Below are 72,089 nucleotides of genomic sequence, written 5' to 3'. Positions count from 1 at the left end.
AAATATATATAAATAAATTAATTAATTTGTTTTTATTTATTTTAATCAGATTTAAATTAAACTTTTCTTGTTATTACTATTTTTTTATTTAGTTTTTTTTTTATAAATGTTAAATTTTTATTAATTATTAATTTTATTAATTTTACATAGTTTTAGTTTTAGTTAACAACAATTCACCAGAACACCCTAGCAACTGCAAAGCAACTTTCTGATGGGTTTCTTCATAAGATGTAATTTTTTTTATATATTGTTGTTCTTTCATTTTCATTCGATTTAATCTGATTTTAAATTATACTTTTATTTTTTATTTTTTATTATTTTTTCTTGAAGGAATAATTCACCCAAAAATGATATTTTGATAAGATATTTTGACGAATGTGGGTAACCGAAGAGTTGATGGTAGCCACTGACTTTCATAATATTTTTTCCCAATACTATGGAATAGGTACCATCAACTGTTCGCTAATACATTGTTCAAAGTATATTCTTTTCTTTTCCCTTTCTCTTTATTATGCCTATGTGAAGCTCTGTGAACAAACATGCCGTGCTTTTCCTCTAGGTGTGGAAACCGGCACAGTAGAGCGTAGTGACGGCTCAGACTGCGGCCGATGCCCCAAAACACGCTGACCCTTGACCCTGCGATGCCCACCGAGCTGCTGAAAGACACCATGACAATCCCCGGAGCTTCAGAGCGAATCCTGCAAGAGAAAACCAACAACAACGAGCCTCCTCAACTGCAGCCGCTGGCCGTCACCATCCCCCTGGTCAATGAGGGACAGCTGACAGCAGCCACCGGCGGAGCAGAGCTGTCCTGCTACCGCTGCACCGTGCCCTTCGGAGTGGTGGTCCTGATCGCAGGGATCGTAGTGACGGCCGTCGCGTACAGCTTCAACTCTCACGGCTCCACCATATCGTACTTTGGACTGGTGCTGCTCTCGGCCGGGCTGGTGCTGCTCGCCCTGAGCGCCGTTTGCTGGAAAGTGCGGATGGAGAGAAAGAAAGAGAGAAGACGAGAGAGTCAGACGGCACTGGTGGCCCATCAGAGGAGCATCTTTGCCTGATTCGACACAAGCATGAACTCAGAAACCTTCATGATGAACGAGTTAATGTGACATCCAGATGTTTTGCCTCAGGTCGGACCATGAACTGTAAAAAAAGATGGACGACTCATTTCCACTTCCTTCCAATGTAGAAAAGGGAAGCCAAAACAGAGATTGTCTTACTATAGTGAGATGAGATTATTGAGATTATACTGTATTACTTACTATTGGAGAAAGCGCAACAGTTAACTTGGATCACGTGTGCCTTAATAACCAATCACATTACAGCCTTGACGTCATTGAATTTCAGTCAGAGTTGCGCGACACCAAAGACTATAGAAGTACAAAGACGGTTCACTCCTATACTTATGAATGGGAGAAACTGCAATATGGCGGGATTGTCCCGCCTTCTAAATGAAAGAGCCAATGGTTGATTGGTAAAGTCACTGCGTCACTGCAGCGGCCGTTAGAAGCTCCGGTTCCCATAGAAACCTGAGGCTGGGGCAGTTCATTTCAGATTTTGTTGCTGATTTGAAATATGTAATTTAATCGTGAGTTCAGCGAGCAGTTTTTGAGATTCCAGGATTCACCCATTCATTTAGATAGGACTTGGTCTTGTTAGAGCTCCCTGGAGGCGTTGCATATGGCGGCTGTCATCCCGCATCTTGTTTGGGACAATGTCCAGATAATTGGCCTCAGGGGGTGACGACACCCCATGTTTATAGCATCAAATAACTAACTAAAAACAAACTTTTTTAGAAAAACTAATACTTAAATAAACATTAGAGTGAAAAGACAGAAACCATCTTTGATTGGTTTAATTTTGCTCACATTCCATTGGTTTACATGGAAAGGGTGGGGTTTATAACCTATACTGCAGCCAGCCACCAGGGGGCGATTGAGAAAGAAAGAGAGAAAATGAGACGAAGTCAAACGGCACTGATGGCCCATCAGAGGAGCATCTTCTCCGGATTCGACATGAGCACAAACTCCGAAACCTTCATGGCAAACAAATCAAAGCATCACGTTTTGGACGACGTCCAGATGTTTTGCCTCAGGTCAGACCATAGACTGTAAAATAAGTTGTATGACGCATTTTCGCTTCCTTCCACCGTAGAAAAGTAAACCCAAAATGTTCCATGTTTCATCTTGCCCCGATGACGTCATTTGGAGCATGAGTCATCATTTGTGCAGTAGTGATCGTGAGGTGGAGCCGCGGTTTCAAAGTCCCACCCAAACTCCCACAGATCCAATCACAAGCTCACAATCATGATACCACACCCTGTTTTTATAGCATTAAATAACTACATAAAAACAACGAACGAACAAACACTCGAACATTCATTGGAGTGATAAGAACTACCTAAAATGATGGAAATTGTCTTTGGAAGAGAAGTAAGTGTAATTAGATTTTTTTAGTTCCGATCACGTTCGATTGGTTTACATGGAGAGGGCGGGGTTTATGACCTATACTGCAGCCATCCAGCAGGGAGCGATCAAAATGTTTTGGCTTCACTTTTCAGTCAGACAAACCGAACACTGTCAGAGAAAACGGAATTATGGTATTCCACGAATGGCTCTCAGAATGAGAGTTCGGGACAGTTAATCGAGACAGACTCGCAGCTGCATGTGTCCAGATGTCGAGACACAGCTGCACTGCAAAAAGTCATCATGCTTAAAACAACTCTCAAGTTCTAATGTTTACTTTCTCCAGCATCACTATTGCTACTTCTCAAACATCGGGTTAGAGGTTTGTTTAGATCGCTGACACTGCAGTGTGCAACTCGCCATGCATCCCATAAGCCAACAAATATCCAGTACACCTTAGCAACCAACCTGACAACACACAAAAACACCCCCCAAAAAAGCAGTGTCTAAGAATGCACTTAGAACCACTTAACAACAAATACTTAGCTGCATTTCAACTCCCAAGCAACTGGAAAAGCAACGCTGCAAAAAATGGATTTTCTTACTTACAATTTTGGTCTTGTTTTTCATTACAAACGCCAAAAAATTCCTAAATCAAGACATTTATTAAAGAAGGAATATGACTTGAGATATTAAGTTATCAAAATTAAAATTTAGTTTATGCTTAAAACAAGAAAAGTGATCTGTCAATGGGGTAAGAAAAATAATTTTGTTTTCTTTTTGAATTAAGTTTGCACAGATGGATATTTTTTCTTGTTTTAAGCATAAAGTCCCTTTATTTTGATACATTTTTCAGAAAACAAAATTATTTACTGTTGTACCAAACCTTTATGTATTTCTTTCTCCTGTGGAACAAATACATAAGATATTTTGAAGAAAAATAAAATTAATTGTATTTTTCGTCCATACAAGTGGAAATCAATGGGAACTGAAACTATCTGGAATTTTCAGGGTTTTTTTCAAAATTTGAATTTTCAGAATTTTCAATTTCCAGAATGTTCAGTTTCGGTTTCCATTGACTTCCATTGTATTTTTTGTCCTTTCAATGGAAGTCAATGGGAACAGAAACGGTTTGGCTACCAACATTCTTCAAAATGTCTTCTTTTATGTTCTGCAGCATAAAGAAAGTTTGTGATGACATGAATTTTCATTTTTGGGTGAACTATCCCTTTAATATCTTCAGTTATTTTGATTTAAGAATGTTTAGATATTTTATAATTTTAGCATCCTCAACCACAAACTGTAGTAGTTTCTGACGCAGCACAAGCCGCCCTTTAATGTGGTTCATAAGCGCATTCTTTTTTTCTTTCTTTCTCTCTGTCTCTTTTGCCTGTCAGGCAGGGCCGTTTGGTTAGCTGGGATGCAAGCCAAGGCGAACGCATCAAAATTAAGACAAGTAACCGCTGTGCAAACCCAGAGACGGGAAGTGTCATATTAATCCACGGCTGCTTCCTGTCCGGGTGGATTAATGGAAAGACATGCTTTGAGACATAAAGGAAAGGGAGGAAATTTAGGAAATGAAGAACAATGATTTCTTCTTCATTGAGAGTATCTTTCTGACACCCAGATACTTTATATGTCGCTATTGTGGACATATGGTACTTATATCACTAGTATTAAGATATATAAACAACAATGGGCTGGAAAACCAGACGTTATGTTCTTTTATTGAATTTATTTTGTATTTCAGACTATGAGGACAGACAAACACGCTCTTACTCGAGCAGTGATTTATGACTTTATGTGAAGTAACTTAAAAAGACCGATAATCGCATTTAAGATGACAGTATTATGTGATTTTTGTGTATTTGATCATGTAAATTGTGAATTATTGATTTCAGGTGCTTATTTTTTGATGAGAGAATGAAAATGTGTCTTAACAGTTCAGTTTCAGATTGCTTATGATTGTAATCGTCATTTCTTCAATTATGTCTGTGGAAATGCTATATTTGTTAGATGCTGACAGAACTATTTTTAATAAACTCCTGTGAAACTAAAAAATTATCTCAATGATTTCAAAAATCATTTGAATTATTCCACCAACTAATTAATATGTAAACTCTAAAACTCACAGCAACTGTTGCATTAAACAAAGTGTTATGAGTTTGAGTTGTGACTGAATGAGTCGTGTCTGAGTCACTTCATGTCTGCAGACTGGCTTTAATTATTTCCCCATTCCCCATTTGTTTGAAGTGGTTTGGGTTTGGTCGAAAGACGCCAGCCTAACATAAAGAGCTTTCTCGTGTGAGATGCTGCGATTAAAACTTTCAATAATGAATGGAAGGAAATGTTTCTTTCTTTCTTTTACAATGAGCTCTGCTGCGCTCCACGTCTGCACTGTGCATTGTGTACAAGTGAATGCCATCGGAAGTGTCCAAACTTCACTGCTTATGTAGGTGAGAATTTGAAAGGCACCTATTATGCAAAATTCACTTTTGCATGTTGTTTGAACATAAGTATGTGTTGGCAGTGTGTGTACACAACCACGCTATAATGATAAAAATCCACCCGCTCCTTTTATTTTAATCCCCGGAAATCATAAGCAGTGTCTCAGAACAAGCCATTCGCAGAATCTGTACAAAGTGACATCACATTTTACAAGCCCGCCCATGACTGTTGATGGACACTGCTGTATTAGCAGAGACCCCGCCTTGAGTGAGCCGTACAGAATCCACCATGTTTATCTTCATGCTAGAGCATTTAAAAGCAGCATTCATGTAAGAAATGTCTTCTTATTAAAGCCATAGAAGTTATTCAGTCCAGAGCGGTGAGTGATTTTCTGTTTTTAGTTTATTGTTTAGGTCATATTATCAGCATGGACAGCAGTACTGTACATTACGCTGCTAATATAAACACAAATCTAATATAAACATGTGAATTCTTTCCCAGCTGTTTACCTTTACAGACATAACTGATGTTTTTAGCAGAGGATCTGAGGAACGAGCCTCTTATTAATGCCGCTTCCATAGACATTGGTGTGTATTTAACAAACTATAAGTGTATTGTTTTGCTAGTACTTTGGTGTATTTAAACATCTGAAACCTAAAATAAGCATATGGTTGAAAACACTGAATAGTTGTGATAATATGACAAACGCTGAACACGTCCGTCTCTGACTCCGCGAAAAGCGTGAAAGTAGATTTTAATTTAGCAGTTGATCACATGCTGAACATTCTAATCACACCGGTGTGATCGTACATGTCAAAGGGTTAAAGCAAACATTTTGGGAAATTCACATTTATAACACATACTCAAATATAATGCACAAAGTTGCTATGATGTTTGGCAACCATAAACAGCACCCTGGCAACTGCCTTGAACACCCTAGCAACAGCATAGCAACAGGTCAGAACACCTTAGACACATCAAAACAACACCCTATATATATATATATATTAGTGGCGTCCGTTGCTATGGCGCAAAGAGCGCTTCGTTCATAATCACTAAAAAGCTGTCACTCTTAGTTCACAAATCTCTTATTTACATTGCGTCAACACTTTGTTATAATGAGATTATTCGTGCAGAACACAATACCTGAACAAAAACTCTGGCGATCTGAGTGGTGAGTGGATTCTACTGCAACTTAAATGCCTCTGATATATGTCTGTGATTGGCTACATTGCTCAACGCTGCAAAAACATGTTGGAATAGAAATCGATCTCCAGAGCGCAAACTGTAATGCACTGGATAGTTAGCCAAATCTGCAATAAAATGCCATTAATACAACTTTAACTGAGGGTGCTTTTGATTTCGTTGGAGGGTGCTTAGCACCCTCTAGCACCCCTGTAGAACCGGGCCTGCACATAGCAATGCTCTAAGCACTCAGAACACCATAGCAACTCCCTGGAAACTGCCCAGAACACCCTAGAAACCACATAGCAATGCTCTAACCACTCAGAAAACCATAGCAACACCCTGGAAACTGCTCAGAACACTCAGAAACTGCCAAGAGCACCCTGGTAACCACACAGCAACACTTTAGCATCATGTCGGCATAAAAGTGGAAAATAGTTGTATGTAGTTTACTGAATATGAAACACACAGATTTGGTATTTCTGTTTTGAACACTAAACCAAAAAATGTTCTATTTGTGTAGAAAACCACAAACCAAGGACCAGTTAAAGCAGTGCAGCTGTAGTTCCCCTGACTCCATCAGTGCTATATTAATTCTCTATAGGTGATCTTGTGGCCTTGAACTGCTCGCTTCGACATGGCGGTTTAAAATAGCCGGACTTAGAGATGTATTTATAGGCAGCATTTGCGTTGCTATGCGTTTCCCGGACACCAGACACTACAACTCAACGGTTTGTTTGCGTCAGAGGAGCATCCACAACACACTTTGTCAGATTCGATGGCCAACGTCCCTCACAACCAAGTGGACACACAGCGAACAGGAGAGACGACCTGAACACATAAATCAGATGTTTGATGCCCAGCAAGATGTCTTCTTCTCTCCACGGCCGCACTGCAGTGTAGGAACTTCTGGAAAGTCCAAGTGCAAATACTACTTTTAGCAGAGATTTTATTCTAATATTCATATTTTAGTTTATTTCTATGGAAGCTTCACTGAATAATAAAAAAAAAAAAGTAATTGCGACATTTTATCTCAGTTCTGACATTTTTTTCTCAGAATTGCAAAATATAAACTCTATATATAAAATAGCTAATTGTAAGAAATTTCTCAAAATAGTTTTAGGTTACAACAACAACACTGAATGTGACAAAAAGACACTTAGATAATACTTAGATAATTTAATGAGAGATGTTTGAGTCCATACTGAGATTTTTTTTTTAACTCTAGAGGACAACCGTGTGAGAGAGATATATATATATATATATATCCTCAGCTAAAATTTAAAGCACAAAAATCTCTATTTGCTCTCCATTCAATCCTAATAAGAAGCAATCAAGACATTTAAGAGATCTCATCTGAGAGTTTAATTTATGTGTAATGGGCAATATTTCCATAATAATCTCACCTGTGTCCTGTGTAGATGTATAATGCCTCAAACTGTGCTCAGAAAACAAAGTCTCAAAAATAAATCAAATGTTTCTCATCAAATTCTGTACATTGAAAAATGCACCTATCTTTATTTCTTAAAATGTTTAGAAGAAACATGAGACAAAGTTGATGTCAAAGCTCATGAAGTTTGTCAAAGTTGTCAAATCACAATATCTCTAATGAGAAACATCCACAAAAAGAGACACATCTGAGCTGAGCACAGATTTTAATGACAAAAAAAAAAAAAAGAAGCTGATTATTTGTAATTGAAAGAATATAATATTTGTGAAGTTTCATTTAAATGCTCTGCTCTGTCCTCATGTACTGCAGCCAAATCCTCAAGGCCTTTAATAAACAAAACGCTGAGGGTAAACATGTGGTTTAACTCTAGCGTCTCCCTGTCTTTGTGTTTAATTTGATTAACTGACTCATGCTCATTGGAGCAGCAGGGGGTTCCTGAACAGAAGCCAAGATCTCTGTCTCTGGTGAAATATCCCTGCTGTGACCCCGGGGACTCAGATCTGGGGCCAGGACGAGGGGTGCTCAGTGTTTGTGCCTCAGCTCTTTCTGACATAGAGGGGCGTCCCACGACATCACTTCCTCCAGCCGTTTCTTCACCTGGCTGCAAAGAATCAGCAGATCTATCAAGCCCACCGCTGCCAGCAAACAATGAACAGCAGTGATTTACTGAGCAATTTACTCTTGACCGCAGAGAGACACATAAATTACATGATTACATGAAAGGACTATTGTTTTTTTGTTTTTTCAGAGGAAAAATGGGGGAAAACAACAACAACAACAAAAGATTTTAAAGATTCATTCACACAACTCTTCCATAAAAACAAAAGTTCAGAAAGTTGCTAGGGTGCTCTGGGTGTAGTTGCCAGTTCAAAAGAAGAAGAAAAGAAAAAAACAGAACAGCAATTTAATCCTCTGAAAATCAATTTGGTTCATTAAAATTGTATATACATAACATTTGTAATATAATACCAATTATATTAATTGATATTAATATTACTTAATATAATCTACAATATTTTTATTATGAATTATGTAATTTTATAATAAATTATAATAACAATGATATAAATTAGATTATTGTATATTATCTATTATATTAATATATTTATACAAATGTTGACTATATTAGCTTAAAATAGAGTAATAAATATAAATAAAATATATTTAGCAGCTCTCTCTGTGAATCATTTTGCATTTCTAACCCAGGATAAACTAATGGGAAACATGGAACAATATGAATCAGGATTACATTAAGCCAGAGTTAAATGCTCAGTAATGTGCCAATAATTTTAATTTAATGACTTTTAGGAGCAACATCTGAAACATAATACAGTTCATTTCTAACATAACTGAGAACCCCATTAAATAACCAGAGATATGAAAGAGCTCCGCACAATAAAAGATCTGAGCAATGATCACAACTGCATATGAATCCTGTTTTCTATCAGTGTTTATAGGTCTCTGTTTTGGGCTCTTGTCTGACCTTTGACATCAGTAAAATGAGAGCAGAGTGAACTCGAGTAAATGCAGTGAGAAAGACCTTTTAGATGGAGTGCTCTTATTCACAAATGAAATACACTGTGCTGAACCCCCTACAGCGGCACTGCTCTTTAAACACGACAATGTGAAGCCCTCCTTTGCAGGAATGCTTTTGCTTGTCCATTAAAAGTTGGCAAAAAACTGAAAAGTTATCTGTCATCCTGCAGTATTGGGCTTTTAACACATCACTCCTGCTCTTTCTGAGCGTCGATTCAACACACAACACCCAAGAAAAACAGCCTGACCTGAGTCTGAAACGCACAGAACTGAACGGGAGGCGTTTTAAGAGCTAATAGATCTGGTTTAGTGTCTCTACGAGAGACAGGACGGCCAATTAATCCTCCAAAAACTCTGTCGTAGCTGCAGGGATGGAAGATCTCAGCGTGGGATTGCTACACTTCCCGTTCCAGACGGTTCCTGGCAGTGACACGACTCTGAACCGGTGCACATTCAGGATGAATGCTGATTAAAACACGTCTCACTGATCTGAGCGAAGTTACTGTCATCCATTTCACTTCATTCAGGGTGACTCCCTAGTTCTCTTCCTCTCTTTGATTGTGAATAAAAGCCAAAAAGACAAAGAACAGGAAGGAAGGAATAAGAGAAAGTGCGGTTTTCATTATAGGCTTCAAAATACACTCGAGCCCTTTGACTTCGCAGAGCTCTGAACTCTCTGAATTGCAATTACGGTGTTGCAACAGCGATCTTCATTTCAAAAGAAAAAGCTGGCAGAGCTCCATGTGTCTCTGGTTGAAAGTTGAGAAATCGAGTGAAACCCGAGGGAAAGAAAAGTGACCAAAAGTGCTCTTTAATATCTCAATCGTTTTGGCAAAATGAATCCTGCTTCTCAGAAGTTTATCTTGAGAAAATGAGCCCAATATTGTGCATCCTGTCAATAATACTGCACACTAATCAGATTTCTCAAATGATCTGAGACGCCCTCATGGAGTATCCCTTTACTATTACTATTTGCTTTAGCAGAAAAATCTGAAACAACATTGATAATTAAATGATCATAACTGAGATCAATAAACACAGGTTTATACCCAACAGAATGAAAAATATGCATGACAAAAACTGCACCAAAGAGGCAATGTTTTCCCCCTAAAATACAAACTGTTCAATGAATACACAGTATTGCAAGAGTCAAGCATATTGTCATAAACCACAATGAATACACAGGGATTTCTCAACTTTCGTCTAGAAATATGTCTTTGGAAATGCAGTTCAGCACTGCAAAGACAAAACCCCAAAGGAAAACTGTTTTACTGAAATGTTGCTCTGTGTAAACTTTTCAACGTGTTTTATTCATAAAAACCAGCACTATTTAACTGGTCCAACATTAGAATAACTGTTCTCCATTTACAGGTTCATTGCTACTCTAAATTACTGAGGAGATCTTCATATTTCATTCTACAACACAAATGACATTCATACCTCAAATATGAATTTTTACACTGTTGTGTGCTTTAAAGTGTAAGTTGCTAAGCAAGCAATACAACTAGCGCAAGGAATGATGGCAGTTTGATGAATGGGACAACCAAAGATATCTTACGTAGCAACTTGTTGGCAAACACACAACCAGCATGCAGAACTGACTCACAAAAACAAGCCAATTGCCATTAGCACAGTTTTTGACAGTGTTTTTACAGATACATGATCTGCATAATCCATTTAGCCCTAAACATCACATATCCACCTTGTTTTGAAAAACGGAAGTAATCTATTTTCTGTGAAGTTGCCAGACTTCCTAATTAATAGCCGCTATAGATAAATCACTTGAAGAATGGACCTTTTTCACATTTCCGGGTTTCTCAGCAGTGGAAGTCGTCATTAACTTCTATAGCAGTGAATGGGAAACTACTTTTTTTTTGCATTCCAATTTGCTCAGATAGCAAAAAACAACTCCACGATAGTGTTTTCATGACTTTCAAAAATAGGAACAAATTGTGAGAGACACTGATGGTGGCAGTCAGAAGAGAAAACAATGTCAAATTTATGGTCACTCATAGCCGCTGTATTAGAAACACCCTCACAACACCACTAACTCAATTTTTATTATTATTGCAAACATAATATAATACAAAGTAAAGTGTTATAAATGTACATACAAACTATTTGCTACAACCCATGATAAAGACTTAAAACAACGTAAAAACAATTTGCAATATCATGCTGCAAAACGGACTGTTTTTGTACAGCTAAAATAACAGGAAGCAAATGATAACAGAACACTCATGCAAAGCCACTAGAAGGCAAGCCTGCAACCTTTAGTCAAAAAAGTGTAAGAGCTAATGCTAACGCTTCCGCTTTGGCAGTATGTGGGAAAGGAGACCAGAGGCCTTTTTTTTTTTTTTTTTTGAATGGAAGTCAATGGAGGAGAGGCTTCACTACGCTGAATAAACAGCTTTTTAGAGGAAACAGCTTATCATTTAATGAATCGACAATCTGTCAGCTAATCTTCAACATGTTTTACACTAAACAATACTTTTGGATTGAAATATTTTTAGAGTTTACACCGAAAAAAGTGCTGTTTTATAAAAGAAGTCACTGACTTTTTGCGACAGGTGGGATTCAGTTTACGGCACTTCTCATTCATTCCTATGGTGTCCGTAAACGACGACTGAAGCTGTGTCTCATTTAGAAGGCTGCGCCCTCCGGAGGTCGCATTCATCGAGGCTGTCTCATTTCAGAAGAGCAAGTAGGACACTCCGAATGTGACCTTCGAATGCAAACTACTTTCACAGGAATTCGGAGGATGCGTGAGGTATAAATTACTTCTCACAAATAGTAACTGAGTTGCATCATTATAAAAGTAACCAATTACCATGGAAAGTAACTATTGTGTTACTTAAAAAAAAAATCTAATATGTCAAATAACTTGGATACCTCCAATATTAAATGTAAATTGAATGAAATGGACACTACATGGAATAAATTATTATTTTTAAACATTGTACACTAATACAAAACAACAATTTAAAAATGCTTATTTAACACTGATCAGTTTTTAACATTCTAGCAGACATTATACCATTTTAATTTAAAATTAATAAGTTAGTAAAATAATATTTTGTGGCCATTTTTGAGACCCCCTTCTTGAATCAAGCTTGCAAATAAATGCAGCCTTGCTGGGCAGAAGGGAATTATTTTTAAAACATTAGAAATGATGACAGATCCTAATTTGAACACTGTGTGAATGTTATAATAAATGTATCAATAGAGCTGTTGTAATTATTATCATCATTATTGTATTACTATTTAATTTCATTTAACAGGACAACAGTATTACAATACTAACATTTATCAATGATTGATGGAGCTTTAGCTATATTGACGGAAGTCATCAGTGCTTCTTTTTGTTGACAGCAGCAGATTTATAAATTATTCTCATTACTAATTTGGGAAGATGCACGTATCACATTGTCACATGCCTTGTAAAAAATCATAAAAGTGTTACTGAGCAACTGAGGAGTAACACAGTTTCAGCACAGATTTCCCTCGCGGTTTGGACTTTGAACCCTGGATAACTAGACAGCGCCGCCAGCCCCTGCAGCGCTGTTTGTATGCAATTCATGTGTGTATTAGAAAACATAACGTTCTGCAGTGTATTTAATTCTTTAAGGCCATTTCGCGATTTAATGGCATCATACAGTAACCAGCAACAACCACCCCTTCCTCTTCTCATGGACAACATGCAATGCGTTTTCATTCATTCCTAACATTAAAAATTCAAAGATTTCCCTGCTGAAAAAACCAATAGAACCCTGCCCAAAACACAATATAAAATGTAATGGTTTTAATGGTTATAATGGGAATTGTATTGGTTTTAATGGAAACTATAATCGTGTCTACTGGTATGTGATGGATTCTATTGGTGGGATGTTAAATGAAAAATGCCCAAAACACACTACAAAAAGGAATTTTGTAATGGTTTTACTGGAAAAAGCTAATGGTTTATAATGGTATTTTAATGGAAGCCAATGTGATGTTTCTGTGATGGTTTCTATTGGGCTTTATTGTTGTTGTTGTTGTTTTGTTTTTTTTTGGATGGAAAGCGGCAATTGCTTATGTATTATTCAGTATATTGTAGTACCGCAATGTATTATTCTATATAATTACCAATATACTTAAAAGTATTTAATATATGGACCGTTCATATATAATAAAATATATTTTCTTTCCGTATGGGTGTGTGTGTGTGTGTGTGTGTGTGTGTGTGTTTATGGAGACGGACAAGCATTATGCAGTGTGCTGAGCTGGAAGGTGGTAAGTCTCTTAGGAAACAATGGCTTTTTGTTTTTGAATGATTTCCATCAATTCTGCCTCCGCGTTGAGCTGCACTATTCCCGCGAGGACAAACAATCTGCAGAGCGAGTGAGCGAGCGTTAACCGCAGACTGTCCGGTGTGACGCAGAGCTCTGGCTCTCGCTGATCGATCGGCGTGTACTTTTTACCCCGCTCAACCATTGTTGCTGCACTCCCACCCTGACACACACACACACACACACACACACACACACACGCATACTTCCTAATTAAACCCAGGAGTGCAGAGCTCAGGCCGGTTAGCCTTTGTCCAACTTTCCTCATCAAGAGCTCTCTTAGATATGCAGAGCTGCGGCCATCTGCCTCAGACAGACGTATCCCACAATGCCACAGAGGAGGAAAGACGTCAAGCCTCCCGCAAGGGAAACCGCAGAGCGATATTTGATTGAAATCTGTGTGAGAAAACCACAGTTGTGCGCTGGGAGTAGGCTAATTCATTCGCTCGATCATGATGGTACAAGTGTGAATGAAGTTTCAAATGAATTAATAGCTACTTTTATTCAGCAAGGATGCATTACATTGTTTAAAAGTGACATAGGCTACATTTTATAATGTTTCAAAAGATTTCTATTAAAAATAAATGTTGTTCTTTTGCACTTTGTTCTTTTGCGATTCACATAACGAGTAGTTCAGACTGCTTTGCGAACCGATTCAATAGTTCAAAAGAAATCAATACTTTTGTTCAGAAAGGATGTAGGCCTATTAAATTGATCAAAAGTGACAGTGAAGACATTTATAATGTTAGATAAGATTTCTATTTCAAGTAGGCCTATGTTGTGTTCTTTTGAACCTTCTATTCATCAAAGAATCTTTCCACAAAAACATAAAGCAGCACTACTGTGTTCATTGATAATAATCAGAAATGTTTCTTAAAGGTGGGGTATGTATTTTTACACTGGACGTGACAGTTGTCCTGTGGCGGTCTGTCTACACTGGATGCGACAAAGCGTTGAAAATCATTTGAAATTTGTGTCAATACTTCATAAATAGACAAAGAGATTTGTTTTTCCCATGAAGTAGTCATAATTTCCCACCCTTACAATTAAATAAATTTCTGTGAGATTAGAAAAATATTTGTATAGAAACATCTGATTCATTTATTGTGTACCATAGGCTGTTTAAACAAACAAAAAGATCAAATATTAACATTTCAGAGCAGTAGTTTTGGCCAGAAGAAGAAAGCTTTGTGAAAACGGTTCAATGAAATGAAATCTCAAAGGAAGCGGCCCAGTGTCGGTGTCAATTGCTCTTACATCAGGTTGTGTAGTTTCTTGACGTGTGAGATCGGCTGACCTTTGAACAACCTCTTTAGACAATGATCTCAGAGCTGGGATTCAGGAAAACACTATGACATCAGCACTGGTATCAATGAGCCTCAGGACACACACACACACACACATATCTAATCCGCTCATATAAATTTTAAATGGGAAAACAAAAAACAATCCAAGCTCGTCATAGTTACCAAGCACACATATTCGTGCAATATGAACTTGTGTGTAGTTCACAGAAGGGATTTCTACCAAAAAAGTCAATGTCCAAAGAAGAGGCAGTTTATAGGATAGAAAAATTACAGACCTTTGAGGGAAAATTCTAGGTGCAGTACAAGTCAACTGCAATTGTTGCATAATGTTGATTTAAAAAAAAAAAAAAAAAAAAAAAATTAATGATTCATGAAATGTGTTATTCAGACCTCTTTTTGAACCAAGAGAGTTATTGAAAAAGAATCGGCTAGCTTTTTCTGCAACTTTAAAAAGTCTTTCAGACCACTTTCTTAACCTGTTAGACCTTTTCATTGAAAATAATCAATTGGCATTTACTATTATTTTTCTATTCGCAAACAAGTCTTCTTCGAATTGCAAATGAGTAATTCAGAAGACTTTGCAAACCAATCTGACCTTTCCTTTGAAAAGAATCGACTAGAATGAACGTTTCTTTTGCAATTGTTGTTTAGTTGTTGAGCTTTTCAAACTGATTTGACCAAAATGGGAGTAAACCGTGTCAGCACCTGCAGGGTTTAAAGTCTGCATGAAATGGGAATTCATTTCTAAATGCGTGTTATTGCTCTTATTATGAAATTTTTCATGCATGTTTCTTTTTAAATTTTTTTACCTCATCATTTTTTATTAAAATTGTCATAACTTTTACATCCACCCCTTTCTTACATTCATCTGTAAGCTCCAGTCAACACTTAATGCACAGAATCAAGTCGGGCCCTACATCTTTTATTTTCCAAAAGCAGATGGCTTTTGTTTGGACTTCTGACTGGTTTTATACGCCCCATGTCACCTTGTAACTGCAAAAAACAAACAAACAAAAACATAGGACAAGACATTATTTTCTGTGATAAAGAATGTCTCTAAAAAAATTACCAGCAAGTAATGACTTTAAAATTTTGACTTTAGTGGACTTGACAGCAAAGTTGTATGGACTGCTTCTGGGCTAAACAGTAGTTCTGAATGAAACATCTAGTATTACATCCACCCACAATCTCTGTACAAGTTTAGATCAGTGTCCAATCTGATCTGGGTTGGGACACACTATTAAAATGAAATCGAAGGTCATTTTATTAGGCGTTTGTGACCACAAAATAACAAGGGGTTTCTCATTTTCTCGGACTTACATGGAAAGTCATGGCTGGCAGCGAGGCGTTTTTCCCAGGGTAAATGATGTGAATTGTTGAGATGGTTCATGCAGGAAGCGTGAGGGTGTGTCTCGCTCAGCAGCTGCGGAGGTCGGGAAGCATTTAACGGTGATGTCATGAGCGGTACGGTCTTCACAGCGCTATGTTTCCTTTTATCTCACCTCGGCCTGCTGTGAGAAAAAGCTCACAGTTCATCCGTCAACCTCCAGAGACGCATTAAACGCTGTGACACGATGGCTGAGGGTCTGTTATGTGTTTAGTCACAGGAAGACTGGTGCCTTGTGGAACACACAACGAGCAGGTCATTTACTTCTGGTTTGTGTGCTGAAACAGTTTCACAATGAACTCCTGTGAACCCTCATGTCTCATGAGTTTTTGGAGACACAGAAACTTTAAACACAGTCACTTAAATTAAGATGAATTTAAAGGTGCAAACAAGTTACTATGGAGCTCCTAAAAGATATGGTTAAAAAAATATGAGATGGTATGAAAAAATAGATTTCAATGATTTTGCGTTCCCTCTTAAAACTTTTTCGTTCTCTTGCAAAACATTTAAGTTTACTTGCAAAAGTATTGTGTTGCCTTTGTGTTCGCTCACAAAACATGTGCACTCTCTCGCAAGTGTTGCATTGCCCCAAGAAACTGTGTTCGTTCGCAAAACATTTGAGTTCCCCCAAGAAACTTTGTGCTCTCTCGCAAAAGTATTACATTGCCCTGAAAAACTGTGTTCCCTTGTACAACATTTGTATTCTCTCGCAAAAGTATTGCATTGCCTCAAGAAGCTTATTCTCTCATTAAAGATTTGCGTTCTCTTGCCCCAAGAAACTCTGCGTTCATTCGCAAATGTTGACAGTAAAGCTTCTTCAGCCAATGCAATACTTTTGCAAGAGAACGTAGATGTTTTGTGAACAAACACAAAGTTTCTTGGGGCAACGCAATACTTTTGCAAGAAAACGCAAATGTTTTGCGAGTGAAAGCAAAGCTTCTTGGGCCAATGCAATACTTTTACGAGAGAACACAAATGTTTTGCGAAAGAACGCAGAAGAAGCAAAAGCTTTTCCTTTTTTTGCGATGAATGCAGATTCTTCTGCGTTTGTTCGTTCGCAAAACATTTGCATTCTCTTTTTTTTTTTTTTTTTTAAGTGACGTGTGGCCAAGCATGGTGACCCATACTCGGAATTTGTGCTCTGCATTTAACCCATCAAAGTCCACACACACACAGTAGTGAACACACACCCTGAGCATATTGCCATATTGCTGCGACGCTCGGGGAGCAGTTGGTTTGGTGCCTTGCTCAAGGGTCTCACCTCAGTTGTGGTATTGAAGGTGGAAGAGAGCGCTAGTTATTCACTCCCCCACCTATCCCTGTCGGACCTGAGACTTGAACCTGCAACCTTCGTGTTACAAATCCGACTCTCCAACCATTAGGCCATGACTGCCCCCATACTATTACTACTCATCACTCTGTAGGTTACTGTCGGCCACAGCAGGAGTGTGAGTTATGAGATCGCAGGGCGTTATTGGACAGACAGGCTCTAAATTAGCTGTGAACATTCCTGCCTCCTCCGCCGAGGGATGAGCGTGAAAAGGGTTTCCGATGGAGATTTAAAAGAGAGGCCGAAACCAGGGCAAAGTGTGTGATCATCGCAGGAAAATTAAAATACACAGATGACGCCTTTAGAAAACTGCTGATTTCCTTTATATTATATAAACTACAACCCATAGTAAAAATATCTCAAGTTGTTTCTCCTATACAGCAGTGAGATCAAATGAAGAGTCTCTTTAGCTGAAGTCTACAGTTGTTTCCCCTGAAAAAAAGTAATCTCACGTGTCTCCTCTAGAGTTTCAGAAGAGGTCTACAATCAAAACATCTATTTTCAAATGATCTGTGCTATCCACAACTCAATCAAACAGTATTTCAGATGTCAACTTGGTAAACTATAACTTAGGGCTTACCTGCAAAATCTTCTGTAGATTTATTTGTGAGCATGTGGTTATGTATTTGTCAATGAAACCAACCTGTGCGTGTGTACATTCTGACATGGGTGTTGAATGTAGGCGAAATGCAGCGGCTTCGGCTGCTCAGTCCTTGACTAGAGGAAATGTGGAGTCCAGGGAGGAGTCGGTTCCCACACCCAGAAGAAGGGCTTTCGGCTGATCTAACACAAACACTGTAGCCCTCAGGAAGGAAAGGGTTCCCAGACACCTCACAGACTGAGTGACATTGCAGGTTTGCATTCACACACGAGCACAAAGAAACAGACACTCATTTACATTTTTGTGGAGTTTGTTGAGTTCGTTTCGCAAACTAATCTAACTGATTCAATGAAAATAGTTCCTATGGCGGGTCAATGCTGAAACGCCAGTGTTTGTCTACAGTCGTGGGAGGGGCCTGCCTGTGTGATGTCACTCTGCCAAAAATCTGTGAATGGCTTGGTTTGAGAAAGTTCTTTTGACTTATGGGTATTTAAAAATAAATAAATTAAAAAAGCACTGGGTGGAATTTTGTCATTAAAGTGTGGTTGTGCACACACTCTGCCAAGACACATTTCAGTTCAAACAACAATTTAAAAGTGAATTTTGCATCCAATGACCCCTTTACACACAAAAAAAAGTTTGTACATACAGTGATTAAGCGACAAGCACATTATTTAATTTCTGAATTAAAAAATAATTTTGGTACTATTGGGGCGCAAAAGGATTTCATGTTCCTCAAATAAAGTATTATTCATTCATTATTCAGGCATATGAACACAAGTTACATTTTAGTTAGTATTATTGGTATTGTTACTATTACTGTAACCGTCTAAAGAATGAGAAGTGCTGCAGCAATGGTTGTGGACGTCACTGTATGGATCAAAATGCAGGTATTTTATATTATAATGTATGGATTATTATTATTATTATTATTATTATTTAGTTTTGTTCTTGGTGTCAGGATGTAGGATAGTTTCAAACACAGGATGGCTTTACAAAAATACAGATGAATAATGGTGTTATGTTGAACTTTAAATATTATGAGCACCATTTTTAAGTGAATGGAAATGTTCAGTATTCAGTAGCATGCTTCCTCTGTCATGTGTCTGTATAGCAGTAAAAACCAGGAGAATGTCCACTTGAAAAAATTGTTGGAGGATCGTGTGACAAATCCTGTACCAGTAACTACAGTATAACTGTCTAAAGAATGAGAAGTGCTGCAGCAATGGTTGTGGACATCGCTGTATGGATCCAAATGCAGGTATTTTATATTATAATGTATGGATTATTATTTATTATTTATTATTATTCTTGGTGTCAAAAGTAGGCCAAGTTATTCATCCCATAGGATGGTTTCAAACACAGGATGGCTTTACAAAAATATGAATAATAGTGTTATGTAGAACTTTAAATGTTATATGAGCACCATTTTTAAGTGAACAGAGATGGTCAGCATTCAGTGACATGCTTCCTCTGTCATGTATCTGTATAAGAGCAAAACCAGGAGAATGTCCACTCAAGAAATTAGAGGGAGGATCATGTGACAAATCCTTTACCAGTGACTATAACTGTGCGAAGAATGAGAAGTGCTGCAGAAATAGTTGTGGACGTCATTGTGCGGATCCATTTACAGGTATTTATATTATAATGTATGGGTATTATTATTATTATTTGTTTTTATTCTTGGTGTCAAAAGTAGGCCAAGTTTTCATCCCATCAGGATGTTTCAAACACAGGATGGCTTTACAAAATTTACAGAACTCCAATGATTTGAGTCTTACCTCTCAGATAGGTCCTTCAAGGTGTCTTGGAGAGGTGAGGTGTCCAAGGCGCAACATCTAACTACTGGGGTGCCTCAGGGCTCAGTTCTTGGACCACTTCTCTTCTCTGTCTACATGGGATCACTAGGTTCTGTCATTCAGAAACATGGCTTTACATATCACAGCTATGCTGATGACAGTCAACTCTACCTCTTATTCCATCCTGATGATCCGATGATAGCTGCTCACATCTCAGCTTGTCTTACAGACATTTCTTGCTGGATGAAGGACCATCACCTTCAACTCAACCTTGCCAAGACAGAACGGCTTGTGGTTCCATCAAACCCATCGTTTCATCACAATTTCACCATCCAGTTAGGCACATCAACCATAACTCCTTCAAAAACAGCCAGAAACCTTGAAGTTATGATTGATGATCAGCTGACTTTCTCGGACCACATTGTTAAAACTGCCCGGTCCTGCAGATTTGCTTTATTCAACATCAAGAAGATCAGGCCCTTTCTTTCGGAACATACTACACAACTCCTTGTTCAAGCTCTTGTTCTGTCCAGGCTGGACTATTGCAATGCTCTCTTGGCAGGTCTTCCAGCCAGTTCTATCAAACCTTTACAATTAATCCAGAATGTGGCAGCAAGATTCGTTTTTTAATGAGCTGAAAAGAATGCACGTCACACCTCTGTTTATCAGTTTGCACTGGCTACCAATAGCTGCTCGCATAAAATTCAAGGCATTGATATTTGCCTACAAAACCACCTCTGGCTCTGCACCCCTTTACCTAAATTCATTACTTCAGACTTATGTGCCCTCAAGAAGCTTGTGTTCTGCAAGTGAATGGCGCATTATTGTGCCATCCCAAAGAGGCACAAAATCACTTTCACTGACTTTTACATGAATATCTGATCCCTTAGCCATCTTCAAGAATCGGCTAAAAACACATCTCTTCCATCTTTATCTGACACTCTAACTCTAGCACTCTCTATTCTAATTCCATTCTTTAAAAAAAAAAAAAAACTTGTACTAAAAGTAAAAAAAAGTAAAAAAAAAAAAAAAAAAAAATAACACTAGCTTCTCTAATCTTTTTGTATTCAATCTATTTGTTTTTTTTTTATTATACAATTAACAAAAGCAAAAAAAAAAAAAGGCCTAACTTGCTCTATTCTTTTTTTTTATTCTATCTGTTTTCTTTATTTATTATATATGGACTGTCCAGCTTTGAATAGAAAACTCTTATGAAGTGTTATTATATACTTAAAGTTATTTAGTATAATTTTGCCAGAAAAAGTTTTAGAATTATCATGTTAATGAAAATCTTGTGTAATTTAACTTGTGTTTGTTTGTTTGTTTGTTTGTTTGTTTGCCGGTTTTTATTGTATGTGTTATACTTGTATTTTTTAAATTGTTTTTACCATGAAAATAGCCTAAGATGCTGACATGGCATTAAATAAAAAATATATTGCTAATATTTATTACAGAATTTATAAAAAAAATAAAAATAAATCTTGCTACGCTAACTGAGACTTGTTATAGCACTTGCATATCATTGCTCTTTTGTTGAGTTTTGGATTGCTTCCATTGCCCTCATTTGTAAGTCGCTTTGGACAAAAGCGTCAGCTAAATGACTAAATGTAAATGTAAAATTAAAGATGAATAATACTTGGTTGTTTTGAAGGGGTCATAACATAAGAAATCAAATTTGCCTTGATCTTTTAGCATGTAAAGCTAGCCACACACTAGAGTATATTAAGCCCAATTTGCAGCCCCAAACAATCGGGGGGTGTGGCCCGATTTGAAGCTTATCGCAAGCAAATTTTTGTCCAAAATTAGTCGCTTAACAGCTGACACATGATTACGCGTCTCATCAAAAGCAAATAGAAATTACAGTCATTGCAGCTATCTTGTCTACACTGGATACAATATACAGATGTGTGTTCGCTTTCTGACACAGTCCACGCACTTGAGTTGGTCGTCAATAGGACAAAAATGGAGTGAAAGAATGTTCGCTTTGATGTGATTGGTTTAAACAGCTTGTCTGCATCTTTGTACAGATATCGAAGGATCCCAGCGTAAGGAACAAGTGGATAGTTTATTTTTAATGGCATCCTGGTGTCAGAGGATTGTTCGGAGTACTTCGTTTTGTAAACGAGGCACAGTGTCATGGAGAGTTCACAAAGAAACATTTGTTGAAATTTTCCGAGAAACATTTTCGATTTGTTTCTCGGCAAACCCTATCATATGCCTTAAGAACACTTGGAATATGGAACGAGTTGCATGGGATAATTTTTATGACATTTTAATCCTTTTTGGAAAAAGATTGAAGAAGTTTACAATTCAAACTGCAAGCATTTTTTTTTTTTTAATATAATGTATTTTGTTATCCGAAAAAAAAAAAAAAAGGTAGCTTAATATGGCTTTAGAACAGCTTCAGGTTGACTAATTATTTAGGCTACTTAAGTTGTGAAGGGGTAATAGTTACAATAAATAATAGCTATAGCTATAATGAGAGAGAGCTAGCGAGCAAAATAAGGGTTACGCATAAAAGAGCATTATAGTTATTTTGTTGGAGCCACGTACCTGAAATTTGCTTAAGTCCGCTCCTGCATAAAGGGGACATCAGATGCTCATTTTCCAGAAGTCGGTATGGTTCTTTAGGGTCTACATGAAAAGTCTATAGCATACTTTGGTTAAAATTTTTCAATGGTAGTGTAAAACAGCATACTTTTTACCCTGTCAAAAACAGCTCTGTTCACAGCAACCCATTACGGTGCATGGCCCTTTAAATGCTAATGAGCTCTGCTCACCCCGCCCCTCTCTTTCGTGGGGTGACGAGTGGTTCTCTGAGAGACTGTACAGTAGGGGTGTGCAATACTGCAAGTTTTGGTATCGATCCGATGCCAAGTAAATACAGGGCCAATATCGCCGATAGCGATACTGATACTTGTCATTTAAAAAAAAAAACCCATACATTTCAATGACCAACAACAATTAAAAAAAATGAACAGTACTAATGTTGATGTGACTAATATTATATTCACCTTAAAGCTACGTGGAAATTATTTTACTTTCTAAAAGGACTTTGCAGGCAGAGGAGCCCAGAACATGACAGCAATGCACAGTTTCATTTTAAGTATTTTCCTCCCATAGAAAAGAGTTATAAAAATAATTAACGTGGCTTAATAAATTAAGAACGTAATATTAAAAGACAAAACTCAGTATACACCTTATTAATGTTGCAAACTAGATATATGACTACACGTTAGCATGTGCCCAGAATATGAAAGCAACTCAAAGTTTTCACATTATGCATTTTCCTCCCATAGAAAACCATTATAAAGAAAAGTTTAATGTAAGTGGCTTATTGAATGAATGAAGACAGTGATATGAAAAAGAACTCGTTTAGTATTGAAAGGATTTTCGTATGTTATGTATGTACTGTATTTTCTCTTTGTTTTATACATACTGTAATATTTGTTTGTTATTATTGCAATAAAAAAACTGTGATATGAAAAGGCCAAATTCGGTATAGTTTATAAAAATATATAAGCCTATGTATGTACAGGTAAGCACGCCGAATTTCATTTTCTCTCATTGCAATATAAAAACATTTAATATAGTGCAATGGAGGAAGACGGTGCTAAAGACCAAATAAGTAAATAACGACTAAATTCGGTATACAGTATGTTAATAAAATATAATATGTGGCAAGCAGCTGAGCCCAGAATATATATGAAACCATGCTAAATTACATGTTAAGCATTTTACTCCCATAAAAAACCATTATAATGAAATCATTTAAAATGGCTAAATGCATTAAGAAATAATATTAAAAGGCCAAACTCAGTATACACCTTACAGTGATACTGCATAAAAAGGACAAATTCGGTATACAATTATATACAATATGCACTATGTGAAGGATTTCCTTCCTCCCCTTTTCATTTGTTCTGTAGCTCGGAGTTCTACCGTTCCATCTCTCGCTGTATCTGCTTGCGCTTGAGCTGTTGGGTCGCGTGATGGCATGACAACAAAACAGCGTAGCAGGGGAGGAGCAGCAATGTTTGCATACGAGATGTGAAAAGAGCGGAATATACACCCACAGACATGTCTACACTTTGTTGAATGTATTAAACAATGCGTTAAGTATATAGGAGAAAAAATTAACTTAAAATATCGATCTTATCAGGCTAGTATCGATCCGATACCGATACCAACATTGGTATCGATACTATCAATATTAGGATCGATACGCCCACCCCTACTGTACAGTTTTAACATTCATCGCGAAACTTGCTAACTAGCACATTATTAGGAAAGGCAATTTGCAAAGATTCTTAAAAAAAACTAAAAAAACCTTATACTCACTTCTTCTGGAGGTTAAGCTGGATCCCAAATGATTGGCACAAACATAAATGCATTTAGGGGGGGGCGGGATTCCTTTCAAAAACAAAAGTAATCCTCTGCGTCTTCAGCGGCTCAGATGTCGGGAGTAAATGATGACTGCTATATTCATTATTACATCCAACAACAGAACACCTCAATTGCTTAGGAGTCATTCTTGTCTACTCCTGCTCCGGAGTCGAAACAATGGCGGACTCTTCACAGGTCACTAAGAGCGAGTCAATATAGAAACGCTAGTGTTCGTCAACAGATGTAGGAGGGGCCTGCCTATGTGACATCAATTTGCCAAGAATCTGTGAACGGCTTGATCTGAGACAGTGCTTATTATTTGTGGGGAATTTAAAAAAATGCACTGGGTGGATTTTTATCATTATAGGGTGGTTGTGTTCACACACTGCCAACACACATGTATGCTCAAACATCATGTAAAAGTGAATTTTGCATCTGATGTCCCCTTTAAAGGACCCGCCCCTTAAACCAGGTTGTTTTAGACTGAGGGTCTGAAAGAAGGTTAAAAATAATCATTTTTCCACATATTTATTTGTTTTTTGTGCAACAAACTTTATTAACATTATAAGTAAACATCAAGGGACATGTTAAAAAAACAAACAAATCCATGTAATGACCCCTTTATCACAATCAGTTAAATATATTTTACCCTGTTCAGTCACAAAAACACACATATATTTTGTACTGGCAGGTGTGTGTGAACATTCAGGGTATGAAGTTCAGTCCCTCTCTCTCATAATCGAATAAGTCTCGCTGCCCATGTCTAATGGACTCATCTCCACAGTTCAGAAATAAATAGGCTCAGAGCAGTTCACACACACACACACACACACACACACACACACAAACATCTGCTCTCTGCTTCTCTCCTACAGCCATGCCAGTCTCTCAGCACAGGAAAAACACTCACACAGCTCTTCTTAATACGTGAGTTCACACAACATGAAGTCAATTAGGAAATCTCTGGCAGTTCATGTTTTTGTAAACTGAATAGAACTTTACAAGCAAACTGTAGATGTGCGTGTACTTTTTATTCCAATAAAGCTTCCAAATGATAGTTTATTGGCTCTTAATGAGTGTGAAATTGGATTAAGCTACAGAATTTCAGTCTGGCAAACCCCTGATATGAGTCTTCTTAGTTTATCGTATACCAAATGTCCTCCGACGCAAACCGCAAACTGCTGCCAAAGGCATTGAGAAAGTCTGTTTTTGACCTCAGCTGATGAACTTCAGGGAAATAAAATGCTTTCTAAGGGTTTCAAGACTCTTCCACATGATTCATGTCAACGTTCCTCACGCGTTGTACTCTAGGGAGAAAAAAAGGCAAGCCACAGCGTGTACCGGCACCACATGCATTGAAAGTCAGATGTTGCAATGCACTGTTCAGTTTAAGTTCTGGCTCCATATGCAGCTGGCCTTTCTGTGCACAGCCAATGATTATTGCACATATTTTACCATATCATTTCATATTATACTCATTTTATGCAAATTAATAATTATAAAATTGCGAAATGATTAGATCAGACCACTTAGCATACCAATTTGACAGGGTCATCAAGAAGAATCAAGAATCGACTAGAATGAATGTTTTTTTGCGATTCACAAAATTATTTGTTCAGACTGCTTTGCAAACCAATTTGACTGATTCGTCAAAAATAACTGACTAGATTTAACAATTCTTTTGTGATTCACAAAAAATGTTCAGACCACTTTGCGATCCAAATTGAGCAATTCACTGAAAATAATCTACCAGCATGAATAATTATTTTGCAATTCACAAAATAATTTTTCAAAGTGAACCGAACGATTCACCAAACAATTTATTTATTTTTTTTTACAGATCATTTTGCGAACTGATTTGATGATTCATTAAAAATAATCAACTAGAATGAACAATTCTTTGGCAAATCACAAAACAACCGTTCAAAGCACTCTGTGATCCAATCACAAAACGATTAGTTCAGACCACTTTGCAAATCGATTCTACAATTACTAAGTGAAAAATTGTGAAACTATTCGCAATCAGCTGTTTTGCAAAATGATTTGATCGATTCATTAAAAAGAGAAGATTAACAAAACAACTGTTCACTTTGTGAAAATAATTGAGTAATTCATTGAAAGGAATCACCTAGAATGAATTATTCTTTTGCAATTCACAAAATAGCCAGAGTGCTTTGCAGTCTAATTTGACTAATTCATTGAAAAGAATCCACTAGAACATTTTGTTTTCAATTCATAAAACAGTTCAGACTGCTTTGCAAACCAATTCTACTATTAATAATTGTCAAATTTTACTTTTGTGAAAACAATTCAGAGAATTGCAAAAGAGGAAAGATGTATTTGCCACCAGAGTAAACGTACAGTGGCACAGGGATGCAGGAACAGGAATAAACGTGACAAACTCTTTACGTGTCAGGAAGCAGAATTTGGGGTATTGACGTGAAAGAGAGGGCGGCTTTGTTTATGCATGTCAGTCAAAAATAAAGTCTGAATTCTGACGTTATCAAACCTGATCCTGGAGCAGGGAGGTACAATTTTCACTGTCTCTTTTTCTGGACAGTTTGGCACCACAGACAGGACAGACTCCACCCGCACCTCCGAATGCACAAACAGATATGGCAAAAAACATTTCATTTCTGCTTATTCATTATATAAATGTCTGACACGCTGAAAAACAGCTTGTGATTTCAAAATGCATGCACAGATGTTGTGGTGCCGCCGTATCTCTGAGATTTCACTTATCAGTTTGATAATGTCTGCAGAGTGAATGAAGGCAACAATCTGTTCTTCAGGCTGAGAGCCATCAGAGCTACTCTAATTATTAACAGTCATTACTATTATTGCTCATATTAGTGTTAGTGATGTGATTAAACCTCTAGCATTTAAGTATTAAAGTATTAAAATGTCATGCTCTGACATTTTGCATCTCAAAAAAAAAAAGATTTCTGAATGTGTATCATTTCATGAACTCATTGTACTTTCATTGCAGCATTGCGAATAATATAAGAGCATAACTCTGTTTTTGAAGCACTTGTATCTGCTTCAAATTACTCTGGGTCAAAGTTCACGTGATCTTGAAGATTGAGGCCTGTATTATTCAGCCCTGAGCTCTTCTGCCCTCTGCTGCTCAGAAGAGACATTGTACAGAATATGAATAGACCTGCTGTCATGATGAATGACCTGCTTTAGGAATGAGTGGATTATTCATTTACAGCATGTAAATTTCAAGGGCATGTTTTAATCTGCAAATTCATGCCTTTCTCTTGCTCTCTGTCAGATTTAAATCCAGATTTTTCTATGTTAAAATACCTTGCATTGCCAATGCATTTGCACCATTCATGCCCTATATATTTTCCTCTGACTTCATTAGGAATGAGAGACTTATATGATTAGCTGACTGATATGATTAAATTGTTTTCAAATTTTTTTAAAATTATTATTATTATTAATTTATTTATTTACTTAGTGCATTTTGGAGCATTTAGTTGCATTTCTGTTCATGCTTAGTTTTTCCATTTATTTATTCATTAATTTGTTTGTTTAGTGCATTTTGGAGCATTTAGTTGCACTTTAGTTTATGCAGAGTTTTCCCATTGATTGGTTAGTTGGTGCATTTTGGAGCCTTCAGTTGCGTTGTAGTTTAGGTTTCGTTTTCATTTCCATTAGTTTTTATTTTTTCTTGTTTTAGTTGAGGATGATAACATTGTCTCTGTCGTGCGTGTGATAGATTTAGAGTGAACACTGCTAAAACAGATGGTTCAATCCCTCCTCACAATCAAGATTAGGATTACACAGAAGCCCTGCGCCATATTACACACACGCACACAATCAGAGCATGTGTCTTAAAGACATGAAACACAGAAAACAATAGAGACACTGCCTCATCTCCATCCACACCAATAACTTGAACCTAGATTTCAGACTACACTAATGTTTTGTTGGAGTCGCTAGAAAACCAATGATATACATGCATTTATGCATTTACAAATATGTGTGCATATGCATACAGTGATTTTAGTGAATGTACGAAGTCAGTTTTCAACGAGATTTATTTACCAAATAAATCCATTTTTTTTAAAACTTTCTATTCATCCATGATTCCTGAAAAATAAAACGGTTTCCACAGAAATATGAAGCAGCACAACTGTTTTCAACATTGATAATAATAATGTTTCATCAGCATATTAGAATGATTTCTGAAGGATCATATGTGACACAGAAGACTGGAGTAATGATGCTGAAAATTCAGCTTTACATTATAGGTATAAATGACATTTTACAATATTTTCAAATAGGAAACAGTTATTTGAAATTGTAATATAATTTACAATTTTACTGTATTTTTGAATAAACAAATGCAGCTTTAAAGGGGTGGTTGACTGGTTTTATTCTAGGCTTGATTGTGTTTATGGGGTGCAATCTAACGTGTTAATGCTTCGTTTCTTAAAAAACACATTATTTTTCACATAATTTACCATTATTTCACACTGCTATGTCCCTTCTCTGATAAACACGCTGTTTAACGCTTGTAATAGCTATGTGAAAATAACAGTGGTGGACGAAGTACACAAATCAAGTACTTGAGTAAAAGTACAGATACGTATTATAAAATATTACTCCAGTAAAAGTAAAAGTACTGCTTTTTCAATTTTACTCGAGTGAAAGTACAAAAGTATTAGATTTTTTATGTACTTAAAAAAGTACTGATAGATTTTATATAGACTACTTAATTTTATTTTATTTTAGCACATATTTTTATAATCCTACTGCTCAGAATACCTGGGATTAGGAAAATATAATTATATTTTCATAATGATTTTGATAATGATTTTTTTTCTTCTCAAACCTTGTCTGTGGTGTTAAAACACCCCTGGCCAAATGCCCCCAGAGGGCATCACTTCCCACTTCTATAACGGAGTGTCTATTTTCACTAAGTGCAAAGAGCTATAGATTCTATTTACACTATGTTAAAATAACAAGATTTTCTGCTATTTATACTACTTATTGCAAATAGTGGCAATTATCTGCACCTCAGTATCGTAGTACGTTGTAAAACAGTACTCAATAAAAACGTATTGAGTGTAAATTATAGTTTTCATTCAAATTATTAAATGGATGCCATCTTTTTGGGACAATAAAGCCCTCTCTACACCTACCCTAACCCTACCCGATACTATCATTTTCAACTTTTTGATTATTTCCTTCATTTTTATTTAAAATAAATGCCTTTCTGGTGCAATATGAGATTTGAAAAGGGAGAAAAAAAGTTCGGCAAAAGGTGGGCTCGAACTCGGGTCGATCGCGTCAAAAAGCATGTGTCTTACCACCTATGCCACTAAAATTAATACTGAATTAGCATCTTTTTTTAGTGTTGACTAACTCAATCACATATTAGTGGGGGGAATTATTGTAAGTAGCCTTTGCCAAGAAGACGGACTATTTGCACTTAGTGTAAATAGCATATCTTTAAAAAATACTGCTATTTTCACTAAGTGCAAATAGCCGCTGCCCTTTTATAATTACTGTAGCTATCATATTCTGAACATCACATCCTTTCTTTTTCCCTCAGATGTAATCAATCTAGGTGGTTGAATAAAAATATTTGGATTTTATCAAATTTCCTCAACTTAGCACCAGCAAGCTTGTTAGCTAGACAGTCAATATTTACTTATTTTTAGTATGGTTATGAATAAACATTCATATCTGTCTACGGCTAATTGATCCAAACAGTATAAACAATTTATACTGTTGATAAACAATCTAAAATCAGACGTCACATAGGCCTAAATGTAGCATTTTAATAAAACTGATAACATTACAGCAGCGGGGAATATGAACTTGCATGAGTTATTTTATTTAATCTGTGTTATTTTAATGTTTCGTTTTTTGACCTAAAACATAGAAACACATTTCAGCGGGCTTAAATAGATCACCCTTTACAGCAGATTTAGTTCACAAACAACTGACAGTTTTTACATAAATATTATTTTCAGTTACAATAATTAATCCTAAAATTCGACATTAGTAACTCAAAAGCGCTCAAGATCTCCCGGTTCTTGTGAGTTCAGTTCACTGGAGACTCGCACTAAACGGTTCATTTGAATCAGTGAGTTGTCGACTGGAGAACAGCTGCAATCAGATCATTCCAATTCGTGAATTAATCGTTTGGTGCGATTTGCGAACCGATTTAACAGGTTCATTGAAAATAATCAGTTTGTTCATGAATCCGACACCGCTTCTGCGTCTCGGAGCACGTGATGTATTATAAGGAGTAACGACGTGTTTTATGAAATGTAGTGATGTAAAAAGTATGATCTTATGCTTTGGAATGTAGTGAAGTAAAAGTTACTCAAAATAAAACTACTCCAATAAAGTACAGATACTTGAAAAATGTACTTAAGTACAGTAACGAAGTAAAGCTACTTTGTGACCACCACTGGAAAATAAGTGTATAAATGGAACAGTTCATTGTTGGAGCTGAGCTGATCTGAATGTGTGTGAGAGAGAGAGAGAGAGAGATTCAGAGCAGAGCGATGCTAGGAACAGGATTAAGAACCTCTGTTTTAGAACATTGATTCTGAAACTTGTGAATCCATTAGAATGGTTAGAAGACAGAATTGCGATTCATACAGTATATGAATAGATTTTTATGTGCACCTTCTTTTTTATGTGTTATCTTCTCTAAAGCAGCACAGCATGGCCTCGCCCCCTTCCTTGCATGTTCCCGGGGGGTGGGATTTATCTGGGTTTATGACGTCACTAACCAGGAATTATTTTGTTGTGGTCCCTTACCAGCCCTTCACTGTAGGCGATGCTATGCTAATTCTGTAAAAGACAATTTCTCCCTTTGCATTGAACTTTCAGCTTCTTAACTTTGCAGATGTTGTTTATGCTCACACAGCTACATTACACACTAACAAAAGTTAAAAAGGTGAAATCGTATTATATGACCCCTTTAAAAACACAGGCCCAGACATTAGGCCCAATGTATCTAAATATGGAGCTACTTAAGTGTCTTTTATCTTTTAGACTCGGCTCCTGATTTCTTCATCCAGTCTTGTTACTGAAGAAGGTTCATGAAAAGATCTGCTGTGGATTACAGTATTTTTAGACTCAGCCACTGCTTTTATTGTGATGTATACATTAAACACTAATATTCAGTGCGTTGTTGTGCACACTTTTAATTTTGTCCTAATATGCAACTCATCTGAAAATGCTTTGGCAGTACAAACGTGTTTGTGATGCCAATAAAACGCATTAAAACTGAACGATGGACAGATAGAGATATAAGCCGCAAATGCTCTGGCGATACAGATGCACGATTATTAGTCATGCCAATAAAGCACATTAAACTGAATTGAGAGACAGACACACAGTGAAGGAGAGAGAGAGAGAGAGACGGAATGAGAGAGAGATTTGTGTCAGCTAATCCCTCACAGGTCTGTATGTCTTGAGATACACAGCTCATGATCCGTCTCAGTCCTTCACAGTCCCGCCGCCACCATGAGCTTCATCGCCGACGATGTGGAGATAGACCCGGTCACCCTCAACCTCATCATCCTGATCGCCAGCTATGTCATCCTCCTCCTCGTCTTCCTCATCTCCTGCATCCTCTATGACTGCCAGGGCAAGGACCCCACCAAGGAGTACGCACCCGACCCCGTGCCCAACGTCAACCCCACTCCCATCCGGCTGGTGGTCATGCAGAGTTCGCCCGCCAACGCCAGGTGGGACCAGAACAAGATGGTGACCACTTACGAACCTCCAGGCACCGAGAAAAAGAGTACTTTGGTCTGACATGCTGGAAGAAGAAGGACTGATAACAGCAGCTACAGCACACATTATCTTTTCTATCTACTGTACATACTCAAAGTACTGTATCTCTCATTTTATAACTTGTGTACAACTTTTTTGAAATAACTTCTGTGCGAGATTAAATCATGTCGGAATTGGATTATCAGAAGAAACGGTGAGTAAAAACATCTCTTTTATATCTCTTGTTTCTTCTGCAGCATTGAGATTCAATGGAGAATGAATAGAGGTTTTTTCTGGTTCTCTGGGAAAACAATCTCTAAGGTTCTAAAACGGATTCTGAAATGGTCCATTCTAAAAATGGATAATTTGTCAAACTGTGCTCAGATTTAGGCCTACAGAATGTCTGCGATTAAAACTGAACTGATTCTTCCAGGATTTAATGACTTGAACATTAAATCTGTGGACTGTAAAAAAAAAAAAAAAAAAAAAGCCAGCTGTGGTTACCAGTACTTTACCGTTAAAAATACTGTAGCAGCACTTTAGATTTTACGGGATTGTACTTAAATGTGTGGTAAATAAGTTTTGGGAATTGCAGGGAGTTTAGGATTTTTTACTGTAAATTATAAGATGATGGTTCTCATTTGCTTCCAACGTCTGTGCATTTAACAGTATTTTACTGTAAATCAACTTAAAATGTCCCCTCGTCTAACAGGGATGTTCTCACAATTTTCATTAACATTTTTTAAAAATTATACAAATGTTAGGACAACACGTTCTTAATGTAATGTGCATGTAATGTTCTTATAAATTTATTGAGTTTACAGTAAAAATCAGCAGCTGTGGTTTCCAGAATTTTACTGTTAAAAATAATGTAGCATCATCTACATCAAAATCTACAACAAGGAAACTTGAAATTTTAACATTCTTAGAATTTTTTTTTTTTTTAAAGTTCAAATAATGTTATATTTTGGTTGAAAATATAGTTAGTAGAAAGTTGTGAAAAAAAAACTTTTTCGTAACCTTTAAATAACATTAATCACAACAATAAAACAGGACATTTTAATATTAGAATATTAAAAAATAAAAGTTCAAATAACATTACATTTTGAGTTAAAATAAAGTTAGTACAACACTGTAAAAACGTTTTTGTAACATTTAAATAACATTCTGATTAGAACAAGAAAACAGGACATTTTAACATTCTTTGTATATTAAAAAAGAACTTTCAAATAACGTTTTTGTTTTGTGTGAAAACATTAGTAGAATTTTGTAAGAAATGTTTTTCTAACATTTAAATAATGTTATAATCATGACATGAAAACTGGACATTTCAGCATTTTATCAACACCTTAAAATAATGTGCCCACAATGTTTTTATAAACTAAGTTTGTTATCTGGGCCATTACTAAGGGAACTTGCCATTAGCCAATTAGCAGGTGTTTAGCATTTTTACAATCTTTTACTTTAAAATTTCAAACATTTTTGGCCAACTATTGACTGTTGTTGGAGAAACATCTCAGACAGAGCTGATGCTTAAATGCGACATAACAGACAATGTCATTAAGTCTCCTGAGCTATAAAAGAGCAACTTCTAGGCAATTCAGATTTTCCTCACAGTCTTTTTCTGAATCCCGTTAGATCCATGAATCAGTGAAATGGAGGTCAGACGTTTCCGCGAAGTGTCCGCAGTGCCAGGGATTGGTTTATAAACAGTTGTCCAAGACAACATACCGCATCTATTCTGAGTTGGCGTGTCACACACATTGATCTCATTGGCTTGTGGATTAGATTATCCATCAACAAATCCACGGCTGACGTTTGGAGGATATGTTCAATGTTTTTGTTTGTGTGTGTGTCTGCAGTATTGTGAGGGTTTGAATCGATGTTTTGTCACAGAGGTCTTGACCCCATTAGCTGCTGAGCTTTACATCATGCTACTTCGTACTTACTAGCTATTTTTACACTTCAGGTTCTCAGAGCGAGAAGCTTTTGAACAAATACAGGACATTTACATTATATATTTATACCTTCCCCGGAACGATTCTGAAAGATGAATTTAAGAGCTGCAACTAATTTTGATAACAATTTCATGATTGTTTGTTTGATTAATCAGTAAGTGGAATAAAGCAGCCACATTTTACGTTTTTTTTTTTTTTTTAATGAAAATCAATTTATTCTATCTTGTCCTATAAGCAAATTGAAGGCCATGAGTAAAAATGTAAACAAATGCTACATATTATATGCAAAAAATATAATAACCAGTAGGCCTAATCAAAATAATAAAATAGTTAAATACCGTACTAAAATTAATAGGCTAATATATGAAAAAATATAATCGAATTAATTTATGTTATTAAAATAAACATTAGGCCCAACTAATTAATAAGTCAACTACTGTTGTTGTAATTTACTTTTTTTCAGTAGTAAAAATACCATTCAAAGGTTCAAAGGGTCAATAAGTTATTTATTTTAAAAGAAATTGATATTGATATGTAAAAATGTATCACAGTTTTCACAAAAATATGAAGCAGCACAACTGTTTTCAACATTGATAATAATCAGAAATGTTTCTTGAGCAGCAAAGTTTTTGTTTGTAGTTTGTTTTTACTGTAGTTTTTATCAAATAAATGCAGCCTTGGTGAGCAGAATAAACTACTTTCAAAATCTCACTGATCCGAAACTTTTGAACAGTAGTGTAGCTGTATTTACTGTTTTGGAAACTGTACCTGCCATATTGCATATATGACTTTCTTCCAAAGAATAATGCATATAATTTATCCAAATAGAGCATCATAAAAATGCTTACAGCGCTGGTGATAAGATAGGATAATTTAACACAATCATCTGTGGAAGTTTATTGTTGTCGAACCATCATTAACACACACTCTCCATCAGTTTCAAAGGTTGAGTGACTTGTACCACAGAGTAAATATTTAACGTAAAGATAACAGAAGATAGCGCTGTGTTACACTAACACACGTACGAAAAGAGCACTTACCCATTAAAACCGGACACATACTTTCAGTTTCATTTCCATTATGATAATTACTCATGAAACTATTGTATGGGGTCTTTATAATGAAGATCCTAGTGAAATACAAAGAAAATTTTAGCATTAGCTCTATTAGCTTGAAAATCATTTTAATTTGGTGTTAATGCAAGAGAACAACATAACTGACATCTCCACTGGAATAAACGCATCTGGGACAGATTTCCATAACAGAAACAGGGCCAAGGGAGCAGGTTTGATCTGGGCTGATCCTGAGAGGTTCTGTCAGGGCTGTCAGGAGACAGACAGAGAGGATTCTGGGAGGTTGGCGGTATGTTTGGGACTCTGGTTCTGGCAGCGTGTTTGTCCCTGCTCTTGGGGATATTATTTCAGCTTTCTCTTCTCAGGTGGCCCCTTTTGTTATGTCACCACGGTTCCTACTCTTACAGTCCATGAAAGAGTAATGAGAGATGTTTCCCTCTGGGAACACGCACTGCGCAAAAACTATCTGGGTGTAATTTCATTTTCAAGTCCCTCCGGACCTTTACCTCGAGACAAAGTGAAAAATATTTTTCATTCGGTGACCTGGATCTATGGATAGTCTTTTTATAATAAGAACATTAGGCTAGGCTAGATTACCATTAGCATTTCAGTTGATCTAATAGATTTTAAATGTGTGTGTTTGTGTACATGTATATTATAATATTCACCTAAGTATGCTAAGTATGTTTAATGTGATTTAGCCAAGTAGGATATTTGAATTATTATTCTAGGACCAACAGATGATGCTGGTCCAGGAACATGTCCTTGGCTGAATCACATTGAGTGTACAATCCATTGAGTGTACAAATTTTTTTTTGTGATGATCTAGATGACCTTAAATCCATCTGGATCAGTGTCACGGCAAGCCACGCTACCAAAAGATCCTTGAGTCATTACAGGTCACTTGTCTGGAGTGATTGTGAAAGGAGAAACTAATGCATATGGTGCCAAACGCTAATCGAATTAGCTTGAATGTTGTTCTGCAGTCAAGCTGAATGGGTGAGGCCTGAAAATTACAGCCGACCTTAAGTTTGAGATGTAGAAATATTGATATGCTGTTTTGGGCAGATGAACACATCCAAAACTTGATAAAGATTGATAAAGGAGCTCCTTATCAACCTCACACGGATGAACTAACATAGGAACAGAGATAAAAAATGGAGATGACATCATCCAGGAAAGTGTTTTCGGTTGTGTTCCAGTCATTCTACAGTGTTCCGAGATAGAATTCAAAGTTCCATGCACATTTGTAATTGATGTTTTAAAGTGGAAGTGGAACAGTCAGTTAAGTTTTCATTATTTAGTAAAGTGATTTCCAGATTAATTTAAAAATATATAACAAACACTACTAATGAAACCATTTCAAAGAAAAAAGGATGTTTTGTTATAGCTTTTAGATCAAGGGCGCCACCATCTTGCAGTACCACCGCGTGTGACGTCACGGGGTTGGTTCGTTCCGTTGGCCAGTTGAGTAATAAGTATTTCTTTACTTTTTGTACACACGCTTGTTTAAATGGAGGAAGACGAACTTGAAAGGACTGTTGAGCCCATAATAAGTGCATCTGCTTATGCTGTTGAGCCGATACGGCGAGGGGACCGAGCATTACTGCCGTTACGGGTTGAAGAAATTAATCTGTTCTGGTTTGTGGTGAAGAGCGGAGGCCTGTTCTTCGTACTTTGCTAACTCAGTTAGCTGGATTTGATGATTTGGCATGATCTTGGATTGGTTGGTTCTTCGAAGCTGATCCCGGAGTTGCTGTCATAGCAACAGGTCCGTCAGCTTAAACCTGCTTGGGAGCAGGCTTATTTAATGTAAACAGGATTAGATTGCATAATTTTAGGAGGAACTGATACTTAAAATCTGTCCCAGCTACAGCTACTTTACTACAAGAGTACTCTACTGATCCAGGGACAATAATTTAAAATAATAATAATTTAAAAAATATATATTTGAAAATAAAATAATGATGTGTAGTCTATAATACAGCCAGTTTTACTCATTGAAAGATTTATTCATGATAAAATAATTACTTTATAACTGTATTGAAGTCTTACACACATACTATACAGTTAATGTAGAGTGGTGCATTAATTTGAGCGGTGACAGATATTATGGGATTGGCTTGATGGAGCGCAGGAGATGCAGATAACTTGATCTTGACTCTTCAGAAACTTTAATTAATGCTGTCACGTAACACATTTGTTTCAAATATAAAATTAAATGAATTGCTAATTACAACATTTATTTTTTATTTATTTTTTTATTAATTGATTGTGAACGGACTGTTACGATTATGTGAATCGACTGTCTATTGTGTTTCTGCTTTTGTACAGCGTCCTTGAGCTTGGGAAAGGCGCTATATAAATTAAACATATTATTATTATTATTATTATTAACATTGAAATAAAATGTAAAGCCTTTACAAATACTAGAAATCGTGAATATAAATAATTGGAAACAGTGCACATTTCATTGATCAATTATAACATTTATGTAGTTTTGTTCATTTGGCTGTTTCCTAATAAAAGTCCAGTGCTGCGTCCCAATGTGCCTACTTACACTACGCCCTTAAAGTATGTACTCTTTTGGTGAAGAAAAAGTACACACTTTTGAGTGTGTAGTAGAAGAGTAGGCAAGCTTTGGGACATACTATCACATCTTTAACGGACCGCTCTGTCGCATCTGTCACTGTAAACTTACTTGTCACTTGTAATCTCACATACTGTTTAGGATGGATAGTAAGAACATTGGGACGCTGGGCAGTTTTTCGTCAGGTGTCAATCGTAGATCGTACAATATTCGAGGCATATTGTATGTTTTATAAGCAGTAAAATAAGCATGTTTTTGACCGAAATTCCAGGATTGTCAGCAAACTGCATGTATAGCGCGGTGAATGTTTATTTGATTGTCAGAGGTGTAAAGTACTGGAGTAAATGTAACTAATTACTGTACTTGAGTATCTTGATACTTTGTAGTTGATTTACAACTTTTTACTCTCTTCTTCACTACATTTTTGAGTCAGTATCTGTACTCTTTACTCCACTACATTTGAAATGAGTGTTGCAGTTACACATTACATTTTGCATGGCACCTAGCTTTTCTGCAGCATTTTATTTCTGCTACAAAAGATGTGATATCACCAACTACAGGGCACTGAAAGTACTATATCTTGTGCGTTTTGCCCTTACTCAGACTTGTCAACAAGGCTACTTTACATGAATGTGAGCTCCTTAGCAAGTAGTTGTGAATCACAGGTGTTTTATATATAAGGACATGACTGCAGCTGCCAATGAGGCTGAAGCCAGCAGATCCAGTGCAAGAAGACTTTGGCTGCATCTGAAAACTTAGGCAGCTGCCTCGCTGCCTCACTGCCTCGCTGCCTCGCTGCCTTATGAGGCAGTGACTTTCCAGGCAGCGTTTATGCACAAAGGCACCTCATGAAACTGATTTCGGACAGGCTTCTGAGGCAGCGTAACGGTTTAACGATCTACAACAAAATAGAATGAGTTTTGGTGATAACTAAACGAATATTTAATTACTATAATAGTCATTTCTTGCTAGAAATAACATCAAACGTGCAAAAAGTTAATCAGAAATATACATTTACACACAAACTAACCAACAAATGCAACTTTGCCTCCGAAGGCAGCATTTTTCAGTTTTCGGATGCAGCCTTTTTTTTATTTTTATAATAATATAATTTTATTTTTACAATTATTAATTTACAATTTTGAGGTGTTCAGTTTTATTTTGGTTTTAGAAAATAAGCGTGATTGCTCTCCTCACAAATCAGCTCTTTCTTTTTTTTTGTTACATGTTCTCTATGCATTGTCTTGGATATATACAGTGACTCTTTAGTTCTTGGTGAGTTGTTGAATGTAATGGTTGTCTGTTTGCCCGTCATTCTGTTCTTTGTTCCCTTTGGTTTTGGTTTATTGTTTGTTCTAGTTTATCCATGACATATCTGCACATAGATCCTTGCCTCTGCCTGTTTTCATCAGCTTCTCCACAACGTTACAGTTTTTCACTGGCATGTCTCTTTGACTAGTGTTTCTTTGAGCCTATATTTAATATAAGTTAAATACGTTAGTACTGTTAAAATCAGATACTCTAAGACTTTTACTCAAGTTGTTTTGGAATTGGTGACTTGTAACTTGTAGTGGAGTAATTTTCACTGTAAGGTATCTGTACTCAAGTATTGGTATTGTCAACCAATGGGATGCTACATTTTTTTTTTCCCGACATTAAAGCACTTGAATAGGACAAGCTCATAATAGATGCACCCTTGCTCTAAAAGCTATAACAAAACATCCTTTTTTCTTTAAAACGGTTTCATTCGTGTTTGTTATATATTTTTTAATTAAAGTGGAAATCACTTTACTAAATAATGAAAACTTGACTGGCTGCTTCACTTCCACTTTAAGGCTAATACATTTAATTTGATTTTGAATAAAAACATTTCTGTTTTTTTTATTTTGTTTTACAAGCTTGATAGAGTCATTATAATGACATACTCAGCTAACAAGGAATGTCATCAGCAAGGTTCTCTCAAAGTTATGAACATGCTTCCAGTAATGTTAATACAACATTTGTCCAGAGTTATCTGGTCTTTTACTAATGTTCTCAAAATAGTATCACAAAAATGTTATTTACACATCACTCAATGGAATGTTTTATTTCTGAAATGTTACCACCTCATTTCAAAACGTCCAGCGAACATTTAAAATAACATCACTATAATGTTTGCATGTTCCGGTAACGCTCGTATAACCAACAAAAAACATTTTTAAAACATTTAAATGGAACAAATTTTGGCAGCTGGGTATGTTAAAGTTTTCAGATTGAACAGAAGATTTGACTGTAGAGAAATACGTCATGAAAGATTACAAGAAGGAAGAGAAGGATCAGCTTTCCTGTTAGTGTCTTAGTGTAATTCCCCCGGTTTATTTAGCCCTCTCAACTTCCTCTAGCTGCACTGGACTCTTTCTAGCATCAAGAGTTTGCTGGTTTCCGAGAGCCGGGCTGCGTTGGTTTTGACTACCACTCAGAGGGTGCAAATCATTGCTATTTCCATGAACACACGTGGCTTCTAAGGGCCTCTGTCATTGTTTCTTTGTGTGCGTTACAGAAGAGGTTAAGCTGAAGAATTAGAGCTGCCATGTATTTATCTGGATATGGTTATCTTGCATTTGCCTAAGAGACTAAAGCACACATTGTCCAACTCCTCTTATGTTTAAAAGTGGTGATTGCACTCTATCATGTCCTGCAAAATAAAATCACAGGTCTTGTGGTGGTTTTTCAAGACTTATTTATATTTTTGTTGCAGTATTTTTTTGTTTTATTGTTTGATGCATGTGGTTGCGCTTCTTCTCAGTTCTATTTCTGGTGCATTGTGGGATGCGACAGCTGCACAGGAAAGAACCATTCCGAGGCAGTGTTTAAACATAGACATATGGCCACTGTCCGAATGGTGTAAAGGTCATTCTAAGAACATTTTGCTAACATTCCCATTAACTTATGAAAACGTTATATTTTAATGTTCTCAGAATGTTCAAAAATGTATACTTTTTAAAATACAAAAAAGAAAAAAAGAAAAAAAACATACCATTTTATCATGTTGTAAACATTATGGTAATGTTACGTTGGAAGAACATTTTAAAAAGCCTAAAAAAAAAAGAACATCCAACTAAAATGTTACAGAAAAAAGTTCCATGGCAATAATGTTTTTGTGCGGAGGTTTTGGGAACATTATTAAAGACCAGATAACTTTGAATGGATGTTCTATTAACGTTACTGGAGGAATGTTTGTTTGTAACTTTAAGAGAACCATTCCAGAACATTACCCAAACTTCTGAGAACATTCCCTAGTTGGGCATATACCTCAGTACCGCAAGCTAATATTCTGGTAGGGTTCTCTCAATGTTACAAACATTCTTTTAGTAACATTGATAGAACGTTCATTCAAAGTTAACTGGTCTTTAATAATATTCTCAAAATGTTAGCACATAAATGTTGTTTATTGAATGTTTTTCTGAAACAGTTTAGTTGGACATTAGTCTAACGTTTTTTTTTTTTTAAACGTTACCATGGTTCAGAGAACATTTGAAAGTAACCTTCCCATAATGTTTGCAAAATTCTAAAACGGAACATTCCCATTTTTTTTTGCATTTTAAAAACTTGATGTGTTGAACGTTCCAAGAATACTCAAATATAGCGTTTTCATAACTTAATGAGAACATTAGAAGAACTTTTTTTTTTTCGGTATACCGTAGCCTACTCTGTAATCAGATGACCTGGTAAATATTTAAAGTCAATTAGACCTACAGTCAGACAGCTAAATCCGTAGTGCAGTTAATAGATCTTGTTACTGTCAACGTGGTACTGTACCATATTTATATTCAACAAAGTATTTGTGTGTTTTATTCTTGCACCAATGGAAAACAATTGGACAGTTTCTCTGAAAACAAGAAAAATTCTGTCAAACTCTCAAAACAAGAAAATGACTTTTCTCAAGGATGTTTGAATCTTTTTCCTGGAAAACAAGACAAAATGTAGCGAACCATGGACTCCTTCTCAATTCAGTTAACAGCCTTACGTAAATGTTCTGTGACATCTAATGCCGTTGCTGCTGGTTTATGTAATGTTGCTTCTGGTCACAGAATCCCTGAGCCACAGTGGCTCTTCACCCAAACACGCTGTTTCACATTAATATTGTGCAAGTTTGCCTTCAGCATTAGTTGCAACATGCGGGTCGGGACACATTTAATGCGTAAGTGTATGCGTGTTCATACACAGAATGGTTCAGAAGAATTGCCAGTCCAACGAGACAAATATTCTTGCATCCCTGAGGGAAAATTCAGTACAAAACAGGAGCACAAGTGCACAATTACACAACAACACACAAAATGCAACCAAACTGAGAGAAAAGCACTCATTGGAATGCCAATGATTTCACTTTGATGATATCAGATGATACAGATCTGAACAGCAGCATCATGGTATCACCTGGTAAAACCACATACTTTGGAAATGAATGGAACCATTTCCATATACCATGGTATTTACATGTAGGTTACCTCCATGGTATTTAAAGTACCTCACAGTATTGCCTATTAAATGGGTAATTTGACACCAAAGCACTAAATTATTACATTATGCATATACCACTGCATTTACATATTACTCCGAGGTAATTTAAAGATTGTACATGTCCAAAAGCATGGCAGAGTACATTTTTAGAAATAATGAAATGAGTGGTATGTTGCTCGTGGCATTAGGTTTGGGTTACAGTTACTTACACTTAATTAATATCGCTTTTTATTTCAACTGAGTGACAAAGGAGAGCGTCATTTGTCCTTTTCAGTGTCACTTTTGAATAACAGGACACGAGTCAAACAGGTATTGCAAGGCAACTCTCTCGCCACCATAAGCCCTGCCCTCGATTGTTGCGTCAAACAAAGCGATATCATTCCGGCCGATGATTGGTCGAACGCATCGTCCGCCTCACGCCGACCGCGCTCCCATTGGCTGAAGACCCCGTCAATCAGGTGTGCCTAAAAAAATGCTTAAAATGTACAACTCCGGTTTTCTATAGGCACAGAAAGAGGGATAAAGGCAGAGAAAGAGAGAGGGATCGGACGTGAGATGAAATGATGTGACAAAACGGTGTCTTATGGATGATTTAGGGTGTATTTGAGCAGTTATGGTGCCACGGACGCGTTTCGTTTCGATCTGGGATTGATTTTTGTGAATGGGGATTTCGTCGCAGGCCTCGGACATCTGATTCATTTTTATGATCTGAATGATTTTCTGATCTCAGATCTGTTTTTATTTGTGATTTCGCGAGATGAAGAGAGTTAATAGTTTCCAGAGGTGAGTACAGAGGCTAATCAGCTAACGGGTCCCATTACGTGCTGTTATGATTATTAATGCATTGTATGATCTCTCTGTTATTGCTTGTTGTGTGTTTGTTGTTCATTTATACAGGCTGTTTGTTCAGAAATCAGATTTCGAATGGATTATGCATCTTTATTGATTCTGTGCTGTACTGAGATCAGACCGTTCACTGACATACAGGCACATCCTGATGTGATGCTTTTAATTTAATGCATGATGTTTATTAATGTAATCAGAGTGCAGAGTGTGTTTTATGACTCTATATTCACTATTAAGAGATCTGACTGTATTTATTGTGGTCTGATCATGAATTTTTCAGTGCAAATCAAGCCATTAAGGGGTTTTATTGACTTTTGGAGATACAACCATGAATAGATTACAGATCATGTGTTTTTGTTGACTGTATATTGCATAATCGCAGATCAGACCATAAACTCTATTCTTGATGCAGAAATCAGACCATGCATGCACTGGGATAAAAGCTCATCCTGCAACCTGAACATCTATATCCATTTAGAGATTTTATTTCATTGTTATTCTCTTGTAGCTGCATGCTTTATTTATAGATCAGAACACAGATTGAGTTTAAAACATGTCGGATTGTGCCAGTAAAAATGCACTGTTTAGAGATGAGACGTTGCATTGAAATAAGAGTGTCTCCATATTCTCTACACTGACTCCTAGACTCATTTCTGCAGTCTGATTGTGGTTTTCTCGTATGATATCTGCTCTCCAAACATCAGCAGTGTCAGAATTGGTCTGCATGGGTGTTGGGACGCAGGGAGTGGGGAATGCAGCATGGATACGGATGCGTGTGTGTTTTTAATGAGCACGCACCACTGCATCACACACCACCATGTTTGACATCACTGCTGCATCCTTGAGGAGTTTCAGACTCAAACAAACAAACAAACAAACAAACAAAACAAACAAACACACCTGAGGAAAAACAGAACACGTGCATGAGTCCCACTGCAGATTATGAGGCTAGTGTCCATTTACTGATGGGGTGATAGTGAAAGATATGAAAGAAAAAAAAAAAAACAGCTCAGAATGAGTCACAGGGTGTTGTCTATGCACATAAACGCATGCATATATTATTAAAAAAAAAAAAATTTTTTTAATTAATTTATAATTCAGAAGTATAAATGACAGTTATTTTCTCCTAACAAGGGTTTAATTGAGTTAAATTTTTATTATTTTGCTGAAATGTTGTAGTGTGTATTTTGGAAACATTTGAATGCATTTATGTTTGTCATTATGAAAATATTTTGATCTCGAGGCTTTTGCGTGAAATTATTATAATTTTTTTTAGACAAAGTATTTAAACATTCTTGGTCACTACATAATTTGTGTCCATCTGGAATATTGTCATAATGGTGTTTAGTATAATTAATATAGTATTAAAGTATTTATTAATATTCACAATTAATTTTGACTTTATATTTTTTGTTTTCATTTTAATTTTAGCTACAGTTTTGGTAATTTTGTTTGTGTGTCTTTATTTGTTTTATTATTTTTCAATTTGTCTTTAATTTGATTATTTTATCAGTTTTATTTGAGTTATTTTTAGTTTTGGTAAATTTGGGAACTAACTGGAATATTTACGTAAAGTATAACTAAACCTTTTTTTAGATTTGATTTTTTTTTCAGTTATTTTTTCAATGAAGATGAATTAAAAAAAATAAACAGCTGTCTGTTTTCGGCTTCATTTGTCGTTTGTTGTGTTTCAGGTTTATGAACACCCGAGCGGCTGCAAACTGCCGTTACCAGCCCACATGTTACGAGCACGCGGCCAACTGCTACACCCATGCGGTAACGGACATTCATTCTTCAATGAATAGCATTAAAGAGATGCACCTAAGTGCTTATTTAGAGTGTCATGTGACACTCCTAAGTGTTGGTATATGAAATGCTTATTTCTTCCTCAAACTCTGGCCTGTAGCTGCTGATTGTGCCGGCGTTCGTGGGAATGGCTTTGTTACACCGGCTGTCTGATGACCGCTGGGAGCGGATCACGGCCTGGGTGTACGGCTTGGGTCTGATCGCTCTGTTCCTCATCTCCACAGTATTTCACATTATTTCCTGGAAAAAGAGCCACATGAGGTATGTTTGCCATCGTACAGCATCACACTGAACGGTGAGAGTGACAACCATATTTAAATGCAAGACTGAATTACTTGAGTTACTTTTTCAAGTGGATCACTTAAAATTCACTCACCCTCAGGCTATCCAAGATGTAGATGAGTTTGTTTCTTCATCAGAACAGAATTGGAGAAATGCAGCATTACATCACTTGCTCACCAATGGATCCTCTGCAGTGAATGGGTGCCGTCAGAATGATGGATTTGTTTCTTACAAACACGCAGTTTTTCATTTTTCAAGACATTAGTTGTTGGACTGGAGTGGCGTGTTTTACTTGTGGATTATTGTGATGTTTTTATCAGCTGTTTGGACTCTCATTCTGACGGCACCCATTCACTGCAGAGGATCCATTGCTGATCAAGTGATGTAATGCTACATTTCTCCAAATCTGATGAAGAAACAAACTCCTCTACATCTTGGATGGCCTGAGGGCAAGTACATTTAAAAAAAAAAAAAAATTTCATTTTTGAGTGAACTATTCCCTTAACTAAACATAATAGTGCAAATCATTTAGCTTTTCTTAAAGGGGTCATATGACACTGCTAAAAAGAACATTATTTGGTGTAATGCAATGTGTTTATGCAGTTTAAGGTTCAAAAAACACATTATTTTCCACATACTGTACATTATTGTTGCTCCTCTATTCCCCGCCTTTCTGAAACGCGCCGATTTTTACAAAGCTCATCGTTCTGAGAAGCGAGGCGTGCTCTGATTGGCCAGCTATCCAGTGCGTTGTGATTGGCAGAATACCTCAAGCGTGAGACGGAAATGTTACCGTATTGTGATGCTGTGTCCCGGCGAGACGCGACGACACAAAAACAATAAAATCCATTACAAACGAGGCATTTGTTGCATCCATTGGAGACATAATTACCTATTATAATGACTTGTACGGTCTTTTTACGCGTCGCGTTGCATCATTACCATTAAACATTACCATGTCTGCATTTGTGATTGGAGAAACGACAAACAACAATCGCTACTCTACACAGCTCAAAACTTGCGTTTGAATAGTCAGTAGCAAATTCTTTAAATATGAAAACATACTTACAGGCTGTGAGTCAGAAGCACCAGACTGTCCTTGCAAAGTTGGAATTGCCCCACTTTATAGAAACAGTCTTTGAGCAGCTGGCAGGCTACTCCCAGGTTCAGGAAACAGTCCTCCGTAAAATGCGCTGCACACACTCTAATATTTGGGTTGAACTGTTCTGGAACAGTGTTGTAAATACAACTTAACCACTGATTTCTAGTTGTGTCCACTTTTGGAAGCCCAAACAAAGTAGTTTTGCTTTCACGCCGAAACACAGCGTCTCCAGGACATGGTGCCGGCTGCAACAACACTACAGCGAGAATAAAAATCACTCCCCCTTTCATTGCGTGTATGTTTGGACATATGTCTTCCCACACCGTGACGTAGACATGTGGGGGTGTGTTTGAATGAGCCGTTTTAGGGGGGCGTGGTCGAGTCATAACTTTTATAAAGAATATCTCTTTGGTTTTGAGACTTTAGTGTTTGCAACTTCAGGGATCTTATCTATGCACAAACAGCTTGCAACACTCCAAAGAGAAAGGAAAACTTGAAATCGCTTCATATGACCCCTTTAACAGAAGTTTGTACCCTTTGACCACTATAGTGATTCTATAGATTCTCTGTTGATCAACTTTAATATGCATCAAAATATGACATTTCAGGGCACATGGTACACAAACTCTAGTGTGAACACTTCACATTAATATCGTCTCCTTTGTGTTTTATTTCTCAGAAGCATGGAGCACTGCTTCCACATGTGTGATAGAGTCGTCATATACTTCTTTATCGCTGCCTCTTATACACCATGGTATGTTTTCTTTTTCTTTTTTTCTTTATATGCTTATTTCTATCGTATTTAGATTTCAAAACATCTAAACATACTACCAGCTTTATATTTAAATGACCATGTTTTTTTTTCTTAGAGATGATACCTTCTGTGAAGTTATTGATCTGATAACACATTTTTGGCTATGACAGTTTCTATCGTTATGACAGTGGTGTGACTGGCAGCATTTGGTCACTTTACTCTGCGAGTGTGAATAATCCAGTGTGCTTTAGCGCTTCAGTACACTCTCAGAAATAAAGGTACAAAAGCTGTCACTGGGGCGGTACCTTTTCAAAAGGTACAATTTTGTACCTATTAGGACCCTTTAGGTACAACCATGTACCTTTTGAAAAGGTACTGCCCCAGTGATAGCTTTTGTACCTTTATTTCTGAGAGTGTACAGCAGTAAAGTGAGATTTTAACATCTTAAATTAACACTGGCTGCTGAGTGAAACTGTACAAAATCACGTGTAATGTGGAAACTTCTTCATTTTAAGTCAAATGTATTTGTATAGTCCTTATAATACATATTGTTTCAGAGCAGCTTTACAGAAAATCATGATGTTGTTGATGTATAATATTTTAAAATCTTCATGCCTTATAGTTGGCTATATCGATAAGAGCTGTGCAATAATATACTTCACAATTTGCAACGATATAACTAATTAAACAGTTGATGTTTGTTATATAGTATATTAATATAACCTAATGGAAATATACTCAAATATATATATAAAAATGGAAGTTCTGGATGTATTATATATCCAATGTACTAGTAAATGATTAGTTGAATTATATGAATGCTTATGTTAAATAGATTATACTACATATACAGTATCTGCAATATTATGTACAGTTAGGCTAATGATCTATATTAACTACAAAAATTGTTAATGGTGATTGATTATTGTTAAGAATAATTGTAATTATGTATTTATTTGAACATGTATTTTATTTGGCTTTACTGTATTTACATTTATTATTCATTTACTTCCATTGAATGGTTTTATTATATAAACCAAAAAAAATAAATAAATATATGGATCAAACTTTGCTGTTTTTTTATGCTGATGGTTGATTGATCAGGGTGTGTGTGTGTGTGTGTATATGTGTGTGTGTTAAGGTTCCGCACATTCCTGCGTGATGAGCACTAATGAGGGTGTGTTTTCCCGCAGGCTCAATCTCCGGGAGCTCGGGCCGCTCGCCGCTCACATGCGCTGGTTTGTGTGGCTGATGGCGGCCGCCGGGACCATCTATGTGTTCAACTACCACGAGAAGTATGTTTGACTTCACCACAATCTCTTATGGTGTCAGGGGTTGCCAGATACATCATATCATAATTATGCAAAATTGATAATAGACACACAAAGTGTTCAATTATATGTAGTCGAATGTACAGTTAGACTGGTTGTGATTATTGGTAGAGTAACCACAAGTATTTTGGAAGTCCCAGTCACATACAGTGCAGTGAGGACACACATAGTTAAATGCGTAAAATTAATAAAATGTTCATTAAATATTCCAATTGTGAATTTTATTATTTATAAATTATTATTGTTAAAATTAGGAGCAAGATTGATAATCAACATGCACGAAGTGATTATTTTTTTGTTGAATGTACAACTTGGCCGGTTGTGATTTATTTAAGGTAACCACAGTTATTTTGCATTTTAAAGTCCAAATCACGTACAGCCACCCAAGTGATTACATATGCTTTTTAAATAAATAAAATAGTAAATATTAAAATGTTATGATTTGAATCATTTCAATTATTCAATTATTAATACAATAATAAATTATTATTATTATTATTAAATCAAATATAAAAAAAATACTTTAAAGTGTTATTTGCAATATTGGTTTACACATCCTTCAAGAAAATCTATTAAGAATGAACAAAACTATATAAAAATGTATAGCAGTTGTATTTCAAGGTGTATTGCAAATAAATAAGTGTATGTGGATTAAGCACAACAGAATGGGTAATTAAACATGCACAAAATAGACAATGAAAGAAATGAACAATATTTGCCTGTAGAAATTCCCCTGAAGTGAGAGAGATGTTTAATTGGCATGATTTATGTGTATTGGTGTGTGTTTGTGTTAGGTATAAGTTAGTGGAGCTGGCGTTCTACCTGACCATGGGCTTCTTTCCTGCGCTGGTGGTGACATCAATGGTGAGTCTATCAGCTCAACTTAATCTGATCTATGAAAGGCCAAGTACTAATTAGCAGACCCCTAATTAACCTGACCATTTAAAGCTGGTGTAGCAGGAGTCATTGCAGAGGACGGAGAACAGGTTGATGTAAACATCCAAATGTTAGGCTGAAAATGACTTAATTACCAGCCTTCAGAAGTAATTCTGTATTATAGATTTGAAGAAAACTAAATGTTTAGTCATCGTGATGTTTTATTGTAAAACAAGTAATTTCCAACCTTCCCTTGAATGTTTTTCCCCTGAAGGAAATCTGATCACCTTCACCTTTGACCCAGTTTTTGAGTCCTCAGGCTGTTTACGTTAACCTGTCACACCTGAAATGTTCACTATCACTGTGAGTGTGAGAGATGTGTCAGCTATTGCTAGGCAACCAGCTCAAGCTTGATCTGGGATTTCCACAATTCAGAATCAAAATTGAGTCACTGATACACCTGATTAGAATTGAATAAAAACCTTACCACATGGGAGATTCACATGTAATTGTCCAAAAAAAAAAAAAAAACCATTCAGGTCATAGTTTACCCTCAAATCAATTTATTATCGCTATAAATACACATTTTAAAGTTTTATTTAAATTTAATTTTGTTTTTAAAGAATCATTCATATTTAATTGAGATTATATACAATGTAGTAATTTTATATATATTTTATAAATGTACATGGGAGGCTAGTTTAATTACAAAATTAATTTTGGAATTTTTGTAGTGCAATAAGTGTATAATGCACTCAGAGATATTTTTATTTTCGTGTAATCCCAGTCATTTTTAATGTATTACTTACAAAATTAAAAAATAATAATATATTTGTATTTTTAATTATTATAAAATATTTATTTTTAAAATAAGTTTTAAGATTATATTTCATGAGATAATTATAAATTGTGTATATATATATATATATATATATATATATATATATATATATATATATATATATATATATATATATATATATTTTTTTTTTTTTTTTTTTTAATTTATTTAACAGATACATTAATGTAATGGACTTAGAAATGTGTTTCTGTCTTGTAACCACAGTTGTTTTTTTGTTTTGTTTTTCTGTATTACTTACAAACAATACTATTATTAAAAATATAATTCATATGATTCATATATCAATTTTCATTATTACATTTTTTTTTTTTTTTTTTTTTTAATTTTTCTGACTTCTGGGTGAAATATGATCCAGGCATGGTTTGACAGGTTTTGTGAGATTCACCCTTGCTTATACAGTATAAATACAGCACATGTGTACAGTGTGCATTCTACGATACAATAAAGACTTGGGTTCGATGTAGTAAGCAGACAGGTATGCTTTGAAATTGAATCACTTTTGATAACCTTTGCTTTGTGTTTTTGTGATGTTCGAGTCAAAAACAGCAGCAGAACTGTGTTCATTACATACAAAATACAGCATGCGTCTCATGTCACAGACACTTACACCACCTTGTGGTTGGGAGCAGTAGTTACACCTGCTTGAAAAAAAAAATCCATGGGCACCAAATAAAACTCCCGGCGTTCAAAGTAGAGACCTGCGCGTTTTCAGTCCTGCTCCTGCAAGAATCTGTCCCTCTCCCGCAGAAATGTATCTTATCTGGTCCCGCTCCCGCCCGCGACATTCATGTTTTGTCCCGCCCGCAAAAGCCCGCATAAAAGTAATCTATATGGATTTTTTTTCTGTACATCGAAGAAATTTACATGAAATGGTTCTGTAACATCTCCTAAGCTCCACAACATCCCAGCATAAATGCTCCCTTTAAAATATTTGTTATTTAGGCTAAGCCTCAACATTCACAAGCCACTGTTATTTTTAACAAAAGCAAGCATGGGCTGCTGCCAGCATGGTTAGGCATGGATGGCAAAATGCGAGCAGCTTCCTTTATTATCACTAAAAGCTGACATCTCACTCAGTTCATCGCGATCTCATAAAGCTCTGTTATAACACAATGAACATATGCACAATGAATCTTTCACAATGTCTACACTTGTATTAAAATGAGACGATTCGTGAGCACCCAATTTCAGCACTGTGGTGAGTCACCTCTGACTGGCCATTGCATTCCAGAAATCAACAGCTGAGTCTGTGATTGGCTACACTGCACAACCCTTTAAACACATGTTATAAATAGAAAGTCTTCCTAGCTTGCGCATGTTAATCATTTTAATGTTAATATTAGTTGTTCCTTTTGCTTTTGTGCAACAGATAAATAACAATTTATATGTTTTAGACATTTTATGTTTAGATCATTTCTATTTTGCGGAAGTCCTGTGAATAATTTTATTCTCCTGCATCCCGCACACACGTCTCTTCCCGTCTGCACCCGCACCCGCACTCGCCCATCAAGAGTTGTCCTGCGCCGCACCCTGTTGCGTTGGGTCCTGCGGTACTCCCGCGGGAGTGCAGGTCTCTAGTTCAAAGCTCAACTTTTCCTTTGGCTTTTGGATCATTGCAAAAAATAAGCTCTGTGACCAACAAAAGTTTATGATGCTTACACGTTTTGTTCACCAAGATAATCTTCACAACTTTTATGAATTTTGAAGCCTAAATGCAATTAGCAGAAGTAAAAAGCTATAAATGAACTGTACCATGGTCACATGACTTCAACGTCACCATTAAGCATCCGACTCTCTTAATCTTTATTTTAAAACATTTTCCTTGAAGGTTTGAGTTAGCATCATTTGCAAAAGCATGATTCTAAACACAATGAGGCTGTGAAAACCTTTTTTTTTTTGTCTGTGATGAGGTTTAATGTCCATAACGACCTCTGTAGTCCCATTTGGGCACTTGACAATATCTTGAGTTTAACCCTGAACTTAATCCTGAACATAACCTGTGTTAACCACCGACCCTATTTCAGGCATTAAATCAAAAATCCATTCAAAAAACCCATTGATGTGTTAAAGTGTGAACTCGTTTCAGGGTGTTGCCCTTCAAAAATACTAGATTCCTTCAGCACTCTATATGCAACACCATCAAAACATTGTTAAATTACCTTTTACACATCTGAGGTGTAAATATAGTAGATTACACTCTTAAAAATAAAGGTTCTTTATTGTCATTGATGGTTCTATGTAGAACCTTTAACATTGTTGGAACCTTTCTATTGATCAAGAGATTCTTTATAGTGGGGGAAAAAAAACAAACAAAAAAAAACAGTATAGGACTTTACAATAAGCAATGGCAAAAAGAGGTAAATACAAAAAACAAGGGCATATTACTGATGTTTTTGTTGTAGAATAAAACAATTGTAGAAAATGTAAAAATGTAGAATTAACTTGAACTTAACCTAAACTTAACCTTGAACTTGGCATATATGGCTCCGAAGAACCGTTAACAATCTTTCCATTGCACAAAAGGTTCTTTATAGTGGAAAGAGGATTTAAAATGTTCTTCTGATCACTGAAAGGTTCTTTGTGGAACCAAACATGGTTCTTCTATAGCATCAGTGTTCCCTTTTGAAACCTTTGGTTTTATGGATTTTTGCCTGGTTATCAATTTGTCAAACGTGTAAAAAACAACTTTACTCAATGATTTTCATGTCAGTAACTGTATTTGGTTCTTGTTTTGATCAGAGTAACACAGACGGGCTGTACGAGCTGGCGTTCGGAGGCTTGGTCTACTGCCTGGGTGTCGTCTTCTTCAAATCAGACGGTGTGATTCCGTTCGCTCACGCCATCTGGCACGTGTTTGTGGCTCTTGCTGCCGCCATCCACTACTACGCCATCTGGAAGTACTTGTACCGCAGTCCCCTGCTGGAGGACATCAGGGATGCTTGAGCTCCTCTTCCTCTTTCCTCCTCCATCACCAAAACATCACAACCGGATGCTCCAAACACCGACGTTTACCAGTACGACCATGCAATGTTTACGGTTTTCTAACCAACTGGGATCAGTGAAAAGTGTGTGTGTGTGTGTCGCAGTACTGAATGCACATTTACAACAGTTGCAACAAGACGGCAACGTATGTGTTTTTTTTTCCATTTTCATCAGTATTATGTAAATATATTCCTACCGAAAGCAGATGAATTGTGATTCTTTTTGATATTTAATGATTTTTCCGTGCATTCAGTACTCTCTCTCACACACACACACACACACACACACACATGCATACATACATACATACATATATACATATACACGCACGCGCGCACACACACACACACACACACACATACACACACACTCAGTAGCAGTTTCATATCATCTGTAGTGAATTACTTTTCTTTACTCGTGCAACTTTCTGTATCAAATCTGTATTTTTGCATCTCAGCTCACTGGGTTTTTACTTCAGACGTATGGCTAGTTGTTTTCTACGAAGCGCTGGTGGTTTTCTACACTCCCGGCGTCTCCTTCCCCCGTGTTTCTGCTCTTTCAGCAGGATTTGAAAGTGTTGCACAGAGCTTTTTTTCTATGTGGCACTTTTCTAACAGGAAGAACCACTTCTCTTTGATACTCCATTTGTAGGCTGATGGTGGATAGAAACAATGTTGAATGCTTCTCTGCACAACCAGGTTTATGATGCTATAGGATGTTTTATCTCACCGCCTGAACCACCTTAAAGACACTTTGTGAGGTTTCTCAATTTTGGCACAATATTCGATGGATTTTTGATTAAGAAGTGTTAGCCAATGACTTTTGAATGACATTCTAGAATAACATCCTGTGTCTGGTATGAATCTGGCAAAAACGGGTCATATTTCACCCCCAAATCTTGAAAAAATTGCAATTGCATTGCAAGAAACTAAAGCATACTATTTTTAGGACCATTATATTTGTTTGTATTTCTGTTTTTTGCATTATGACATTTTCATGACGTTTTTCTTCTCATTACTATAGAGTTTTTATTTTATATATATATATTTAAAATGACTATTACAGTAATACATACATTTTTGTGTGTATATATAATTTAATTAACAATTAATGTCACAATGCAAAAAAGTTTTTTTTTTTTTTTTTTTCCATGACTTTACAATGTTCCTTACAGGTTTATGAGATTTACTTGCAATATGGGAAAACTAAACATTTCTGAACTAATGTTCATTTACTGCCATGATATCTTCTGGTATCTAAACGGTGCCAGCAAAAGGCTCATCGTCCCATCATGCATGTCACACTACCTGTATGCAGCAGGATCATCTTTTATCATTTTGAGGACCTTCGCTGGTTTCGGTCGCGTTTCTTCAGGAGACGCTGTGACACTGTGAATGCGTTCAGCTTTGATCGCAGTTTGACTTTGCAGTTCTGTTGAAGCACTGATCTGATGGGATTCAGCAAATGTAGTGATCCCATAAGCAGCTTCTCGCAAATTGAAGTGTTTTCGCTCAAAGGCTGAAGCTCTTGTTTTGTAATATTTTCACTGTGTTCTATAAACATGCTTATTCTTCTTCTCACGTCACATCGGAATATCCTTACTTTTTCATCCTGTAATTACAGACTTTAAAAATAAAGTTTATGCAAGCACTGATATGAGTAAAAGCAGGTTTTCTACACATTTTTCTTCTTCATATGTTATTAGGTTTTTTGCAGGTGAGTTATTGTCCTGTTTTTCCATCATGCAGAGTTTCATTATTATTTGGGGATGTTTGATGAGATGTGTTCAGACTGCATGCACAGAGTCATTTTGACCACCTCTTATACTCTGGGACAGACTTTTGTAAAAATCTTTCTACATCCTGTTTTGGCACATAATTCTGCACTGGTCTTCTCAAATCCAACTACAAAACCTCTTCTAACGCTTCTGATGTTCTCATCACACATCATTCTAGTGTTTTGGTGCTGGTGTTACTATAAAGACTACATGTGTCCGATACTGAACAAGTTTCTAAAGTGTTAATAAACATGAGCAGTAACTCTCATGCGTGTGTGTTTGTGATCACTTCATCTGGAATATTGTGGCTCAGTCCACGTTTCACACATGGCACAATGAAGACTTTAAGACGGTCGCTATTATTCTGTTATTCCTTCAAACACTGAAACAAAGGTGTATGATTTACTTTTAATCATTTTCCATTTCACACTTTACAATAAGATCTCACTTGTTAACATTAGATTCAATTAACTAAGAATTAATACTTCTATAGCATTCATTAATCTTAAAGTTCATCGTTGAACATTTACCAAAATGTTAATATCATGTTATTGTTAACATTATTTAGTGCACTGGAAACTTATGTGAACAATGAGTAATTGTATTTTTATTAACTAGCATAAAGAGTAATTGCTGAAAAAATATATTGTTACTTCATGTTAATGCAGTATATTAATGTTATGAAATGAGAGTTTATTGTGAAGTTACTGAAATGGCTTACTTTGAATAGAAATTGGTAAAGTAATGTACTATTTAGAGACAAATGTATTAGCAAAGTAATCTAAACACATAAGGTATTGATATAAGGAGAAATATATTTAGAATTTGTCATATTTTTATAGTTTTATTGCTATATTGCATTTGTTGTTATTTTATTATTCTATTCTATTATTAATAATCCGTGCATACTAATGTACATGCATTAATAATACAGGTGTAATAATAATTAATATACTGAAATAATGTTTTTGAGTGATTTATCAGTGCATATTATACCTATGAGGGAAAAAACAAACAAAAAAAAACTTTTGTATTATTTTAATAAAAATGTAATAACATGCCCAACCTGACTTTAATCGAGTAATTGGTATAATTTCTCATTATTTGTATCTTTTTTTTTTTTTTTTTTCAAATGCATGGAACAAATCCCAGTTTTAATGCCTAGAATTCAGACAGACCAAGTTATGAAAAAAGACAATAACAGATTTTGAGAGAAAAACTGAAGTCTTTATTGGACACTAAATGTACAGAGAAACAAGGAGTCAAAAGGTGGCAACAGACAGTAAAGGTTCAGGTTTCTGCTTCCATTTACGTGACACACAAGATCAAACATCTCCAGCTTTGAGTCTCTCTCATAGACTGTCTGCAGGTGTTGCCTTCAATACGGCGGTTTTTGTCTTTTCAAGACGAACCGTCTGAATTCTGAGTTTGTGTCGAATAAGGGTAGGATTTTGGGGTCAGTCTGATTGGAGCAGCGCGGGAGCCCTTTTCATGCAGGTCCGATCCGGTCCAAGTAGGTTAATTTAAGCTTTAAAATGTGTGTGGAATCGTATGTGGTAATTCAAGGCACTGGACTAAACAGGTTCAATGTGGTTATAGGTTCCTTTCAGGACTGAGGTAGTGAATTTTACCAAAGAGAGACGCCAACCAGTTTCACACAATCTCACTGCTGTGTCCTTCCCAGGGAATAGCCTACTACAAAAATGAATTTATGAGATTATGGATATGGCCTTTAAAGTTAGGCTACATCTAACGATAGATTTATGTGAATACAAGATGATCTGCTATGTATTGCCAAAATGTCCAGCTGCCTTCACGTGCTATCGGAAATGTCTCTTTTCTGGAGTTGGTTACGAATTAATCGCCTTCAGTTGCTTTGAGGTTGAAAGAATAGAAATCATGAAGGACACCGGGTTTATTGTCTATACTTAGGAAAATCTTATAAAAGCCAAAATGTATTAGATATTTTATAAATATGCAACGTATTTTGAATAAAATCAGATTGGTTTACAACCCGCGCTAAATATTAAGATGGTAAACTTGCTGCTTTATTCTTTAACCTCAGTGAAATATGCTGCTTTCACTGTGTAAAATACATAATACACACCAATTTGTTATACGTCAATATACATGGATGTAAGGAAAATCACATTTACTGTTTTGTTCTTTTTCAGCGAAAATTCGCGGGCGAAATCCAGTCATTCCAATAGGAATCCGCGCGATAGCGAAAACGTTAGTTTTCAAGTTGGTTACATATTATTTCTGTGTGAACAATGCTTTTTAAGTTGCGTGACAATTGCAAATGGTTATTTTGTGCGTGCGAAATTTCATTAATGTTACAGCCGTCACTACAACAATTGTTCTTTCTTCCGCCATGTTTAAAATTTATGAATCGCACAACTTGGAAAACCAGGTAGGCTATCAAAATGAACTCAGTTTCCAAGTCATGAATACAACCTGATAGGCAGTTCATGTCCAATTTGTTAATATTTAAGGTCATTTTGATAGCACATGAAGGAAGCATAAATGGTGGCCTAGGACCTATTTAACCTGTAATAACTTTCCCATCTAAAAAGGAGAGGAACACATTGGTGAAATGTTGAAAACTGGGTTGGGTCTTCCTCACGCCCTCAGGGAGGTATTTTCGGGGGTCATTATTCACGAGAAGCGGTTTGGCTTAATCCTGGTTTTAATTCAGTTTTGCACAGATAGAAACAGTCTACACAGGGCTTTATACACATGTCTCACATCTGCATTTATACCACAAACAAACAGACATGAGGAAGAAAATCAAGGGAAATTAAATGAAACAATAAAAAACAGCATCATTTCTGCCCCATCAATCCTCAATAATAAAACTCTGTGCACATCTCAACTTTGGCCTGAACTGGGGCAGACGAGGACTTTTACTGTCGACAAAGTCACCAGCGCATCAAACACAACTTCTGACCTGAGATCAGAAGTCCTGGATTTAAACCCTGTAACTTCTAATGGAATAAACAGAGTTAAAAAAAACTGATCTCGGACCAGAAAAAAAAAAAAAAAAAACTTTTACAGAACCTTACGAAACCTTGTACTCAAACCTAGTGACTCCATCGACACCAAGACTTTTCTAACATTCAACCAAGCAAAAGCTCTCAGAGCTGCCGCAGTAAACATTCAATATCAACACTCTGCTGTGAAAAAGACTCAATTGTATAGACCAAAAAAGCATAGCCTTTAGATTTCCATTCAAAGAACCAATAGCAATACTGTAAAATGCTCTGCAATGAAACTCATTACACAGCATCAAGAGTGTGAGTTTAGACTGAGGGATTGCAGCTCCTTCCTATGGGAAAAAAAACTACTGATGTACAGAACACAGCAATATATATATATATTTAATATTTATTACGAGTTATGGTTTGAGGTCCGGCTGCTAGCGTTCCCTGAGACAGAATACTAAAGGCTATTTGAATATGAGGGTGCAGAAGGTTTTTAATGCCCAAAATCGAGGACATGCCGGGTTTTGCATTTACTCCCAGTTATATACTTCATAATATATCAAAACACTATGTCTCTTAGCTCTGAATAATAGATATATATGTAAGCTATCATACTTTTCTCTTGCACTACTCTGGATTTGTTGTGCCTTGAAAATATTCAGACAGTATTGAATAGGAAAAATACTGTACAAAAAAAAAAAATCTACTTAGAATAGATTTCATATATATGTAAATATATATATATATATATATATATATATATATATATATATATATAAACATTAAAACTCTGTTTTATCAATAAATCTGTGTGCTATATCTTTTGGTCTGCAGTAAACAAACTGATTTCAACCACAGTATTTGAGACAACACCTTACTGCTCAACGAACGCCTCAAAACCTCTTAAAACACATTCATTACAGTCATACAGCCGACAGACACGCTAAGCTACAAAACAAAAAGAAAGAAAATAAATCTACAAATATCTGCTTGTACTGACAAATCAAAATTCTAAAACATGCTCTGGGTAAAAAAAAAAAACAAAAAAAAATTATATATATATATATATATATATATATATATATATATATATATATATATATAACAATTAAAATAAAAAGAGAGAATAGAATAATTGTCCATCCTAAAAAAGGAGAAAAAAAAAGAAAAAGACCCATTCACAATTAGATTTAGGCTGCAACTCTGAAACAATAGTCATGCTGAAATATCCAATAAAACAATAAACAATCAGGAAAAATTACTATACAGCCATAACAATAAGAACAGCTATAACAATAGTAGTAATTAACAGCTGAATATTTTTTGAAAAAGATTCTTCCATTCAAAAAAAACCAAAAAAAAAAAAACCCGAAAGTCCATAAATATATCAGGCAGATTATAGTATAGGTAGAAACATTGCACCAGATCAGATTGTGACACACGCATTAGTGCAGGGAGTTAGAGCGAGACAGAAAGACAGACAAATATGGATTCAGCATTTTTGGAGGGAAAGTTTTGAAGGTAAAGTTTCCGCACTACAGCAGAAATGATGGCGCTATGAAACAGGCTTTGCGGAAACTTTAGAGTAGAAGAATCTAGCTTACATTTCATGTGTTTTGCCCTCTGAAGAGATTCAGGCTTATTGCTCCATGGACAATGCGGGAAAGACGCCAAAAACTACGCTGGTGTTGGTTTAAAAGAAATAGTGAAATAAAACAGACAAAACACATAGAATAGGAAAAGAACAAAACAAACATCATGTTCTTACGCTAGCTAGTGTTTTACACACTTCACAGAACGAAAGGTGTCGGTGCGTTACAGCTATTCAACTAAAATATATTAATATACACAAAAAGAAGCTCGAGCAACAGGAAGTGGGCGGAGCCTCTGGGAAGAGGGGGGTGGGCCGAGCGGTTGATTGACAGACAGGAGGGTGAGCGGCGAGGAAAATATTCATCAGTCCGTGTTACAGGTGTATAAAACACTCCAGAGAAAACCATTTCCAGATAAACGATCCATCGTTGGTGAAGGAATAAATGGATGAACGAAACAAATAAAAGGAAAGAGAGAGAAGTGAATGTGCGAAACTACACAAAAGGAAAAAGACACGCATGAAATACAAAATAAACTAAAGAACGCAAACTGGGTTTGTAAAGAGAGAAGTGAAAAGAGAAACGTGAAAAAAAGGAAAGGAGAATTTGTCGCCTCAAAGAGGCGCGCAGAAGTCCCTGGGGGGTTGGTGGTGGGCGGGGCGTTTGTGGAGGTGGGCGGGGTTTGTGTGGGGTGGGAGGGGCTCACAGAGGGCCGTGTCGCGCCTCGTATTTGGCCAGAATGTTCTTACAGCGGCCGAGTTCCTTCCGCAGTTCGGCCACTTCCTGTCTGAGTGCCGTGTTCTCTTTCTCCAGGAATCCTGCGCGGATGGCGATCTGGTTCTCTTTCAGCCGGCGAGCGTCCCGGGAGCGTTTGGCTGCAACATTGTTCTTTCTGCGCCGTGCCCAGTATCTGTCGTCCTGTGTGGAGATGGAAAGAGAGAAACAAATGAAAAACGAGTTATCCGTTTGGAATTTCCGCTGGTGACAAAATTCCATTAAATATTCAATTCCGCAAAAATTCTTAAAAAATAAATAAATAAATAAAAATCTAAATAAATTTCAAACACAAACAGTATAGGGTTTTTTTTTTCTTATTTTCTGACATGTTTTTAGACAGATGTACAATATCGTTTGCCTACAGTCACATGACTCGTGACTAACTCTCTGATTGGCTGCTCTCTGTCGTCCCTCTGTGCTTCAAGCTTCAGTGTTTGTGTTTACCTTCAAGTCCTCTGGAATGAAGACCTTGCGTGCCTTCTTGATCATGGGCTGTGGCTTCAGCTCCTCGGCTGAGAATTTGCGCTTGCGTGGGTCGAAGATTTCCTGTCCCGGGACGCTGGAGAGGGCGAGGTCAGCGGGGTCAGGCTCGTACCGGACCGGAACCTGGATGGTGTCTGGATCTATAGGACTGGGTGTGTCACGTGAGGAGGTAACTGAGGGAGAAAGACCAAGACAGAGAAGAGAGAAAACCAATCAGAATTTGTTTAAAAATGTTTATTATCATTATAGAAAGGAAACTTGCTCAGCAAAAAAAAAAAAGAAAAAAAAGTAGCATAATTAAAACATTAACATTATTATAAAATGCTTATTAGACCAGAAACAAATATTTTAAAAAGTAAAAAAAAAAAAAAAAAATCGAGTTTTGTCCTGTTGATTTTTGTGCAATACCACTAGTGGACACATGAACCCACCTTTTATAGATGCACATATTTGCAAATATATAAAAACAATTATATATATATAAATTATGTTAAAAATCAAAATAATAATAATCAAAATAAGTAATAATGGTAAATATAAAATATAATATACCATACAAATAAATATTAGTTTTATAGTTGCTTATTATAATTTTTGCTACAGAATAATCGTATTTATATATGTTAATAACTAACAAATATATATATATATATATATATATATATATATATATATATATATATATATATATATATATATTATTACTATTACATTATAATTTATTGTTTTATAATATAATTTGTACTATAAAATAATAATAATATTAATAATAATGTGATTTTTTTACTTATATTATATATAACAATGTAATATATTAATATAATGTAACTAAGCTTATTGCTTTAAAAACACACTGCACACTGATGCAGTAAAGGCAACTACGTGATTGAATTTAACAAATACGTCAAAGACAAGAGCAAGCGAGTGTGTGTTGTAAATGTGTGTGTTCGTTAGTGAAGGATTAGAAAATCAAATTAAACTCTTGACTGATTTAAGGGCCATTAAACAGGAGCGGAGAGCCAGGAGCTGGCAAACCTCCACACACACATACAATCCTACTGAAACACACAATAACACAACTTCAACTGCACACGACGCAGACACTTGCAATCACACAACCAGAATATACAATTAAACTCAAAAGCTTCTTGTCCTTCATGAGCTGCAGCAGCGTGAATATGAGGAGCTGTACAGAAACACACAGCAGGGGTCAGAGGTCACAGTTGTAAGTAACCAATGGGAGGTTTTGTCATGACCCAGATCGCTGCTTAAACCTGATGAAGCTCTCTCTCTCTCTCTCTCTCTCTCTCTCTGTGTGTGTGTGTGTGTTTCCAGATTACAAACAAGAAGACAGTAAATCAACGAATGAACGACTTTATCTAAACTGACCCGATCAAGATGCGCTTTATGACGGTCAAACGACCAACATGACTCAGGAATTTTTTAATAATAACAATAATATTAATAATAATTAAATTATTATTTAAAATAGTATAATAAAGTAATATAATATCTAATTATAATAACACATATGTATTATTACGTATATAATACTATATTTATGTTATTAATATAATAATCATCATTTACAATCATTCATCTATAGCAAACAGAATAAAGAGAATACAGAGAAAGAATAGATTAGGCCATGATTAGTCATTATTTCAATATTTCACCTGCAAGAGTTCAGAAAGTAAACAGTCACTCACAAGTTTAATGGTTAATAGAAAATCCTGTGAAATAAAGTGTGTGTGTTTCTAGATCTTCCAGACGTATTCCTGTATAACAGCTCTGATCTCCTCACGACGCCGTCTGAATAAACCTCACGAGAGTCTCTATCAGCCTGCGTCCCAATGTGCAAACCATCCATACTAAATTCTATGTGATATTAGTCATTTTCAATACTATTTAGGGCAGATAGGGTGGATAGTATGCACACTGGGACGCAGGGTCAGTCTGTTCAGAGTGTCTGACCTGGGCCTGAGGGGTGGAGGTCTGCTGGCCAATCACAGGCCTCTGTCCGGAGCGGGGGGAGGAGTCTGAGCGCTGACTCAGTGAGAGCATGAGTTCAAGTGAGAGAGCAAGTGCTGGGCGGCAGAGCGTTCAGGGGTGTGATCGTGACCGTCCCATGAACCCTGGCCTTCACTTCCTCAAACACACACACACACACACACACACACACACATGGAGGGAAGGGAGGCGTCTGCGCTCGGGGGAAGTAGACGGCTGCAGGAAAAAGACGCCCTAACAAGCTCTATTTTAACCAGCGATAAGAGCACTGATAAGAGGTGAAACGAGCAGCGGACATCAGCAAACATATATCTGCCATAAAATGAGCAGCTATTAATGTCTTAGACTTAATGTCAAGCAAGTGCTGCTTACTGTACAGAAACACCTCAAACACACACGAAAAAGAGATGTAAAAATATATGTATAATCAATGTAAATTTACAATATGAAGGAAATTAAAGGAAAACATTTAAGAATGTTGTTAATAATAATAATAATACATAATTAATAATAAAATTCAAAACAGTATAGTATGTCTCTCTATCCAAATATTATATATAATAATAAGACAATATAATGCAATAAAATACAAAAAATGCTGAAATGCTGCCTTGCTAATATAAGATAATATAAGATTTTAATCTTTTTTTTATTTTAATTTTGCATCAAGTTAATTAAAATGAGAAATGTTGGCAACTAGCAGAAATAAAAAAAAGTTTGTTTTATTTTAGTTAGACTATAATAACCCTGGTGACATTCTTCGTATTGAGTTTCATTTAAATGTGAGGTATAAAACTGTTATGGAGAGTTTTAAAAGGCAGCAGAGGGCAGATAAGGGGCGCTGGGATTTAGCGCGAGGAGCAGCTTTCCATTGGCTGTGTGCTTCTGGACTGTTCCACGGCCCAGGACTTCATCCGATCAGGAATTCTGATCTCTCCTGAAAACATAAAATCCTCTGAAGCCGCCAGCAGTAAGGAAGAGCGCCGGGAAGCCTGGTTTATTTGAGTCAGTCTGTTTGTTGGAAAGAAATACCTGATTCCTTTGAGTCAACAGCAGTGAGTAATTCAAACACACAGCAGACAGCGACAAATATATGTGTGCTTACTTTTGTTTATATGCAGTTTTTTTTTTTTCCAAAGATACATTACTAGTTTGAAATGGCCATCAAGGGAAAAACAACCTTTTTTGCTTTTGAATGTTGCAGTTGCAACATTGACCAGCAGGGGCTGAACTACACTGCAATTTAAAAGTTGAAGATTTTTCAAATTATTATTTTGATTAAATTGTGCAATTTTTTTTTTTCGGCGAGGATGCATTAAATTGATCAAAAGTCACAGTAAAGGCATTTATAATATTATAAAAGATTCCTATTTCCTATTCCTATTTCTGCCCTTTTGAACTTCCTATTCATCAAAAAAATCCTGAAAAATAAAATGTATCATAGTTTCCATAAAACTATGAACTGTTTTTAACATCGATAATAATCAGAAATGTTTCTTGAGCAGCAAATCAGAATATCAGAATGATTTCTGAAGGATCATGTGACACTGAAGACTGGAGTAATGATGCTGAAAATTCAGCTTTGATCACACAAATAAATTATATTTTAAATTATACTGATATATAAAATAGACATTTTATATAGTAATAATATATCATAATTTTACTGATTGTATTGTATTTTTAATCAAATAAATGTAGCTTTGGTGAGCAGAAGAGAATTTTGGAGGCGTCAAGACATTGTTTCTGCCCTCTGCCCTCTGTGTTTGTTTATTATCACAACTAACGTCACTATCTCAATCAATTCTGGTGCTCAAAGCTGATGAATAACCTCCACCCGTCATCGTTTCGCTCTGCTATCTACTGCTAACAGTACATAAACGCTAGTCCTCTCCGATCTCTCACGCACAGAGAGAGCAAAGTCCACTGCTGACTGCGGCTCACAGAGACAGAGCAAGCTGAAGAGCGACAGACATGTTGAGCAGAACTGCAGCTGGATACTGTACAGAAAGCACAACCATTCAGAAGTGAATTATTTAATTGCTGTGACTTTGATTTGAGGTAGTGAAATGATGCAGAATAGTAATTTACATTTCCTTTCAAGGGAAGAAAATCGAAAGAAACTGACATAAATACAAGCAACTGCTGTAAATGTAGTATTTAGCAATGCATCTACACTGTAAAAAAAAAAAAAAAAAAAGTTCCAAAAAGTTGTTTCAACTTAAAATAATTTGTTACCCCACTGACTTAAAATCTTTATTTTACTGAACTTGAAATTTTAAGTTACTCAATGTTAATTTAAGGGACAACTGGAATATTTTAGTTGAATAAACTAAAAAATTTAAGTCAGCAGGGTAACACATTATTTTAAGTTAAAACAACTATTTTAAATACATAAATAATATTAAATACATATAGTATTAAAAATATATTCTCATGTATTTAAATGTATTATTTGAATATAAAATATATTTAATATTACTAATATTGGACAAAATATTCTTGGCATTGCTCTTCATTTGCCAAATGTAAAGGTTACAACATATTAAAGAAAAATTAGTCAAAATGAATTATGCAATTATTTGTGCTGAATTTCTGTGAATTGCAATTCAGTAATTCTTCTTCAGATGCAGGCTAATTCAGGTGCAACTCAAGAAGCAAAAAAAGAGCCGTTTCTAAAATGAAACCGAGTTTTGCTCAACCCAGCAGCACAGTGACTCTGCAGCCTACATCTCAAAACACAAGCTCTGTTGTGATAAACACTTTTATCTGTGCCTCTCTCTCTCTCTCTTTCCCTCCTGTGTTTTCTGCTCAAGCGTCGCGTCAGCACGTGAATCGGCACGACGCAGGCAATGTGAGTCTCATTGAGAACATACTGTACTTCTGCTGCCCGAGAAACACAGCCAGATGCACGCACACAGGTGGGAGGGGACGCGGGGCGTGTCAGAGAGCGAGGGGCGGGGCCTAATCAGAACGCTGGAGAGGAATATGGGAGGGGCGTGTCATTCTCTCTCTCTCTCTCTGAGCAGCGCGGTACACGCGCCGGACGCATGTGTTGATCACATGGCGGCGCACGCTGCTTTGGGAACGCGCTGGTTTCACGTGAGCCGAAATGTGCGGAACGGAGCCTGAACTGCTCGTCTAGACAGAACACACACACACACACACACATGTAAACGCGCACTGAAGGCTCACAGTGAAGCGAATCTGACGCGCGTGAGGTGAGACCGCGGTCAGACGCTTTTACAGCATCGCTTGTGTTTCAAACTAATATAGAATCACAGTGACCTGTCTAATAAAAGCAGGCGCAGGGTTAACGTTACGGTACACACTCTACACTTTTATTCCCCTGAAGTGGCTATAAAGTCTGCAGGTTGTTGTAAATCCTGGCAGATGAATATTCCCAGCTGCGTTCAGATGCACCGTGTCCAAAACATCAGTGGATGAATATCCTGTCAAAACATGCCTGGTTCAATATTTCACCAAATCAAAATAAAGAGAAAGAAATTTCATTGATATTTACACACATGATAGGCCTACTACAGAATGCTTCGAAAAACACTGATGATATTAAAAATAATAGTTTGAAATGACATTTACAAATATGATTTAATTTATGCATAAAATTAAATTTAACTTTCATTTTATGGTGGAAGAACAATTAATTTCCCAGAATGAATTTATTCAGTATATCATATAGGTTTGTAGGCATATCTTTTTAAAATTTTAATACATTTTACATTTAAATAAAAAAATATATATTTTATATATTAAAAACATTTATATATTTTAAATATAAAATATTTCAAATATTTTAATTAAAAATACAACATATTGACAATATTTTTGAATAGAAGAAATTCTTATCAAGTTTTTAGAAAAGTTTTGATGGCTTTTGAGATTATTAATTTCACTTCATTTTTAATCACTTGAAGTGGCTATAAAGTCCAGATTTGATAAATCCTTAAATCTTAAATATATACATGCATGTGTTTTTATTTATATATACATAATAAATACACACAGTATACACACATATATTATGTAAACAAAAACTTTTATTTTGGATGCGATTAATCGCGATTAATCGTTTGACAGCACTAATTCCTACATATATGAATAAATGAATCTCATGAAACCTGTCGAAACAGGTTATATTTCACTATTATATTATATTATTACAAATGATATCATAAATTAGTGATGATATAAATTTGTAGATTAAAAAAAAGAATGTTAGGATGTTACATATTGCAAAAATTACATAAATAAATAATAATAAATAAAATTATTGTAATTGTATATTAGTTACCTTGGTAGCATTTACTGTGCTTTTAATTTAAGCTAATTTATGCCTGCTTGCGTATTTATTTATTGATACTGTTTCATTGTAATTCAGTAATGAGAATTTAGGATGAAAATGTGCTTAATACAAAAAATTGTAATGGTCATGAAAATATGCTTGATTTTCTTTATGTAAAATATTATTATTTTTTACTCATTTTGATTTGGGGGATTAAATGGACCGTGTTTTGTGAGATTTTCACAAATAATCTCCATCCATGCATGTAGGAATGTGTTGGGTGTGTTTGTTTGTCATTTCTCATCCATACATGCTTAAATACCTGCATTACTGTAGTAGTTTGGTGTGTTAACAGGATGAATGTCACATTCGTGTTTCTATAGGGTTTCCGCCTAGCCATAAAGCATACGTGATTTAATGCACTAACTGCATTTACACAAATTAAAGGTGTGACGCATGTTGTTAGCAATTTGTCTAATTTCACATGACAGGTTTAATGGCTGTAAAAGCGTGTGAAGTATGTGTGAAAGTCACTGGTTCGTGAAGGCATGCATGATCAATGTGACGGGTGACTCTGACGGTCCCTCAGGTGTGTTTGGCTAGAGCTGTCAGTCACGCTTGGGCAGATACATTCATGGTCTGAGTAACAAAACACAGATCAAGCATGTGCTGTGATACATACTGCACTAGTGCAGCAAACACCATCACTACTTTTTTTTATTTTTATGATAAAAAACTTAATTTAACGCCTGTAATGCACCAATGTACATGTGCAAACTGGCTATGGTTTTTGTTGAAAAAAGTGTCACAATCATAATACAGGTCTCAATATAAGCAATGCATTTATGTCATTTATACAGAATGAATTTATACAATGCATAATAATATATAAAAAACAGATTTAATAGTTTAATGCATATACTATTAAATATTACTATTAAATAATATGTTCAAGTGTTACGCATTATACAGTATTAAACATTTAATTGTACATTACAAAATAATACATAATTATATTTTTAAATATAAAATATTTTTATTTAAAATATTTACATTTCATTATTTTTAAAACATTAAAATATCTAATAATTGCAAAATATTGATCAAATTAAATACATATATTATCAAACATCTATTAAAAATACGTACTTATATATTTTAAAATAAAAATATTTCTATTTTAAATATTTACATTTGTAATATTATTTTAATACTTACAAAATATTTATATTATTGAGTACATATAATATTACATAACACATATATAAAAATATTTGTATATTTTAAAATAAAAATTATTTGTCTTTAAAATATGTACGTGTAGTACTAAGAATATACTAAATATTGACATTAAAATACAATATATTTCTAAGTTCTTTAAAACAATGCGGCAAATATTTGCTACAACAAATATTGCACTAGTGCAGCAAAAACCATTACTAAACTTTTTTTTTTTCATGATTTTAAAAATGCTATTTTTTACGCCTGTCACAGTGTAATGCAGTAATGCATCAGTATGAACTGCACCATGTGCAAATCATCTATGGTTTTTCTTACAAAATCTGTGCAGTGTCAAATGAATTCAAAAGCACATTCTCCCAGTTTTCCTCTGCAGCCTCTAGTGAAAAACAGGCTTGAATTGATTTGAAAGGCGGCAGGGATAAAGCTTCCAACACAGCTGCGAGCGCAACATGATCCAAAAACACCTGACCACATGGACTTCAACCAAACACACAGTAGCCGCCGCTGAGCGAAGTCCAAGGAATCCGTCGAACGCTTCAAAACTCAAAACTCCACGACAGATGCTTGAGTTTTGGGTTATTAGGTTGGCGAATCTTTAAAGATGTAGAGGTCAGATATCTTGACAGAAAACATTGATGATTAACCAAAGTGACATGCAAAAGATGATAAACTCAGCATTCACTCTTAAAAAAATAACGCTTCTTTATTTGCACCGATGGTTCCATGAAGAACATTTAACACCCATGGAACCTTTTCATTCCACAGAAGGTTCTGTAAATTCTAAATATGTTCTTTTTTAGAACTGTTCACTGGTAGGTTCTTTTTGGAACCCACAATGGATCTTCTATGGAAAACCCACTATTTTTAAGAGATCAGATTTCGGGTGTCATTTCAAGGCTTGGGTCGGTACCTGTTCTGCTGGGACTCTGGAGGCAGTTCTGGCCCACGATTCCGGAGTGAGCAGACGAGGCCGGCCGGTTACTGAGATCCACCACCGAAGGCGTGGGCGGGGCGGAGGGTGGCTGCTGCTGCTGCTGCTGCTGCTGCTGCAGGGGCTGCTGGGAAGGCTGGCTCTGCTCGCTCCCAGGGTTGGCGGGAATATTGTTCTCCAACAGAAACTCCTCTAAATCCATATACTCCAGCTGGAAGTTGTCACCATCATATGGCAGGGTCTTGTCCCACAGCGTTGGGCCCAAGAAGGCAGACTGAGGAGTGTTGAGAGCATTTCCATCCTCTTCCAACTTCTTCTCCTTCTCTTTCTCTTTCCCAAACCCTGAAGGAAAAAGATGGAGGCGTTATTGTCACTGTTCAGTTTATTCATATTTGTGTTGTGTTACATGCCGATTTTAATGAAAACATTACTGTATTCAAGTCTGTTATTTCACTGGAAATTTGCTTAATTGACATAATATTAAAAATATTCCTTATTTTCTTTTATGCAAAATATTATTTATTACACCTTTGTTTTGTCCCATTTTAATTTAATAATAATAATAATAATTAAATGTTTATTTATTTATTTTTACTGTAATAAAGTATTAAGACTTTGGGGTTAAAATGTGCTTAATTGTCATAATTTTGCAATGCAAACAACCTAATGAAAATATACTTTATTTTCTTAACGCAAAATGTTGTTATATATTACACATTTGTGCTGTTCCAAAACTGTATTTAATTTATGCTGATTTAAGTAAAAAAAATACTTTATTAAAGTAATTTTACACTGTACACTGTAATGCGAATAATGAGAATTTGGGGTAAAAATGGCCTTAATTTTCTCAATTTCACAATTTAAAAAAAAAATTAAAATCTTAATAAAATATGTTTATGTAAAATATTATTTTTTATTATTTATTATACATGTGTTGTCCCAAACCAACATTTAATTTATGCAGATTTTAATAACAAAAAAAGTTATGCAGTAATGAGAATTTGGGGTGAAAATGTCCATTTCAGAATGCAAAAAATATTTATGAAAATGTGCTTTTTCATGCAAAATATTTCATTTATTTATTTATTTTCTGTTAAACACTAAAGAAGGAATTTTGAGCTATATTCTGGCACTTATTTTTCATATAACAAAAGTTGCACCACAGAAGTATCACAATTTGATTCAGTTTAAATCATTTTATGCACATAGAGCTTTTTACAGTATGCACTGTTCCAACGCATCTTAAAAGTGACCCATAACACATTATTGCACTCTATTCAAGGTCTTCTGAAGTCATACAACAGCACAGTCTTTTTGCTGTTACTTTTATGGTGCTTTTTGTGATTTTGGTGTTCAGCCCTGGAAAAGAGTGCTTATTTCTCAGCACTTCTCCAGAGAAGAAAGAAAGTGCAGTTTTAGAAAGAATGACATGAGAGTGAAGAAACCGGGTGAACCGATCCAAAAATGCAACCAAATCAACATATTTATTGTGCACACTGAAAAAAAAAACAGCATGCATATGTTATATGTTGCCAATGCATGACCTGCATATATATGCAGCCAAAGATAAAACAGCCTTTTATTTATACGATAAACGTGTGCTGAGGATTGAGGTAGCACAAAAACAACCAGTGCCTCTCAGTGGCGCCCTCTATAGGGAACAAATACAAATCCTCTCCGTTGCGTGCGAACTTCATCTATCCAAATAAAGTCAGTATCGGTTGAGTAGACTGCTTATTCTGCCTCTTTGTGTGCAAATTCTTAATAAACAGCAAAATAATCGTATTTGAAGCAGGTAACATCATGCATTCCGGCTAAATCCACTGCGCACTGGATTTATGTTTGCGCGTAAAATGAATGCAATGCACTGAAATGCAAATATCAACCTAAATATGATAATAAACATACATTTCCATCTAAAATAACATCAGAATTCAAATCAATTTCACATGACAGCATGCATGCATAAGCAGGTACTGAAAAACACCGTGACATGCAGCGCGTTTACGCGCAGATTATAGCTAATGAAAGCAAAGCGCGCACCGCGTCTGACAATCAACAGCTGATGCAGAAGACCATTTAAACTTTCCAAAGCAACATCCACCCACCTTTACCTTCATCGTGGTGGAAGGGCAGCTTCATGGGGTTCTCCAGCAGGGATTTCAGGACGCCGTGGGTCGGAGGTAGGAAAGTTGGGTTTATAGAAAGAGGTCGAGACATCTTCTCCATCGCGTAAAGGAGAGATCAGTCTTGCTGAAGAAACGAAATTAAAAAAGCCAACTTATAAAAATAAAAGCTCTACAGTGGGGTGTCGGAATACAGTCCTCAGCCCGTGCGCAGCACCGATGAGCGGGGGATATTCTCGCGCGTCCGTGAGCTCGGCAGGCTGGAGCGCAAAAGCGCAACTGATTCGCAATTCCATGTGCGAAGACTGACGTCCGTGACGTCAATGGACAGGCCAAGCTGTTGAATATAGCCCAGACCAATGAGAGCGCGGGGGCGTGTTCTTCCGTCATGACTCGATACTTTGTTGCAAGTCCTCGATTACATTCTTTTTGGTTTCAAGATTATTACATTGTTCCCACTGCAATGTCTTCACATTGTGCTGTTTTTAACATCAACAATCATTGAAATGTTAGAGGAAAGTACACATGAAAACAATATAATTATTTACTGGTAATATAATTTATATTTTAATTTAATCTATATTTTCTTGATGCATAATTACTTCCTCAAAATGGATTAAATTAATTAATTACAATATTTGTTTGTTTGTTTTGTTTTATTTTAGTTCATTTTATTTTTCTTCCAGTAACTAATTTTAGTGCTTTTAATGAAACTAATTTCAGTTTATCATGTCAACATTTCTATTTATTTTTTTTTTTTTACAACCATGCTTTTAGTTTTAGTTAACAATAATAAAACTGTTCCAAGCCTAGTGATCTGGAAGTCTCTACAGAAACTGCCCGGTGCCGTACAATGCTGCCTACATAGGCAGCTCTCACTGGGTTTTTGAAGGACAGCTACAGAATGCTTCGTTGAACAAGATGCAATAATCAATCAGACTGATATGCACGAAGTAAAATCAGGAAAGAAGTTGAACTGAAT

At 36.0% G+C, this 72,089-nt stretch overlaps 4 protein-coding genes across 5 annotated transcripts in view; 3 read left to right on the top strand and 1 right to left on the bottom strand.

The window, feature by feature from the left end:
• The window catches only part of tmem100a (transmembrane protein 100a), a 10,038-nt gene extending 2,317 nt beyond the window's left edge, over positions 1-7,721 (top strand). Inside the window, exon 2 of the mRNA XM_058771811.1 lies at positions 560-7,721. Within this exon, the coding sequence (XP_058627794.1) occupies positions 609-1,061 (453 nt within the window). The 5' untranslated portion in view covers positions 560-608 and the 3' untranslated portion in view covers positions 1,062-7,721. The remainder of the gene's footprint in view (positions 1-559) is intronic.
• Positions 7,722-31,668: 23,947 nt separating this feature from the next.
• LOC131535700 (small integral membrane protein 36-like) lies at positions 31,669-32,018 on the top strand. The gene has a single exon (XM_058768281.1). It carries the CDS (start codon positions 31,669-31,671, stop codon positions 31,960-31,962), a length of 294 nt encoding a protein of 97 aa, XP_058624264.1. The 3' UTR covers positions 31,963-32,018.
• Positions 32,019-42,504: 10,486 nt separating this feature from the next.
• mmd (monocyte to macrophage differentiation-associated) lies at positions 42,505-54,927 on the top strand. The gene is made up of 7 exons (XM_058771537.1): positions 42,505-42,824; positions 44,582-44,663; positions 44,794-44,954; positions 46,757-46,831; positions 48,025-48,126; positions 48,957-49,026; positions 52,640-54,927. The coding sequence occupies exons 1-7, from the start codon at positions 42,799-42,801 to the stop codon at positions 52,841-52,843; spliced, it is 720 nt and encodes a 239-aa protein (XP_058627520.1). The 5' UTR covers positions 42,505-42,798; the 3' UTR covers positions 52,844-54,927.
• Positions 54,928-55,864: 937 nt separating this feature from the next.
• hlfa (HLF transcription factor, PAR bZIP family member a) lies at positions 55,865-71,641 on the bottom strand. Of its 2 annotated transcripts, none has more exons than XM_058768493.1 (4): positions 71,090-71,641; positions 68,961-69,323; positions 60,457-60,668; positions 55,865-60,153 (listed from the first exon to the last, which is right to left on the bottom strand). In XM_058768493.1, exons 1-4 carry the CDS (start codon positions 71,208-71,210, stop codon positions 59,938-59,940), a joined length of 912 nt encoding a protein of 303 aa, XP_058624476.1. In that variant the 5' UTR covers positions 71,211-71,641; the 3' UTR covers positions 55,865-59,937. The 2 variants fall into 2 exon arrangements, with proteins under 2 accessions (XP_058624476.1, XP_058624477.1); XM_058768494.1 differs by having other exon boundaries at positions 71,096-71,637.
• Positions 71,642-72,089: the final 448 nt, after the last annotated feature.

This window comes from Onychostoma macrolepis, chromosome 03 (assembly GCF_012432095.1).
Source record: "Onychostoma macrolepis isolate SWU-2019 chromosome 03, ASM1243209v1, whole genome shotgun sequence".
NCBI classification, from domain to species: Eukaryota; Metazoa; Chordata; class Actinopteri; order Cypriniformes; family Cyprinidae; genus Onychostoma; species Onychostoma macrolepis.
The sequence above is the reverse complement of the archived record's forward strand: the minus strand, read 5'-3'. Positions and strand labels throughout refer to the sequence as shown.

Coding starts and splice junctions, on each gene's coding strand:
- mmd (XM_058771537.1), top strand. CDS start 42,799: ATGAAGAGAGTTAATAGTTTCCAGAG. Junction 44,664..44,793: donor CCAACTGCTACACCCATGCG/GTAACGGACATT, acceptor TCTGGCCTGTAG/CTGCTGATTGTGCCGGCGTT. Junction 44,955..46,756: donor TGGAAAAAGAGCCACATGAG/GTATGTTTGCCA, acceptor TTTATTTCTCAG/AAGCATGGAGCACTGCTTCC.
- hlfa (XM_058768493.1), bottom strand. CDS start 71,210: ATGGAGAAGATGTCTCGACCTCTTTCTATAAACCCAACTTTCCTACCT. Junction 69,324..71,089: donor CCACCACGATGAAGGTAAAG/GTGGGTGGATGT, acceptor TTTTTCCTTCAG/GGTTTGGGAAAGAGAAAGAG. Junction 60,154..60,456: donor TCATTCCAGAGGACTTGAAG/GTAAACACAAAC, acceptor ATCTCCACACAG/GACGACAGATACTGGGCACG.
- LOC131535700 (XM_058768281.1), top strand. CDS start 31,669: ATGAGCTTCATCGCCGACGATGTGGAGATAGACCCGGTCACCCTCAAC.